Source organism: Neofelis nebulosa, chromosome X (assembly GCF_028018385.1).
Source record: "Neofelis nebulosa isolate mNeoNeb1 chromosome X, mNeoNeb1.pri, whole genome shotgun sequence".
NCBI classification, from domain to species: domain Eukaryota; kingdom Metazoa; phylum Chordata; class Mammalia; order Carnivora; family Felidae; genus Neofelis; species Neofelis nebulosa.
Genome location: NC_080800.1, coordinates 12,997,202 through 13,069,290, shown reverse-complemented (window position 1 = coordinate 13,069,290; position 72,089 = coordinate 12,997,202). Strand labels below are relative to the sequence as shown.

The 72,089-nt window shown below is 40.6% G+C and overlaps 1 pseudogene; it reads right to left on the bottom strand.

The window, feature by feature from the left end:
* Positions 1–45,799: 45,799 nt before the first annotated feature.
* Positions 45,800–45,975, bottom strand: LOC131502195 (small nuclear ribonucleoprotein G-like; annotated as a pseudogene).
* Between the last annotated feature and the right edge of the window lie 26,114 nt (positions 45,976–72,089).

Sequence of the window (72,089 nt, the reverse complement as noted above, 5' to 3'; positions counted from 1 at the left end):
GTGGCTTGTCGCCTCTTGACATTATTGTGTTTTGCATAATCACTCACTTCACATTCATTTGTTGAGAATCTATTATGGTTCAGGCTCTCCCCAAGGCTCTGGGGATATAAAAGTGATTAGGACATAATCTTGCTGTTAGCCTAATGGAGGAGAAGTACAAGTAAACAGGTGGTTAGAACATACTTCTAAGGTAAGCAGCTCAGGGTTCTTGAAGAGGAGGATGAGACATAAAGAAGGAAAAGGATTTGACAGCAGGCAAAGGTATAGAGGGACTGTCAGGTGCAGAAAACACGTCATCACTCTGGCATAAGTAAGTTATTGCCAATGCGATCATAAGCTGTTGTTGCTTTGGCACCAATTTGTCTAGTCCAGAGGAAGGCACACTATGGCTGTAGGCCAAATCTGGCCTGCCACCTGCTATTATAAATAAAGTTTTACTGAAACATATTCATGTCCATTTATTCACAGATTGTCTATGGCTACTCTTGTGCTACAATGGCAGAGTAGTTGTAGCAGAGACAGTCTGGCTTGCAAAGCCTCAAATACTTATCATCAGGCTCTTTATAGAAAAAATTTGTTGACCCTGCTCTAGGCAAAAGTTTATTAGAAAATGCTTGTATCTTGTCCTTTTTACAAAAAGCATTGCAAATTTGCATGCACCTGGCAACTATTTATATGTCTGCAAGTGATTTTGTTGTTTTTCAGAATTGTCTCCTGATTTCTGCTTTTTAAATTTCAGCTAATTAATTTTCATCCAACAGTTATGCATAATTGACTTAACTACAAATGATAACCTCCTCAACCCCTGAAAATAAACTTAAATGTTTGCTCTTACTTTCTTTGAAAGTTTTACTGTTTCTTTCATGTTTTTATGTTTCTCTCTTTTGGAAATTACAAATACATTCATGTTCAGTTCAGGAAAGTCAGGAATCATGGACAAGCAAAAGAACATTAACCCATAATCTTACCTATCCTCGTAGGAAAAAACCTTTTTGGATCTTCAGTACGTAACCTTTGAGGTCCTTTTCCATGCATATGTGCATGTTTTATTATAAATTTTTACATAGACCATCCTCTGCTACCACCAAGTATCTTTAATAGGCATATGCTTTCCTTATTCTTTCAGTATCTTCATGATTCATGTGGTTAGGACTGGTCCTCTGATGAAAGATGTCAAGGAAGGTTACCACAGAGTTACCCATATGTTTGCATCCTTTAGGGAAGAAAGGGAAAATGCTGCAGGAAGTGCATTGGTTGGCTGCCCCACGAAACTGTTGAGTAGTCAGGTATAATAAAGCTGTCTTTGGCTTTCCAGATATTCCAAGCACAAGAGTGGAGCCCCAAAACTCACACTTGATACCAGTTACCTATTGCCCCAGTTAAGCTGCATGATAAACAACCACAAAACCTTAGTCTTAAATAACAATAAGATCTATTGCTGGTGCACCTGGGGTGGTTAGCTAGGTGGCTCTGCTGCTCTCTGCTGGGCTCACACCTCTGGGGCTTGGTGGCCTGTAGGTTCCTATAGGCTGGTTTTGCCTGATCGTGGCTTGGCTCATTCATGTGTCTGACAGTCTTTGGTGGGCTTGCTCTTTTATCTGGGGGTCAGCTGGCTATTGGCTGAGTTAGGCTGACCTCAGCCACATTGACTGTGGCTCTGTTCCATATGTCTTTCATCCTCCAGCAGGCCATCCTGGGCATGTTTTTGTGGCAATTTCAGAGGTATATGAGAGGGCAAGTGGGAACGTGCAAGGCCTTTTGTGGTCTAGGCCTCACCTACTGGACAAAGTGCGTGGGTGACATCAGATTGAAGGGGTGAGGAAATAGACCCTGTGTCTTTAGTGAGATGAACGACAGAATCACATGGCAAAGTCATGGAGACAGAGACACGTGGAGAATTGGTGCAGTCAGTCTTCCACAGACTCATGTGGCTGAGGGCACTACAGGTGATACATACCTTTCGGGAGGAGCAGGAGTTTCATTTGTGTCTGGTCTCAGCCAATGTTTGTCAGATGACAGTAACTTTCTTCCTGTTTGTCATTTCTAAGAAGAACTACTCTGTAAAGGACTTCTGGCAACTATGCTGACATTTCTTTCTTTTGATTTTCTTTATGTTTTTAGAAGTTATCAGGTACAGATTTGTTTTTTTCTGCTTGTTCTGGAGTGATGTGAGATGAGAGAGGACATGGCTTGTGCCACTTAAAGACAGATCCGTTTTCACTAATAAAGCCAGAAAACCTTTTCAGCCCTGCTACTTTGTAAGATTATTATAACTGGAAAGACTTTTCTTTCAGATAATCTTCAAGAAGATGTCTCAATTTTTTTGTGAGAAATTATTAGCCTTCTGAAAGGCTACAATGCTCACATTGTGATGTCTACTTTTTTTAAGAGTTACCTATTTATATCATATTTTTTCATTTCTCCTTTAATCTTAATATCTGTATGCTAGATGTGTGTCTGCAAATTTTTTTTTTTTTTTTTTTTGTCCTGAGACTGGGCCAGGTTATGAGGTTGTGAAATCTGAGGTTGGTAGGAATTGTCTTGGAAGGGACTTTCAGTTTGCCTTTGGTTTATCTTTGAACCTGCCCCACCATCCTGCTTTCTGTTCCCGAACTCATTTCTCCAACTTCCTACTCCTTTCCTGGGCCTAGAGGCCTTTTGGGCTTGTCATATCCTATCAGGAAAGTACACCATATGATAAGCATGTTTGTATTGACATGTTAGCAAATTTGTATGTTATTCTTTTTAAGGTTATTGACTTTTAAAGTGGGACATAGGAAGAGGGGCAGTGCTTAATTCAAAGGAAAAACTCTCTGATGACTGAACTGTAGACATCAGCATAGAAGAGGTATTACATTTATATTGTGAATTTTCACAGCACTTCTCCCTTTATTTATGTTCTATAAATCATTACCCACTATGCTGAAGGTAAAACTTGCCCTTGTTTTATTGTTATTATTATTAATTAAAGTTTATTTATTTTGAGAGAGAGAGAGCATGGGAGGGGCAGAGAGAGAGGTAGAGAGAGAGAATCCCAAGCAGGCTCCGTGCTGTTGCTGTCAGCGTGGAGCCTAATGCAGAGCTCAAACCCAAGAACCATGAGCTCATGATATGAACCAAAGTCAGGCACTTAACTGACTGAGCCACAGGCACCCCTTTGTTTTATTACTATTTCAGTATTTATATAAAATATTAACTAATTGATTATATAACAATATTATTATTATTATCATATAAGTTTGAATTTATTAGGCTTAGAGGGTGAGCCATTCTAAGACTCTAACTCTTTGGGGCACCTGGGTGGCTCAGTCAGTTAGGCATCTGGCTCTTGCTTTCAGTTCAGGTCATGATCTCACGGTTTTGGTTTCGTGAGTTTGAGCCCCATGTCAGGCTCTATGCTGGTGGTGTGGAGGCTGCTTGGGATTTTCTTTCTCCCTCTCCCTCCACTCCTCCCTAACCCAAGCTGTCTCTGTCTCTCTCAAAAATAAATAAACTTTAAAAAACTAAAAAAAAAACCAAAACCCTCTAACTCTTTGGAGGGAGTTCTGTTTAATGACAGCCACAAAATGTCATTACCTAGCAAACACAGTGGATGGTGTATGAGCAGAAGCAATAGTTTCTAATAAACCTAGTATTTCTAGTTTACACTTGGACATCCGATCCTGAGAGCAACCCTATATAAGTATACTGCATAGACATTATGATTTATTATTCCCATTTTACAGAAGAGGAAATTGAGGCTCAGAGAATTTATTTAATTTTTTTTTTAATTTTTTTTTTTTTAACGTTTATTTATTTTTGAGACAGAGACAGAGCATGAACGGGGGAGGGTCAAAGAGAGGGAGACACAGAATCTGAAACAGGCTCCAGGCTCTGAGCTGTCAGCACAGAGCCCGACGCGGGGCTTGAACTCACAGACCGCGAGATCATGACCTGAGCCGAAGTTGGCAGCTTAACCGACTGAGCCACCCAGGCGCCCCGAGGCTCAGAGAATTTAAAGGCCTTGGCCAGTTCATAGGGTTAAGTGAGGTAGGATATGGCTCATCCCGGTCTTGTCACTTTGAGCCTGGATCTCTTTCCAATATTGGGATCTCAAAACTGCTCACACCTTCTTTGTGCTGGCTCTCTGAACTTTCCTGCCCCCACTGAAGTGTTTCAAGTGGAACAGGTGTCTTGCCATTCTCTTTCTCTGAGGAGCCTGGTGGATTGGCCAGTGGTGGTTCAGTGAGTGGGATCAGACTTGCCTCAGTAACCACCTCTTCCCCTAGTGGTGAGATGAGTGTGGGCTGCCTTTTCCGCACAGTGGGGACTGTTGTAGGAATTGTACCTCCCTCCAGGGCTTATAATGGAATGTGAGTTCTATTAAACAAATGCATCACAACCTGGCATCAGTGCTGCCCTTAGATCAGGGCATTGTTGGGCGGGGGGTGCTCCTGCTCTGGGCCCTTAACCTTAGAGGACCCCAGCACATCACAAATAATAAAAGGCAATGACTTTCACAATTTTTTTGAACTCATAAAATTTTAGAGTTTAAAAAGTTTTATGAGTTTTTAAAGTTTTAAAATCATTTAAAAAAGTATGACAACTAAATTATGTTATCGGGAATTATGGGAGAGAGATGCACTGGCTGACCCAGGCTCTCCAGGCCAGAAAGCAAGTCCCGCAAACCGCTCCCCCCCCCCCCCCCATCTTACCACTTTGACCAGAGAAGATGATGATAGACTGGGAATCTGTAAATGTATTATGTGTGGGTGAGTGTGTCAGGAAAGCCCTACTTCTGCCCCAGGAAACCAGAGAAAGAGTGGCTGCTTTTGTTTCAAGTTGACCATCCTAAATCACTCCTAAGTGGGTAATTAAGCAAATGGGATTACCAGATAACTGTGTTCCCTCCTTCCCTTCTGCTCAGCTGGTGTAGTTTTGAGAAGTTCTTAGTGCCTGAAAATCTTGAGTTGATAAAGTGCCTTCACAGGCTTCTTGGGGAACTTGACCTGGTTGATTTGGGGCAGATCCAGTTAGACCTGGGACTGGTTTTCATTGTGCCTGACCCCACAAGAAAGAACTATTCTGTCATTTAGACACACAGACAGTAGGGCTGGCTACTGGAGGAAGCCTCAGCAACTTTAGCCTGCCCGGAGGAATGGTGGCCCCCAGGCTGTGGGGTGTTGGCTGGGAACATGGGCTAGGCTATTGCTATAGCTTGGTTTGTAAACTCTCTATCATCACACTTCTGCAATGTGAACCTCATTTGTATTCTTGCTTTCAGACTCTGCAAATGTTACTTTGCAAAGTAGCTTTGAGGGCTTTATGATCTTTGCAACGTTGCTTTGAATCCCTTCTCTGGGTTACTTTCTATTATGAGTTGAATTGTGTCCCCCCCCCCCCCCCCCCCCCGCCCCCCGAAGGTAGATAGAAGTCTTAACCCTTGGTACCTGTGAATGTGAGAAATCGGTCTGGAATGTGTGGATATAATGCAGATGTAATCGAGTTAAGGTGAGGTCATTAGAGCAGGCCGAAATCCAATAAGACTAGTGTCTATAAGAAGAGGAAAACATCAAGTGAAGACAGAGAAGACATAGGGAGAAGATGGCCATGTGAAGATGGCGGCGGAGACTGGAGTGATGCCAAGATAAGCCAAGAAACCCCTGAGGCTTCCCAAAACTGGAAGAGGCAAGGAAGGATTCTCTTCTATAGACTTTGGGGGGAGGATGGCCCTGCCACCGTCTTGATTTTGGACTTCTAGCCTCCAGAACTGGAAGAGAATAAAATTTCTGTTGTTTAAACAGAGTTTGTGGTACTTGATAACTACAGCCCTAGAAAACGAATACACCTTCAAAGATGGTCCTGGAGACACCTAAAGAAAATCAGCCTCATTCTTTAGAGATAATCCCCTGGACTGACCCAAGTTGCAAACAGTTGTAGGGATGGGAAAATTTTACCTTTTTCTGTTGTAGAGTCTTTGGCTGTTCTAATAATTAAGTCAACATTAGATTAACGGAGAAAAACAAATTTAGATTTGTACATAAAGAAGCCCCATAAAAATATGAGATCCAAAGGCAGTCAGGCAGTTGAAGCTTATATGACATTCTGAGCCAAGAAGACAGGTAGGGGTCTGGGGATCCAAAGAGGAGAAAGGCCATTCACAGGAAGGAAAAGGAGAAATTTGGGAAACAAAGGCTGCCCAGTTACACAGATAAGTTTCTTAGGTAAAAAGATATCTCTGGTAATAGTTCTCTTCCTGGTACAGACCCCTTTTTTGATGTAAATTTAGGTAGTTGAGAGGGAGATAAAGAATTTCTCCTGAATCTTCTGAATTTTGATTGCCTTTAGCTCAAAATAATCCTCATACCAAAGTGATATATTCCCGGTGGTAGATTCTGCTTCTTTCCACTGTTTTCCAATGAGGAACCCTCACATGGCTTTAAGAAACATCTTTAGGATGAGAGTAATGTCCTCACACAATGTCTGACTCTAATGTCATAGACAGAAACACAAAGACCAGCATGTATATTAGTGTCTCCAGGGTTAAAATGACTGCAACATTCTGTCTGTGTAGTGACATTTTGCACATTCAGTTTCAAAGACAGAACTGGAACAGATGTGATTGCTAATAAAAACCCAGGGTGTTTTTTTTTTTTTTTATTTTATTCTTGTGGCCTAGCAAATTAATTCACTTTTATGGAAATATGCTGAGAATTTGCCTTTCCAAGAGGAAGTTGGTAAATTGTTTTGAGTGAACAAATTTCTTTAGCATAGAAGGTTACAGGTTGATGTTAGAGACTCTGAAACTGTCAACCAAGGCAGTGTGTTTCTGCATTTGCATCTATTGCTTCCAGAACATATGAATGTTTAAAGAATATTTTAAAATTCCAATTTAGCTCCTCTGAAGTCATTTTCAGTCCTAGGAAGTGGAAATGGAGCTTACACCTGTATTTCCCAAGGGACTGATGTAATGCAATTTGTATAAAATAATCATAGGGAGTGAGAAGAAAAAGTGGATCTTTGCATTAAAATAAAATCAGCCTTGAAATCACTCTTTTCAGGGTCTGCCTTTCAGAACCCCATTTAGCTTTTAAATAGACTCCTCTTTCCTGACTTGCTTTGATGAACCACTTTCATCTCAGTTATTACTCCTGACATTAGCTACGTGTGCAATTAAGTGGGGCCATTCTTTTCTCTTTGAGAATGACTGTGTGCAGCTAATGTGCATTTGTAAAGTGTTCCCTTGACTTGGGAGAGTAGCTGTGGATAAGCAGGTAAGATGATGCCTGGAGTAATTTAAAGTTGTGATGGAGAACCCAACCACTCACTCTTAGCAAAGCTGGGAGTGGTTATCAGCACATGCCGGCTCTGCCTCCCTTTTATTCTCTCATTAAGAGTCTTGGAGTTACCAGCTAAACTGGTTTTTCTTACTCCAGGGAATGAAAAAAAAAAAATCTGATAAGCTTCTTTAAGGACTGGGGGAGAACTCCATATGCCACCATTACAGGTGACTGCATTTTTAGCAAGCTGTTAAAAAATAGGGAAATGACTCAGATAAAGGATCGAGTTTCTTGTGATGGGGTTTTATTATTTTATTCTTATTTATTTATTTTATTTATTTTTAAAGGTTATTTATTTATTTTTTTAGTAATCTCTACCCCTAGCGTGGGGCTTGAACTCACGACTCTGGGATCAAGAGTTGCATGCTCTCCTAACTGAGCCAGCCAGGTGCCCTGTGATGGGACTTTAGATATCAAGGCAGGAGGCATTTTTCTCCCGGCATGAGTGTGCCTGAGCTTAAGTCTGCCCCAGCAGGTAGAACAGGCAGAGCTGGAATAGATCAATGAGGCTGTAACAGAGAAAATTTGCCACCCACCAAAGATTTGACTCCCCTTTGTGGCATAGAGCTATTGGTTGGGGCTACATTTCCCAGATTGCTTTGCATCTGGGTGGGGCCATGTAACATTTTGTTATAGTTTGTGAGCAGAAGGATGTGTGTCACTCCTGGTTGGAGGCGATTGAGAAGCAGGTCTGCCTTCTTGTCCTTCACTTTCCTCATCTGCTAAGCATCTTCACAGGACTCTGAGACTGAGAATGTAGAGCCAGAAGATGGAAGGAGTCTGTCTCCGAATCACCACATGGAGGGAGACTGCCCTGAACTCTTTTGAGAGCCAGAAGTGAAGTTTGATCGATGTCTAAGTCACTGCTTTGTTTTACCTCATTAGCTTTTATCACTACCTAACATCCTATATATTATTGTTCGTTTCTCTTTAACTAGTATGTGAGGACCATGAGGACAGAGATTTTTGTCTTGCTTGCTGCTTTATCCTTGGGATTTAGAACATTGCCAGGCACATATTAAGTGCTTGATGACATTTGTTGAGTGAATGAATGTAGGAATAAATTCAAGGAATGTCGTTGTGATATAATAGAATTTGAAGATCTCAATCCTGGTTTCATCAGGTATCATGACCAGAGAATTTTATTCAAGACTTTTTTTTTTTTGGTGGAGAAATGAGGTAGAATCCCAGAGTTCAGAATGATTTATTCAGAATTACATTTGGAGAATCTGTATTAGTTATCTATTTCTGTGTAAAAAATTACGCCAAAATTTAGTGACTTAAAACAACAAAAAGTTGTTATCAACCAGTTTCTGAGGGTTAGTAATACGGGAGTAGTTTGGCTGGTGGTTCTGGCTCAGAGTCTCTCATGAGGTTGTAGCCAAGCTGTCATCTGGGGTTGCAGTCAGCTAAAGACCTGACTGAGGCTGGAGGATTTGATCCCAAGATGGCCCACTCACATGGCTGTTGTCAGGAGGTCTTAGATATTCATGACTATTGGTCGGAGGCCTCCCTCAGTTCCTGACCACATGGGTCTTTCCGTAGGCATGCTTACAGTATACCAGCTGGCTTCCCCCAGAGCAAATGAGCAGAGAGGGCTGGAATTCTCTACCTTCTAGATAGGTAATTTGAATCTTTCTGGTAGCTTGGATTGCTACTTACATGTCCTTTTTAATGGAGAAGACACTGGCTTAAATCTGCATAACAAACCTTACTCTTGTTCCCTGTACTTTTCCTGGTCACTTCCCCATAATTGTCCTCCCTCACACCTCTCTCTCTCTCTCTCTCTCTCTCTCTCTCTCCTCTCTCTCTTTGTCTCTTTTGTTTTTAGCTGAAGATGGTATTTAAGCCTGAATTCTAAGCTAACTCTGTGAGTTACTCAGTTTTTCCAGGGTATCTCCCATATGTACATGAGGTATACATGTTAATAGCCTTCAGTTTGCTTCTCTTGTTAATCTGTCTTCAGCTGCAAAGGTCCCAGCTGGGAATTTGGAAGGATAGCCGAAAATAATTTTTTCCTCCCCTACATTGCCAGTTGTGGGATAGAACTGGGTTTTGATCCCAAGACTGAATGATGTAGGGACTTTCTCCCCACATAGCTCACCTATGCTCACCCTTTCCTTTGCTGGATTCTGCCCTTTTCAGTGGACATAAGATAAACACTGTTTTGTTTTTTTGTTTTTTTATGTTTTTTTTGTTTTTTAAATTTTTGAGAGAGAGAGAGGCAGAGTGGGAGCAGGGGAGGGGCAGAGAGAGAGGGAGACACAGAATCTGAAACAGGCTCCAGGCTCTGAGCTGTCAGCACAGAGCCCGATGTGGGGCTCGAACCTACGAACCGTGAGATCACGACCTGAGCCAAAGTTGGACGCTTAACCAACTGAGCCACCCAGGCTCCCCAATAAAACACTGCTTTGATTCTTATCCATTATTTTTTGTCCTCCTAGTTTACTCAGGAACCCCCCAAAGGGAAAATGGAGTGATTGGCCAGGCAGGATTATGGTATTCTAAGGCCCGTGACCCTAATACCATCAATTCTGGTTTTTAAATTCCATCCTCTTTCCATTGTATCATCAAGGGGTAATTTAGAGCAAGAACTGGGCAAACAGGAAGAGTTGAGAAATGTAGCAATGGCCAAATGCCATTCAGGGGATATTTTTAGTTACCTAAATAAACTGTATTTCCACAATGTCTGCAGAACTTATGGTTTGTGTGCAGTAAATAAAATGATGGAAATGCCATGAAGGAGCCCAGCCAGATGACTTCATTTGTGTGCATTCTGTTCCGCAGGAGTCCCTTAAACAGCAGACGGGCTCCATGTGACTCAGTGAAGGCACACAAGCTGCTGTCCAACACCATTGCTTCTCTCTTGTGTTTATTGTATGCCAGTCTCACCACACTGTGCTCGGAGCAGTTTCCCAGGGAGTGTTCTGTGGGGTGCTCATCAGAAGAAGAAACAGTTTTGTGATCAAGTAAGAAATGCTACTGTGAGCAGAGTCAGTGGGATTCTTTCCCAAGGGATGTCTTAGCCGCTAAAGCACTAATGTGCATTATGAGGGTGGTATGTTAAGTAGTGTTTTCCAAACTTTATGTGAGCACAAACTTTTTATTTGAAGAACAGCTGTTAGTATCTGTGTCCATTATCAATTTCTTGTCTTTTAGCTCAAATATGCTCTTTGTGGCCCTGATTGTGATACTGGAATGGTTTTCCATTGCCAGCCAGTGCAAGGTTATGTTTAATAGGTCGAGGGTGCTGGAGAAACTCTGGAGGAGGAAGGGGCTTCTTTTCCTGCTTTCGGTGTGTTTCACTCCTTCCTCCTGTGGCATTGGGCTGGTGAAGCTCCCCCCAGTGCGTTTCAGTAGCACCCCTGCAGGCAGTTTCATGGCAACTTTTGCAGGTGCCCCTGCTGGGTGGGCCCAGAAACAACACCTTTCTTAGGTGCCCTGGCTGGCTTCCCTGTGAGTTCAACAGCCCCCCGCCCTGGGTGGCACCCTTGTGGCTTTCTGTAGAGTCTGGCCAATACCCTTGCCAGCTTCCCAGCAAATTCAACAGTACCTCTAAGGGCAGCTTCCCGGTGAATTTCATCGGCACCGGAGGGGCATTTTCCTTCCCACCACCTTCCCCTGCTGGCTCCCAATAGGGGGATTTCCAGGTTGCCAGCCCTGGCCTGTAGCTCCCAGTCATGGCTCTTGGCTTGTTTCTGGCCCAGGGCAATCGGACAAACTTCTCTGCTATCGAGTGCTCCCCAGCTCCACCTTCCCCAGTGAGGGCTGAATGCCAACCCCGGGGAGCCCTCTCTCCCCCTCCATTCCAAGTTTGTTTCTTCCTGGAGTCTTCTCTCTCTCTCCTTTTTTTTTTTTTTTAATTAAAAAAAATTTTTTTAAACATTATTGTTGAGAGAGGGAGACAGAGCATGAGCAGAGGAGGTGCAGAGAGAGACAGAGGAGACACAAAATCCAAGTAGGCTCCAGGCTCTGAGTTGTCAGCACAGAGCCTGATGTGGGGCTTGAACTCACAAATCGCGAGATCATGACATGAGCAGAAGTCAGACACTTAACCAACTGAGCCACCCAGGTACCTGAGTCCTCTCTCTTAGTGCTGGGTTTCCTTTCTCCCTTCCTTTTCCCTCCCTCCCTCCTTCCCTTCTTCATTCTCTTTCTCCCTCCCTCCCTTATTTCCTTCATTTCTTTTTAAAATTTGAGATATAATTCACATACCATAAAATTCAGAGTTTCAAAGTTTATGATTCAGTGGTTTTTAGAATATTCACAGGGTTATGCAACTATCACCACAGTCTAATCCAGAAGATTTTATCACCCCCAAAAGAAACTCTGTACCTGTTAGCGGTCACTCCCAATTTCCCACTCTCATCTCCCCAGCTGTCGACAGCCACTAACCTCCCTTTTGTCTCTATAGATTCACCTCTTATGGAAATTTCATATAAATATGGTCATATGTATGTGGATTTTGTGTGAGTCTCCTTTCACTCAGTGTGGTATTTTCAGAGTTCATCCATGTTGTAGCAGGTGTCAGAATGTCATTCCTTTTTATGGCTGAATAATATTCCATTGTGTGGAAATGCCACATTTTGTTTATCCACTTATCGGTGATGGGCATTTGGGCTGTTTCCATTGTTTGGCTGTTGTGAATAATGCTGCGGTGAGCATTCATGTACAAGTTTTTGTGTGAACATATGTTTTCACATTTTTTGAAATGAATTCGACCCGGGAGTAGCATTGCTGGGTCATATAACGACTGTGTTAACTTTGAATTTGACCAACAGAGAGTATCAGGTGACAAATTGCTTTATTAAAATATTTACCCCAGCCTTATTTTAATGAGCAAGCAGCCTTCGTACTGCATTTAAAGCGTAATCTAACGTCTTATCGTGAAGTGCAGATAACGTGGGCTTTACAGCCAGTCTGGCCGGTGTCAGATCCCACCTTTACCATTTTTTACCTGAGATGTGGGACGCTGAGAGGGAGAAAAAAACAGAATGCGATCTTCCCTGCTCAGAGGTTGTGGGTTGAGGTCAAATCCCCTCTCTACTGGGATGTGGAACATTCTGATAGGGGAAAGAACAAAGTATGATTTTCCCCGCTCAGGGGTGGATTCAGAACAATTATTTCTCTGTGACTTGATGTACTCAACTGTGTACCACTACATGTGAAACTGAGGTCTCCCGGTTAATTAAACATTCTGTCTGAGAGAAATAAAGCACAAACCCGCCACAGATAGAGTGCTTTTGAAAAGAATTCGATCATAAAAACCACGCACTCAACACTAAAAGTACAATAGCCCTTTGCAGCCATTTGAAGTGGATTTCCAGAAATCGGCAGTGATGTGTAGACTGTCACAACTTGAGGGACCAGGAAGCAGGGCTGGCCAGCACTGAGTAATAAGATGGCAGTTCAGCTGAAGTGGAGCTGAGAGACATTTTCTTGGCCATTCCAGGACCAGGTGCATGTGCCATTGGGTATTTTCAATATTTGTGTCTTTAAGGTAATCCAAATGGGTTCCTGTATCTTCTTGTCAAAGTATACATGAATAAATTGTGTATATTGGTGGTGGGGTATGCCGTACAGCCTTTCATTACTTCTGATTTGAATCAAACCAGTGAAAGGTTTAGGAGTAGCTCCAAAGATCATTTAGCCTTTGTAAATTCCCAGCAATTCCCCCCCCCCCCAGCCCCCAATCAAATGGCTTTCTAGTGGTGAAAGCATTTCATATAGTAAATGCATTAAAATGCTTTTTTAGATTCCACTATTCCAGTTAATGATTCCATTTTCTTTACAAGCTTATTGACTGAGACGAAAGTGATTTTCATGCAGGAGGCATGATTACACATTTAATTTCTGAGGACTGCCAGCATCCTGGCTCAGCATCATGTCCTCTGAACTTGCAAGCTGTTAGGACCAGAGCAAGTCTGTGATTGAAGCAGGTCCGTGCTCTGATGCAGTTTCTCTGGCTCTGGCAATTTCTGGGACTTATCAATGTCCAATGGGAAACAAGGCTCTAAGAAAGCCCACATTAACTGTGCAGGTGATAGAGAAAAATACCACTAATTCTGATGATTCACCTGGGGTAGAGTACATATGCAAAAATTATATATAATTACAAATGCTCAGACCACGCTGCCAGAAGACCATGCTGAATGATACCAGAAATCCAGATTATTGTGCAATAAGGGAATAATCTAAAGAAAGTCGGGTGGGGTAGATATTCTTACAAGTCTCAGTGTCTTCCCTTGTATTCTTCATGCCTAAAGTTTCAGTGAAACACATTTATGTTAGGGCTCATTTCCCATGGAGCATTGATCATAAGCTTTAGAAACGCCTGCAAGGCAGAATCCACAATGCCTGAAAGAGAGTGTGACAGCAATGATACCTGCCTCACAGACATAACTTGCCTGTCAGATATCATATGGTATATATTACACAGTAAATATTATATATCAAGTATTATGTGTTATGTATACTATAATCTTAGGTTTCAATAGCTTGCGGGTTCAGACAATGGCATAGGACACTCGGCTGCACCACAGTATGTGGAATGCTCAGATAGGAAGTGTAAGTAAACACTTATAAAAGGCACACACATTCTGGTCAATACTCTCATGTACATGACAGTTATTAAATGCAGTCAAAGGCGACCTTGAAAGAGTTTCTACTATATACATTCATACATCATAATAGAATCTATTACTTCTAATATTTATAGAGTTGTGATATATGATATTGCCAGTCTCTCAAGAAATCATGGATAGTAGGAGTGGGTTCAGGAGAATAATAGGTTGGAAGTTCCAAATATTAAGAACAAACAAATAAACAACAGCGCCTTGATCTTTGAAAAGAGAAAGCCTATGAATTCCCCAAACTATAGGCTGGTGAACTTGATATTGGTTTTAAGCCAGAGGTCGGCAGACTTTTTCTCTAAAGGGCCAGATAGTAAATATTTTAGGTTTTGAGGGCCACAAGGTCTTCATCACAAGTATTCTCCTCTGCTGTTGAAGCATGAAAGTAACCAGATGATATGTACATGGATGCACATGGCTGTGTTCCAATAAAATTTCACTTTCAAAACCAGGTGGAAGGCCAGATGCAATATTCTAGAACGAGCTTAAAAAAAAGATTGTGAGCCCATTAAAAGAGATGGGTTGATTCTCAGGAGTCTGCATGAATATATATAGTGGTCCTCAGCCCTGGCTACACATTAGAGTCACTCAGAGGAAGCTTTGAAAAGTCCTGGTGCTCAGCCTACACCCCAGAGCAACTAAATCAGAATCTCTCAGATGAGGTCCTAGGAGTCTTTTATGGAGACTTCCTAAGTGATTCCAAAGTGAAGCCAAGGTTGAGAACCACTGCATGAAGTCATGAAGTAGTGCTAAATTAACCTCATTTCTTTTTCCTCTTCCTCCTCTTCCTGCTCCTCTCCTCCTTCCCCTGGTGGATGAGGTAGCCAGATAGCTCTATTGGGACAAAGTAGTAGACGCAGTTCATCTGGATTTATGCTAGCCATTTGCCAAAGTCTTTTATAATTGTCCTGATGGACAAATTAGAACAATTGGGGCGGATGACAGAGTCAGTTTCTGATGGAATAGATATTATTTATAATTCTTTGAGGGCCCCACCCTTCCCCAGTGGTGACTGTACAACAGGCATCTAGTAAATCTTGTTGGGAGCGGGGATTGGCGTCCTACCCTATAAGAAATGATTGTAAATGAACAGAGATGTTAAACTTGGAAAATAAAAAATTTGCAGTGGGGGTTGGGAAGGGGCAAACATGATAGTTGATAGTTGTCTTAAAATATTTGCTGGGCTGTTACAGTGAAGAAAAATAGCTGCCTTTTGGATTTTCTTTTCTTTCTTTTTTTTTTTTTTAATTTTTTTTTTTTTAACGTTTATTTATTTTTGAGACAGAGAGAGACACAGCGTGAATGGGGGAGGCTCAGAGAGAGGGAGACACAGAATCTGAAACAGGCTCCAGGCTCTGAGCTGTCAGCACAGAGCCCGACGTGGGGCTTGAACTCACGGACCTCGAGATCATGACCTGAGCCGAAGTCGGCCGCTTAACCGACTGAGCCACCCAGGCGCCCCTGGATTTTCTTTTCTTTCTTAAAAAAGTTTATTTCTTTTGAGGGAGGGGGAGGGGCCGAGAGAGAGGGAGAGAGAGAATCCCAAGCAGGCTCCATGCTGTCGGTGATTACTACCTGAGCTGAAATGAAGAGCCGGATGCCTAACCTACTGAGCCACCCAGGTGCCTTCTTCTTTTGGATTTTCCAGGGTAGAAATAGAATCATGGGAAGCCACTGGGAGACACTCTTTCATTTAACAACTATTTTATGACTGACTGCTCTGTGCCAGGCACTATTTGGGTACCCATATCAACGAACCCAGCACAGGCTAAGATCTGTGCTCTGTGGAGCTTACAGTCAAGATTTATTTTAATGTGTCTGGTTATTAGCAGTCAGAAAATAGAATGGGCAGCTTCAGGAGGCATTACTTACAGGTTGGATAACCACTTATTTCAGGTCATTGTGAAGCCACGAAACTCAAATAAGAACCTTCAACTTCGAAGTTCTGTGAGTCTAGGAAAGGACCTTACTTCTCTTTGGAGTCATCCTTCCTTTTCCTGCCACCCCCCTAATCCCGGCACTCACTTTCAAGGTGATGCTATCAGAAGCTTACAGTGTGACCTGTAATGCTGAGGTTTCTGGGACTCTTTTCATGCATATGCCACCCTACACATTCCATACAATGGAAAAATGACACCCTAGTGTCTGGGGGTGTAAGAATTTGAAATATGTGTCTTTGCATCTTGAGGTCTCACAGATCGATGGCTGGTTGGTTGATACATGGTACTGGAGTGAGGTGTCCTGTTTCATTTGTGCTCATATGCTTGCTCTTTTTAGCTCTTTGTCACAACCATAAACTAAGAGTGGGTAGAGATAGGGAGGCTGTGAGGGGTGGAGGAGAAAAAGATCCTCTATTTTCTTTCACTTATCACACTGATGCACATACACATACACACCTGTATATATCATTTGCTGGGAGGCTGGTGGGCAAGAGAATGAGCCCAGTGAGAGAGTAGAGGTGACAGAGTGGTCTGATGGGGCATGGCTCACACCTATGTCGGATGTCCAAAGCACATCTCCTAAGAAAAACATTCACCATTTTGGGAGGCTGGAGTTACATTTGAGGGCTGGAGCCTAGGGACAACATGGAAGGCAGGCTCAGCTCCAGGCTGGACTCCAGGCTGAGGGGGAGGACAGGCTGGCATGAGGGTGTGTGGGGGACATGGTTTGGGTGGTTGGGGGGAGCAGGAGAGAAATAAGATTGAGGGTCTTGTGACCCTGAATTTTAAGGACAAGGAGGGCAACAGGTTTTGCTTTTCTCTCTTAGGCATGGAGCCTAGGAAGCTTACTTACATTGCACAGTTACTTTTTATTTTATGTAACGGAGGAAACATAATTTTTTGTCCGTGTAATATTTGTCAATTTGAGGATTCACTTCCCTCAAGAATGTAAAGGCTCTGTTAATACTTTGTCAACAACTGAATTCACGTTTTGGAAATATCTAGAAGCTGTAAAAATGATACAAATGTAAAAAAGAGCATTTACCGTAGCAGGATTGAAAGATAATCTTATCTGAAGGTTGTAATTGATTTTAATTATCAGAGCTGAGTCATGACTGGCCTCTGGCTTACTGTGTCATCTGTGGTATCAAGCTAAAGCAAGCCTGATGAACAGTTTCAGTTGTACCATTTGAGGTCATATTTGTTCACTGAACTTTACCCAGAGTCTTCCTGAAAATTTAGTCTGGGAGCTTGGCCCCAAAGACAGGAGTGGTTGATATAAAAATCAATGTCAATACATAGCCATTCAACAACATCTTTACTGCTTTTGTTTTTCTTTTTAAAGTAAACTCCACACCTGATGTGGGGCTTGAACTCATGACCCCAAGATCAAGAGTCACATGCTCTACTCACTGAGCCAGCTGGATGTCCCCATCTTTACTGTTTTTAATGTCAGTTGAGAAGAAGTAATTTAATGGTGGTTTAAATGAGATCAGAGGACATAGGACTTCCCTGCAGAATTACAGATCATATAGATTTTTCTCTAGAAGCAAGAGAGTGTTGTAGGAAAGTTTAACCAATTCTTCTTACTGCTACATGAGTCTCTTGATATCAGAACAATTCTGTGTGTCTAGCTCACTTTAGAAACATGGCAGGTTCCTCAAGGAGGCAGTGTGTGTGGCTGGGGTGCCCTCCCCCTCTTGGATGTGCTCTGCCTCATTTCTGCATGGTGCCCAGGTTATCCAAAGCTGGCATCCTTTTTGGCTCTTGCCAGCCCTCTCAGGAATTGGTGTGCTTATAGGGCTTATGCACTCCCTCTGTCAGACCTAGATATGCACCCCCCCCCCCCCCCCCGACTTCTACTAAGATAGCAGCAGGTAACTCCTCTAATACAGTGGCTCCCAACACTGGTCACACATGAGAATCTGATACCGATGTCCAGGCCCATCTCTGGAGATTCTGAATTAATGGCCTGGAGGGAGCACTAAGGATTCTGACGCACAGCCAGGGATGAAAACGTTGCTTTAATCAGTTGAAATTTTGGTTCCAGACTCTTGAACATTCTGAAAGTTAGGATAAACTTTCAGGAAAACCATGTAGTGGGGACAGTGTGACTGGACTGGGATTTTGTTTTTTTGTTTTTTTTTTTTTTTTAAGAGAGAAAGAGTAGGGGAGGGGCAGAGAGAGAGGGGGGCAGAGAGAGATTCCCAAGCAGGCTTCACAATGTCAGCACAGGGCCCCATGCGGGGCTTCATCTCACAAACCATGAGATCATGACCTGAGCTGAAATCCAGAGTCTGTCACTTAACCGTCTGAACACCCAGGCATCCCTGGATTGGAAATATTTAAATAGCAGTTACAGTGGTCCAACAATGAAAGTTTTAGAATGATTCCTTCCAAAGGGGGTATTTAGAATCCTTTTAATAACATTTACATATTTCTGTGGAAGATGCAGTGAGTAAATCTTTGATTGTTAGGCCATGCTAGGCTTTGAAATACATTAGTATATTGCCTTAAGTTTTGTACATTGTGGTTCTGGATTTTCAGAAGCTGTATTGATTTGGCATGTAGATGAGCAGGACAGGATCTAAATTGTGAAATAGTATGAGAAAGGAATGGAATATGACAGATTGCTGTATTCACTCAGGCTCTGGGAAAATGCTTGTATGAGAGAGGTACTAAGCTGATACCTGTAGAATAAATTTTTCCTGGTCATAAAGGACTGATTTCCTTCAATTTTTAAAAAGTCCTGTTGCCAGAGAGAAGCCAGTAAATTTTTTTGTAAAGATGTGATGTGATGAAAGCTGTGGTTAAGGATTACTTCCATAATAACATATTGGATAGATGGCAGGATTCAAAGACAGCAGCTCAACAATACGAATTATATCTATAAGTTGAGAGAAGGGAAGAGTTGATGGCCAGAACATTTGAGGAGGCCTCATGGAGGGAATGGAAATTGATCTGAGCCTTGAACGATGCAAAGGATATTTGGAGGGAGGGGAGAAAGTGGTTTTAGGGTGGGGGACATTTACAAATTGTTATTCAGTCATGTTAAAAAAGACATAAAATTTTGACATCGTATTTCAGAATATTCTCTTCTGTCACCCTTATGGAGGCCCTCACCATTCACGCTTGGGCAATTGTCATTACTTCTGCTGTCATTACTCCTTCATTGCATGTAAAGCCTGCACTCTATGCTAGGTACTGATGCATATCGTACAACACACTCATGTCTCTCAAAGAATCTCTGTAGTAGCTCTTGCTGAGTCCTCGCAGCCATTAAACTCTCTGGTTTTAGCCCCAACATCACCACCCACCCCACCTATCCCTCCAGGCTACTCCCCTTTCTTCATTTCTTTCCTTTCTCCTCCTGTCCTGGCTTCTTTCTCCAGTCTTGTGTATTCCCAGTCAACAGTATTCCTCATGCATGGAAAAGTCATTTTACTGAGGATAAGGCATTCAGGGGTATCTCCAGCTCTCCATAACTGCTTATCCCCAGCCTGCTGCTAGGGAAAGAATAGAGATTTATTTATTTATTTTATTTTAATTTTTTTATATATTTTAAAGTTTTTAAATTTATTTTGAGAGAGAGCAAGAGAGCGAGTACACGTGTGTGAGCAGGGGAGGGGCAGAGAGAGAGAGAGGGAGAGAGAGAATCCTAAGTAGGCTCTGTGTACAGAGCCCAACATGGGGGCTTAATCTCAGGAACCATGAGGTCATGATCTGAGCCCAAATCAGGAACTGGACGTCTAACTGACTGAGCCACCCAGGTGCCCTGAATGGAAAATTTTAAAAATGAAAGTGTTTTTTGTTGTGCTATGGAAGTATGAAACACAATTCTTGACTTCGGGAAGCTTACAACCTCACTCCTGGGTGGGGATACACAAGACTGAAGGTGAGAAGCCAGGAAAAGGCTAAAATGTTCCACGTAAGTGGAGAGGATGGTGGTGTCTGAGATGGAGGAAAAAGGGAATTGCACAGCTCAGAGAAGAGACTTGGGGAGAGAGATCTATAGGAAATTTTTTGAGACATGTGTGCTGTGCAATGTAACTTCCTCCTTCACCTCCTCAGAAGACAACCAGTAACATTTTCATGGTGCAAATGGATCCTTCATGGTGTCTGAAAAGATTTACTCAGTCCTACTTGTGGTGAGTGGACAGAGGCTGCGATCTATGAGGGTGGGCACAGGGACTTTCTTGCCCTTCTGCTTCGTTTGAGCTAGCACAAGGCGGGGGCACAGGCTAGCCCAATAAACACTTCTTTTTAAAAAAAAAATTTTTTTTTGGACATTTATTTATTTTTGAGAGACAGAGAGAGACAGGGCACAAGTGGGGGACGGGCAGAGAGAGAAGTTGACACAGAATCCGAAGCAGGCTCCAGGCTCCGAGCTGTCAGCACAGAGCCTGATGTGGGGCTCGAACGCACAAACCATGAGTTTATGACCTGAGCCGAAGTCAGACGCTTCACCGACTGAGCCACCTAGGTGTCCCATCCATAAATACTTCTGATGTGAATGTAGTTTTATTTTTGCAACTTCCTTTGAAGCCCACAGTTTGATCCACTTTTCCACATAAGAAAAAGCGGAGCCTGGAGTACCACACCATCTGCTTCCTGGATTCTTGTGTGCCACATGAGGGGTATCGTAGGGTTTATGCCAGGTCCTGTGTTCTACTTTGTTATATCTGAATGCAGGAGTGATGTTTCAACCACAGAGAAAGCCTCCACCTTTGTGTCTCGTTTTCACTTTTCAGCCTGAAGATTATAATATTATGTTTGAGTGATAAAGCTGGGGGTGATATTTGCCTTCAAAGAAAGCAAGCTTCAGTCTACATATATTGAAATTTTATCCCTTTTTCACTGTGTTTCAAGAGCAGAAGATGAATGCCTAAAAATGTAGTGCTAAATAAAAGGAGCATATATCATAAGCTTGTATAAGGACACAAATGAACAGGTGCTCAAGGACTTTTGAAATATTTGAATCCATCAGGAATTGTATTTTTTTTTTTTTAATTTTTTTTTTTTTTTTCAACGTTTTTTTATTTATTTTTGGGACAGAGAGAGACAGAGCATGAACGGGGGAGGGGCAGAGAGAGAGGGAGACACAGAATCGGAAACAGGCTCCAGGCTCCGAGCCATCAGCCCAGAGCCTGACGCGGGGCTCGAACTCACGGACCGCGAGATCGTGACCTGGCTGAAGTCGGACGCCTAACCGACTGCGCCACCCAGGCGCCCCATCAGGAATTGTATTGGTATGCTATCAGTGTTTGCTGGAGTGAATGGTTAGTGATGGTTCTCGCTGCTCTTTGAAGTACAGTGGACATTCGGAAAGGGGGCCCCCTCTACAACAGAAGACAATGTTTAGATGTTATAACCACTTATGGAGTCCAGGATCTTGTTTCTTGAAGCGTTGCAGAATGTTAAGGGTAGAGACGAGGAAGCTGAAACCCCTATTAGAGACTGAGTTTGGTTCAGAACCCAGATCTCTTGAGATCCAGCTTGATGTTCTTTTTATCAGATATTTTCCTGGCATTTGATGAGACAAAAGGTGTAGTTGACAGAGAGAATTTAACATTTCATCTGGAAGTATAGATTAAATGGTCTCTAAGAACCTATGAGGTCGATATTCCATGAAAGACTGTATTCCATATTCCATGAAAAAAAATGAGGATGTTTGTTCCCCTTTAACTGAATTTCTTGAAATTTTGTATCTTCTTATCTCTCTATCAGCAAATATTTTTTGAAAGTCATGGAGAAAATGACTGACAAATTTATTATTATTTTTTTTAATGTTTATTTTTGAGACAGAGAGAGACAGAGCATGAATGGGGGAGGATCAGAGAGAGGGAGACACAGAATCTGAAACAGGCTCCAGGCTCTGAGCTGTCAGCACAGAGCCCAACGCGGGGCTCGAACTCACGAACTGCGAGATCATGACCCGAGCCGAAGTCGGACGCTTAACCGACTGAGCCACCCAGGTGCCCCCTGACAAATTTATTTTTGACTTATTTACTTGAAGTTGCTGTTCTTCAGGGTAGAAATAAACATACTTATCACCCTTTCCAGGATGGAAAAGGAAGAATTTTCTGGGAGGTGCGAAGGCTGCCCTGAAGACTACCTATACCTTGGTTGGATCATCAGAGAATAGGAGAAGGTAGAGACATCCGCATAGCAGTTTGAAGAGGGGAATATCTTGATCCTGGGTGCTGTGGATCCTTGGGATCAGGAAGAGCAACCAAGATTGCAAGTCTCACAACTGGAGGAGAGTGGAGCTCCAAGGACTGTCACACTTTAGATGTGGTGTAGGACACAGAGGATGCCCTGTGGATGGTCATGAGGATCCTGGTTAGCAGCCTGCCCAGATCGTTTGTGCTCAACCAGTAATGGCAGACCAGTTTTCGCCAGAGGCCTCAAGGCACAGGAAGGTGAGATAGCTCAGTGCTGCTTCAGTGGTGGGAGTCTCAGAAGGGGCACCAAGAGTCCGACGCTTTACTTTCTGCCAATGTCAATTCAGGTCAGTGGATGCTCAAGTCAGAGCGAGAGTTCTTTTGTTTTAGACTAAGCCATGCCATTGTAGCTGTTTTCTGAGTGTTGATACCTGTCTTGTTAATAATATAATATAAATAATAATTATAATAGTAATAATAGCTACTGCTTACGTAATGCCTAAATTATGGACTGAATGTTTGTGTCTCCCCAGTGTTGAAGCCTTGACCCCCAATGTGACAGTGTTTGGAGAAGGAGGTCTCTCCTTTCCTGTGCACATGCTGAAGAAAGGCCATGTAAGGACATATTGAGGAGTTGACTATCTGTAACTCAAGTGAGAAAGCTCTTACCAGGAAGTAAATCAGCTGGCCCTGTGATCTTTTTCTTCCCGGTCCTCAGAACTGCGAGAAAGTAAATTTCTGTTGTTTAAGCCATCCAGTCTATGGTATTTTGTTATGGCAGCCCAAGCTGACTAGGACAGCTACCATGTGCCAAGAACTTTCCACATGTTATTTCAACTAATCCTTAAAATAGCTCTGTAAAGTAGCTATTTGTATCTGGCAAAGGAAACAGAAACAGAGAAGTTAACCACCTTGCCCAAAGTCTCACAGCTAGCCTGCGAGAAAATGTGTATAAAGTTCTCAGTGCAGTGTCTGGTACAGAACATGCACTTCATAAAGATCCTTATGACTTAAAAGCTTACGTTTTTTTTCAGTGTACATTTGGGCCACGCTTTTGTCCCAGCATGTTAGCTGTCTCTGTCCTTTATGCTCCATAGCTACCACTTGACACAGAGATTATGACTCTACTGTGGCAGAATGGAAATGAATGAAGTTCAGCCAAAGGTGGCTCTCAGTATGGATAGAGAACCCAGTCTCATGGTTTCTTAAAGTTTCTTCTCTGAAGTTAGAAGCCTCTGGAATAAGAACCAGTAGTGGCAGAATCCCAATCAGGAACCAAATGGGGAGACTTCTCTTGAGAAACTCCTCTGCCAAGGCCCGGTCCTGGGCACACTTGTTAGCTTCCTTAGAGGAATCTAGGCAGTCATGGGGAGCAGTTGGCTTAGAGGAGGCTGGAGGACGAAGTCCACATAGGAAACTGGATTCGTACTGCAAGGGGCTAGCTCTTCTCTGGATGGCCTTGCGTGAGGAGAATGACCTTTAGTAGAGGGCCTTTGGTTCTAAATTGATTTTGTGGCACACAGCAAACCCAGGTGGGTCTGGAGGGAGTGATGCACCTGTCCCCCCAACACTGGCATTCCGGACGTGGTATGGAGACATGGCAGGGCTAAGGAGATGAGGAGGAAGAAGAGAGGAGATGGGGACAGAGGGCAGGGAGAGGAAAGTGTTCAGAAGCCTCTGAATCTGGGAAGAAGTGGAGGAAGGGTTTCAAAGTAAAGCGTTGAACAGCTGGACCCACGGACCTTTCGCTTCCTTCTTGCTCTCCGTGTGTCACTCTTGAATGAGGAGGATGTTCCTAGCTACTAGCATAAAGGATCATAAGAAAGGGAACAAGTAAGGAATAAAGTTCAGGGTTAATAAAAAGCACCTTTACTATTGAATTCTTCTGAGAAGTTTTCAGAAGTGAGTTTCTTGGGTATATTTTAGTTTATCTTTCATGGTAGGGAAATGTCAGCTACTCTCTTCTAATTAGCACTGTTAAAACTCCATGGTAGGATGGGTGACTAGAATCAAGACTTTCATTTCTTGTTGCTTTTGTACATGGAGCTGCCATAGCAATCAATGTCGGTGTAGCTTTCTTTCCCTCCGTACTTGGTGTTCTTTCTGACAGTAAGAAATCCTCTTCCTCCATGAAGCAAGTGTCATTTTGTTAAAACTGAATGCCTGTCATTTATTCCTTGCAACTAATGCGCACTTTATCAAAGGGTTTGCATGGTTCACAGAGAAGTCCCACAATGCAGTTCTCCGTTGGAAGCCATTTTTATTCCCTGAGGCTATTAACTGGCTTACAATAAAAACCTTTAAGCACTCCTCTTTTCTGAGAAAATTGCTCTCAGCTTCAGCAGGACTGAGCATACGTAATGGAAAGAGACAATAAGATCATCTTGCATGTAACTGAGTTCCCATTTAGGACTTAGTTTATCTGTCTAACCTGTGGAATTCTAGGATGCCACAGAAACAGTTCCTGAGATTTCAGTTGCACAGAGAGTATTTAGGATTGTTGCCTAAAGGCTGATTCTTCTGAGGGAGTGATCCACCCAGTTATGTAATAACCCTGAGTGGGGCAGTGGGTGCATCCTTCGGATGGACGAAGGCTCACTCTGAATGTTAAGGCAGTTTCTCAACCGTGGCACTACTGGCATTTTGAACAAGATAATTCTGTGTGGTGGGGCTGTCCTGTGCATTGTAGGATGTTTAGCAGCATCCCTGGTCTCTATCCGTTAGACGATAGCACCTTTCTTCCAGTTGTGACAACCAAAAATCTCTACAGACACTGCTGAATGTTCCCTAAGCGAAAATAGCACCCCCTGTTGAAAACGATTGACCTAAAGCACACACAACTATTTCTTCTTGGTACAGTTGTAGAATGGTTTTGAACACTTTTCTTAAAATGGCTGAACAACCTTAAGGAGCCACTAGAGGGCGACCAGGGATGCAAATTGGAGCAGGTTTATAGAGGTGTCCCACAGGGAACTCCACAGAGTCTGTGGGAGCAGAAGGGGTCCCCTTGAGAAGCTTGAGGAAATCACTGATAGGAGCAAGTCCTGCATTCTAAGAGCTTGGGAAGCAGCCACCGAGAAGAACACACTCCTCACCCTAAGAGCTGAGAAGACCTTGTGTTAGCAGGTGACTGTCCAGTGATAGGCCCCATCACCCACAGTGAGGTGTTCCTCTGTGAAGAGGGGTCAGTCAGACTCTTCCATCCGTTTGATGTGGTGTCCTTAGTGCAGAGATGGAAGAGACTGTTGGTCTTACCTTGATCTTTTTCATGCAGGAGAAATAGCGTTCAGTTCAATAAACATTTATTTTGTGCCTACTATTTATTAGGTTCTGTGTTTGGTTGTGGAGATCTTGGTAGATTGCATAAATGGTCACCAATTATTTACCCTCTGTATCATGTCTTTGGGTAGTCTCTTCCCAAACTGATTCTGGGCTTGGCCATGTGATTTGCTTTTGCTTTGGGTCAGTAGCAAATGTAATACAAGTAGAGACCTGAAAAGCTATTGTTCCCTGGGGCTTATCCGCTCTTCAGGCTCTTGGGACCCTGCCACTGCTGCCATGTGAAGAAGGCCCAGTGGCTTAGCGGCTCCTGTTGTCCCAGCTGACAGCCAATGTGTGGAAGCAGAGATGCCTTGCAGACCAGCAGCTAACTGACGTGACTCAGCTAAGCACAGCAGAAGACCAGCAAAAGAAAGCCCAGCTCAGATGCCAGTGCACAGAACTGTGAGTGAAATTGATGGTTGTAGTTTTTAGGTACTTAAGTTTCAGACTCGTTTGTTACATGGCATAAAGCTAACAGGTACAGAAACAGATAACATAGTTCTCACTTTTGGGATCCCACAGTATAACAGACCACTGATTTTTTCCCCAAGGGAGGCTGCTTATGTAGTTGGACCCTCAGAGCCATGGTAGATGATAATACTAGTCACTAGTTAAAATAAGTTAAAAGCATGAACTCTGACACTGAGGTACTTGGGTTCTGTTAAAAAACAAAAATTCAAAAAAAAAAAAAATTCAGCTGAGTAAATTTGAAGATCTGATTGGCTTAATTAAATTATTCATGAATCAGATAGCAACAGGGATGCTAGATGGAGGGGGACTGCAAGGAGTTGTACAAAATGGAAGGCTTTTATAGGAATGATGATGGGGCAAGGAAGTTGTTAGCAAAAGAAAAGAAAAGAAAGGATTGTTCCAGACAAAGTCACTTTCCCTTAGGGGGAAGGGGATTGGGTCTTATTGGATGGAGTTCCTCATCTTCCTTGGTGGAGGCCGGGGGGGGGGGGGGGGGGGGACGCAGAATGGAGAGAGCACATGTAACAGATTACCTCATTTGTGCTGATCAGAAAATTCCTGACTAACCTGTTAAGACTACGTTTCTCTGGGAGGTTGGAACTGCAATTAGGTTAGGTATTAAGCCCTGGTTTGGTGACTTGGCCTAAGTGACTCCATTTGGGGCCTATGATTTTCTTTTTAATAGTTGAAATCCCAGCTCCGTTACTTACTAGTTGTGTGATGCTGGGTAGACGCTTAATCTTTGGGTCTCTATTTCCTCATCTATAAAAAGGAATAAAATTAAAAAATACCTACCTCATAGAGTTGTTGAGGTGATTAATATATACAAAGTTCTTGGGGTACCTGGGTGGCTCAGTTGGTTAAGCATCTGACTCTTGGTTTCAGCTCAGGTCATGATCTCACGGTTTGTAAGTCTGAGCCCCATGTCGGGCACACTGCTGATAGTGTGCAGCCTGCTTGGGATTTTCTCTCCCTCTCTTTCTGCCCCTCCCCAGCACACGTGTGCACGCGCTCTCTCTTTCTCTCTCTCAAAATAAACTTAAAAAAAAAAAAAAAATATATATATACACACACACACACACACACACACACACACCCCCGCACATATACACAAAGTTCTTTTAACAAAATCTACTACTTACAAAGTGTTTTGAAAGTTTTAGCTATATATAGTTGGTCTAAAATAGAATCAGCATTAAAGTTTTTTCTTTTTTCTTTATCTTTTTTAAACAACACTTTCCCCTAAATAGCAATGTATGTGTTTTTGGTGGAAAATTGAAAAAAAAAATACAGGAAAACTTTAAAGAAGAGAACAAATGTCATCCCTCAGATTTTGTGCCAACTTCAGCAATAACACTATTTATTTATTTTTTAGTTTATTATTTTTTTTAATGTTTATTTATTTTTGAGACAATGTGAGAGACAGAGTGCAAGCAACAGAGGGGCAGACGGAGGGAGACACAGAATCTGAAGCAGGCTCCAGCCTCTGAGCAGTCAGCCCAGAGCCCGATGCGGGGCTCGAATTCACGAACCGTGAGATCATGACCTGAGCCAAAGTCAGACACGCCACCGACTGAGCCACCCAGGCGCCCCAACACACTTTATTTTAAATCAAGCCACTATGTGATCAGCAGTTGGAAAAAGGTCATGTAAGACACTCAGAATAATTGTATCAAGTACTTAACCAGGTGGTGCCCCTTTATATAGACTTTACTCGATGTACATTTCTCCAGTTGGATTGAAGGGGATCTGGTAGTTCCTTGTCCTACAGCAACTGGGGGATAATTTGCAGATCCCAATGGACCAGCTGAAACGGTAGGGCAAAGTACAGAAGAAAAATAGCAAGGAAGGCAATGATTAGCAACTCTGGACTCCTGGAACATTTTAAACTACAGAGCACATTCTTATATGCTGCCTCTTTTGATGTGCAGGGCTGCTTGGTAAGTTCAAACGGGCAGTTGTTATTAAACCTGCTTTTGCCGAAGCAGAAGCTGCCTCCTAGAATGGTACAGCAGCTTGGTGAGTTCACACAGCTAAGTGATTGGTGGAGTTGGGCTCAGGCCCAGGGCCGCTGACTTAAAATCTGGTGCTTTCCTTACCTCCCTGTAATATCTCACCACTCTGGAAACCGTGCCTGCTGAGTGGGCAAGACTTGGAGCCAGTATTTATTTCAGGGGCTTTCCGGTGAAGTTAGTATGACCTCATTAGGACAACACAGCTAAGTATGAGAACATAGTAAGGTATCAAAGCCATGGTGAAGCCTGCAGGGCTAATTCTAACTACCGTATGGGCCAACATATAGAATTGGTGAGCCTGGGTGCCATTCATGCACCATTTTACAATCCTACCAGCAATATATGAGAGTCCCAGTTTTCTTCATGCTCTTGCCTACACTTGTTATTGTCGGTCTTTTTAATGATAACCATTCTAGTGGGTGTGAAGTGGTATCAAGTATCTTATTTTGGTTTTGGTTTACATGTTCCTAACAACTAAAGCTGTTGAATATTTTGCAAATGCTTGTTGGCCATTTGTATTATCTCCTTTGGTGAAATGTCATTCAGATCTTTTGCCCATTTAAAACGTTGGTTATGTGTTTTCTTTCAAATGTTTTGTTGTATGAAAACTCAACATGTATAAAGAACTGGGAAAAAGAGGATGGCAGCTTTGGGCACCTGAAGGTTAAATATGTCTATAGTCTGAGGAGGCTGAAGGGGTGGGCATAGTCTTGACCTTGTAGAGCTTCACTGTCTAATAACCACATGGGGCTATAGAGCATTTGAAATGTGCCTTGTCCAACTTGAGATGTGCTATAGTAGACTTCAAACAGTGTGAAAAACTGAACGTAAAGTATCTTCAGCTTTATTGAGACAGAATTAATATGTCACATAGTGTAAGTTTAAGCTGTACATACACACATATATTGTGAAATGATTACCACAATGAGGTCAGTTAGCACATCCATCACCTCACATAACTACTATTGTTATTTGTAGTGAGAATATTTAAGATCTACTTGAAGTATTAATTACATATTGAGATTATAATTATTTGGGATAGATTGGCTAAAATGAAATATAGTATTAATTTTATCATTTTGAACTTTTTTGAAAAAATTATGGCTACTATAAAATTTAAAATTACATATATGGCTCATAGTATATTTCCATTGTATAGTACTCTTCTAGAACCTTGACCATCAGGAATTTGGATCTTCATCTGTGGAGAAATGGCAAGGCATCCATGAGTTTTAAGTGTGGGTAAATTATGACCACTTAAAAAAAAAGAGATTACATTGAATGTAGTGTGGAGAATAGATTACAGGGGACAGGGGTTGGTGGGACAGGGGTGGCTGTCAAGAAATGGAGTAAGCGGCTTCATAGTATCCAAGTGACAGATGATAGTAACTTGATGGTGATTGGGAAAAACAGCTTTCTGTTCAGTATCTAAACAGTACGGGAGAAAATGTAAATAAAATTATGTAGAAGGTTGTCTGTCAAGGCGAATATCCAATGGAGTGTCCTTCACAAAGGAGCTGCTTAAGATTCTAGGGTCTTCTGTGTCTTAGGTGAAGACCACAGGTTACCAGGAGCACATAACACCTGTTCAGGGAAGAGCCACTTTTTAAATGGCAAATCTATACCATGCAAAATGTGACCATGGTAGATACTTGGCTTTGACCCTGAGCAGGGGGAACTATGGGAGTCTTTTGAGCACAGGAGTGACATAACCATCAAGTCATTGCATTTTAATTAGATGATGCTGGCCACTGTGTTGAGAATAGACCGAAGCGGGGACAAGGGTGGGAGAAGAAAGACCCATTTATTGAAATAAATATTGGTAGGCATCTTCATTGTTTCCAATTTTCTCTAACTTGAAGTATCTGAGAAATCAATGTGCAATACTTTATTACATCTTTCCTTTATTTTATTTTTTTAAAGTTTATTTATTTTGAGAGAGACAGAGTGTGAACAGGGGAGGGGCAGAGAGAGAGAGAGAGAGAGAGAGAGAGAGAAGGAGAGAGAGTTCCAAGCAGCCTCCATGCTCAGTGCAGAGCCTGATGCGGGGCTCAATCTCACAACTGTGAGACCATGACTTGAACCGAAATCAAGAGTTGAACTTAACCCACTGAGCCACCCAGGCACTCCTCCTTTATTTTCTTAAGATAAATTCCAAGAAGTGGAAGTCCTGGTCAATGAGGACATCTGTTATTATGGCTTTTGCCAAATTGCCTTCCAGAAAGTTGGACCCAGTTTATAATGCTGACAACTTGTGCCAGCCCTTGGCAATATTACTTATTTATTTATTTATTTATTTATTTATTTATTTTTGAGAAAGAGACAGATTGCAAGTGGGAGAGGAACAGAGAGAGAGAGAGAGAGAGAGAGAGAGAGAGAGAGAGACAGAATCCGAAGCAGGCTCCAGGTTCTGAGCTGTCAGCGCAGAGCCCAACGTGGGGCTTGAACTCACGAACCATAAGATCATGACCTCAGCCGAAGTCCGATGCTCAACTGACTGAGCCACCCAGGCGCCCCTATATTACTCTTTCTTAAACTTAATCAGTAGTTCCAAGTATGCCTTTAAAAAATTCTTATATAAATTAGACCATTTTTACCCCTATGAAACACCTCTCCCCACTATACCCTAGTTCAGCTGTTCCACTAAACTTTGGGTCAATTAGATATTCAATCCTTTCTGGTTAGTGCTAACAATTTATTGTTTTTCCTGTTCCTGAAGGTGGGAGGACCTTGTCAAATTGGAATGTTATGTAATTTCCACTTTAATATTTTTAAAGCAATTAAATGAGAAACCCAAAATAAGTATAGAAAAGCAAGTCTGAGTATTTTTATGAACTTTTGATTGGATATTAAACTTTTGATGAATTTTTAATTAAGAATCTCATAATTGCTAAAACTCTAAAGAAAACTTATTTCAGGCTGGCTTAATTATGAAGGCAGAGTAGATTTTACATTTTTTGGTTAATTTTTTTTTTTAGTTCTTCAAGATTGGCCACCAATCTTTGAGTTTTTCAGAAGGAGGCATCTTTTCCAAAGATTTTTTTTTTTTTTTTTAAGCTGAGAAGCCTTAAGCAGCAATTTAGAATTGTTTGTTGGGAGAAAAAAACGTAAAGATAAAGAAACTTCAGTATGTTTATAAATATGCATGCTTATCTTTAAGTTCTATTTCTCTTTGTTCCCTGGAGAATCACTGGGTGAAATTAATTTTAAGAGAACGTTGACCAGGCCCTTGTAAGGTTAAATTATATTGAGGAGTGCTACTGCAATTTGATTATGTTTTCATCTTTCGCATTAGTCATCTAACAAAAAGCGAAGCCCTACTTCCATATGCTGAAGAGGTCACCTAAATGGCTTGTTCAAAATTCTAATTTTTTTCCTCATGAATAATTTCCCTCAAAAGGTAACCTTTGTCTTCTATGGGCATAATAGAAATATTTATATAGAAATAGCAAGGGAAAATTATTATATTTTGTGACATTTTGAGTTGTAAAACAGAATGATGCTTCCGTACTCCACAGCTGATCTTTTCTATTTCCCAACATGGAGGTTTAGAAGAGAATCGACCTGCTATTGTAGTTGTGTCGGAGGGGAAGACACAGCTCCTATTACAGATAGGAGGAAGGGGTGCCCACAGGCGTGGTATGGTTTAGAGCTAGTCAGGAACCAAAAAGAAAGAAAAGTTGTCATAAACCTGCCCCTGATGTCTCACATCTCTGAGATTAGACAATTCCCTATGTTTAATTGGTCCTCATTGATTCTTCCAGAAATTTCTTTCTTCCTTCTAAAATCCTCCAGCTTTGCATCTTACGCCATCAGACTTTACCACCTTCGACTCTTTTCTTGTTGCGGTCATCTCCAGATGCCTGGGTCACTCTACTTCCTTGAAAACATGTATCTCCAGGCTTCCTGTCATTCTTTCCAGCACTACTTCGGCATACTTCTTGGTGATTTAAATACAGTTGATTCTCATTATTTATCATAGTTCTCTTCCGTGAAGTACCAGTGAACACTGAATTTGTGAATACTGAACCACTGCCCCTCAGGGGAAATACAGGTGTAGGTTGTTGTGAGCCTCTGGATCGATACATAACCTTGTTTTATGTATGTTTCTGTTTAAAGACACATTATTTAACCTATCTTATTGATTCATTAGCATTGAACTCACAGCCAGCAGCACTATAACTCATGCCTGAAAGAAGCTTATCTAACATGTATATTTTCTCCGTAAGGTACAGGATAGCCTTCGTGCACTTAGGAACACTAGGCAACATTTCAGCACGACTCCTGGGCCATTTTAAACAGCGAAGTCACCAACAAAAAGCACAAAAATGCAGAGAACACAGCACTAAATAGACCGTGAAAAGGACACTTGTTTACAGTATGAAAGCTGAAACGAACACCTTGTTCGACCTCAGCGATGAGAGTGTGCATTGGGCAGCTAGAGTTTCTTCCTGCTCTGCACATGTCCACGGAAGACTACTATTGCACCATCAATATCAATTTTGAGATTACACATAAATTTTAGCAAGTAGGTGAATTCACAAATACAGAATCTGCGAATTATGAGGATAGACTGCATTTATGTTAATGATCCTTCTAATAGTATGATCTCTTCATTTCTTGACCTCCTCTCTGCTAACAGCCTTGTCTGCCACACTCTTTCAGGCATGCATCCCCAAGGTCACACCAAATGTTATGAAAGGACAGTATTTGTATTCATTTTCCCCTCCCTCCCTCTGAACATTTCTTCTTAGTACAAGGTTCTGAGAGTGTCAGAACCAAAGTAAATTTTTCTTTAATGTCCCACCCTCTTTGTTATGGACTGAATGTTTGGATCCTCCCCATGTCCATATGCTGAAGCCCCAACCCTTTTGTGGCTGTATTTGGAGATGGAGCTTTTAAGGAAATAATTAAGGTTAAGTGAGGTCATAAGGTGGGGGTTGGATCCAATAGAATGACACCCCATTGCAGCCAGGAAGAGAGCTCCCACCAGAAATTGAACCCTGTTGGAAACGTGATCTTGGACCTTCTAGCTTCTAGAAGTGTGAGAAAAAACAAATGTCTGTTGTGTAAGCCACTCAGTCTATGGTATTTTGTTAATGGCAGCTTAAGCTAAGACACCCTTTTCAGGTATTTTTCTCTCTAAAAGAGCTTTCTCACTGGCCCACCTAGGTCTGTTGTCCTAAACAGGTATTCCCTACTTCAGCCTTTTCCTACCCACCATCAAAACATGTTTCTTCTGTATTCCTCAGTACTTTACTTTTCTAAAATTGGCTCACTGATAGACCAATTAGTATCAGTTAGGATTATTTTTATTATGTCTACTCAGAGTTTAATTCTAAAAATAATACATGTTTGCTTTGGAAAAATCAGAAAAATAAAAATAAAATAAAAATAATTTTAATTCTTTTTTAAAAATAATTGTTATGAATTTTATTATTTTATTATTTTTTAATTTAATTTTTTATTTTTAAAAATTTACATCCAAATTAGTTAGCATATAGTGCAACAGTGATTTCAGGAGTAGATTCCTTAGTGTCCCTTACCCATTTAGCCCATCCCCCCTCCCACACCCCCTCCAGTAATCCTCAGTTTGTTCTCCATATTTATGAGTCTCTTCTGTTTTGTCCTCCTCCCTGTTTTTATATTATTTTTGTTTCCCTTCCCTTATGTTCATCTGTTTTGTCTCTTAAAGTCCTCATATGAGTGAAGTCCTAGGATTTTTGTCTTTCTCTGACTAATTTCACTTAGCATAATACCCTCCAGTTCCATCCACATAGTTGCAAATGGAAAGATTTCATTCTTTTTGATCGCCGAGTAATACTCCATTATATATATATATATATATATATATATATATATATATATATATACCACATCTTCTTTATCCATTCATCCATCGATGGACATCTGTGCTCTTTCCATACTTTGGCTATTGCTGATAGTGCTGCTAGAAACATGGGGGTGCATGTGTCCCTTCGAAACAGCACCCCTGTATCCCGTGGATAAATGCCTAGTAGTGCCATTGCTGGGTCGTAGGGTAGTTCTATTTTTAGTTTTTTGAGGAACCTCCATACTGTTTTCCAGAGTGGCTGCACCAGCTTGCATTCCCCCAAAATAATTTTAATTCTAAGGGCACCTGGTTGGCTCAGTAGGTTGAGCGTCTGACTTAAGCTCAGGTCATGATCTCATGGTTCATGAGTTTGAGCCCCGCATCAAGCTTGCTGTTGTCAGCTCAGAGCCTGGAGTCTGCTTTGGATCCTCTGTCCCCCTCTCTCTCTGCCCCTCCCCTGCTCACACTCCCTTTCTCTCAAAAATGAATAAACATTAAAAAAAAGAATTTTAATTTGAAGTGTTGACGTTTTGATATGTTTCCTTTCAGTCTTTTTTTCTGTGAGAACTTGCCCAAGTTCTTGATTGCAAATCACATCAAGCAACTCTCATTACATTGAATAGAAAAGAAACTTATTGGTAAGCTATCAGGCAGCTCAAAGAAAACATGGGAAACTTGGAGAACCTGATTTAGACTGTTGTAGGAGGAATATGTTAAGCTGAGCCACTGGATCTTCTTTCAAGGACTCTGCAGTGGAATAGTTTGATTTGGGCCCTTCTGTTGCCATTGCTGGACGTAAATGCTGTGAGTGTACTGCTGCCCTGGACCCGGGGTGCCCTCCTGGCGCCACTGCGTGAATTCCCTGGAGCTGGGGTGCCCTCCTGGTGCCACTGGATGAATTCCAGCTGCCCCTGCTTCTTTGAGTCACTCACCCAAGATTCAAAGACTGATGTGGGAGTGTTGACTGGCCAGACTTAGTGTGCCCTTAGCCCAGAAGCCAGGGCTCAGGGAAAGCCAGGATCTCATCTTTTCTATTTGGCAGCAGGAGAGAGGAACTGTTTCCCACAAGATTCACACAGTGGCAGATTCTCTAAGTTTAGGGACAGCATGCAGATCCTGGGAAGCCCCTCCTAAAAAAAAAAAAAAAAAAGATTATAATTTATCCTTTGGCCGTATAATATTCATGTGCACCTTTATTTCCATATTAAAAACTTTTTTTAATGTTTATTCATTTTTGAGAGAGAGAGAGAGAGAGAGACAGAGCACGAGTGGGAAGGGGCAGAGAGAGAGAAGGAGACACAGAATCTGAAGCAGGCTCCAGGCTCTGAGCTGTCAGCACAGAGCCCGATGTGGGGCTTGAACTCACGAACTATGAGATCATGACCTGAGCTGAAGTCGGACGCTTAACCGACTGAGCCACCCAGGCGCCCCTCCATATTTTTATGTCACAGCAATAAAGGAACCATGTGAATTTTGCTGTCCCTACCTATACTTCTGTCCACAAGTCAGCATCTAGTATTTATAACTTCTGACTTCCCATACATATTTCAGGTCTCCTCTGCCCGCAACTTGTATCTCAGATGCTCAGTGTTTTTGCCTAGTAGAGTGACTCAAATCTTCATTCCTGATGAAATGGAACCCTTGGTGGTCTTGCTTGGATTTGCCTGTAGTAACATTTCTCTAATTTTTATCACTGGACTTGAAAATAGTAGGAGGCACCGTGAGACTTCACCTGGGTTCACTTGTACGGATCCCTGTCTGCACTGAGCTGTAGCAGCCCAGCTGACCCCTCATAGTAAGGATCCATCAGTCTGGTTGAGACAGTACCCTCCCACCTCTTTTTTTCCCCCCAGCTCAGGGGAAAGCAGAAGCTGATGTGGTAATGTGAGAGTCCAGGCTTCTCTCTAAATGAGAACCATTGTTGCAGAAAATGTACTCCTTTAGGTACTAAAGCCCTTTACAAATAATAACTCCTTTAATTCTCACAAAAATACTATGAAATTTTACATTTTACAGAGAGGAAAATGGAGGCCCAGAGAAGTTAAGTAACCTGCCCAAATGCAAGAGCTAGAAAGCAGTAGAGAGAGGATTTGGACCCAGGTTCCTGCTCAGTATGATACAGTATTTAGCATTGTTCTGTGAGATGGTGAGAAAATCATATTTCCTGCACACTGAAATGTGGGACAGAACTAGAAAAGCCCTGTGACAAGCCTGTAAGGTGTTCCTCTGTCCCTGCTAGGTAAAAGCAAAATGCTCTGGTGTTTATCTGAAAAGACACAAAAATATTTGTTAGGTCTATTACTCCATAAGCATAGGCATTTTTCTTTGTTTTGTTCACTGTAATATCCCTAGCACCTACGAAATTACCTGGAGCACTGGGTGCTCAATGCACATTTGTTTAAGAAATGAGTAAATATCAGATCCCAGGGACTGGGTTAACTTTCCCCAGTGAGAAGGGCACACTAAGAAAGCAGCTGCAATTAGAATCCCCCCCCCCCCCCCCCCAGGGAAGCTGATGTCAACCCCACATCGTCCTCTAAGCCCCCATCCTCTGCACTGGACAGACAGGAAAGTTAAGTGCGGATGTACTGAAACCACCATCCCTGCATTTCTTAGGAATTTCGTGGTCACACTAAGTGCTGTAATTCCCTCGGACATGATATTGCTCTTTATTTTTCCTTTTAAGTGAATGGGGTGACTCTCGGGGGTCCCGTTTGCCTTATTTTGCCTGTGCATCAGAGACAATATGGGGATTCTATCAGTGATAGATAAATCCTTAAAACACAGGTAAACCATCATGGGCTGAGTCCAGAGTGTCATTATGTCCACTTTAAGGCAGACTTCGACGTAGACTCAAACTCCGTTTATCACCTGAATCTTCTAAGTCTCTGATTAGTGAGTGCAGTGGTGTTAACTCAGATCCAATGTTCAGTAATCTGTGAAGAGGTATTTTCCTTTGCCCAAGGCAGTTGGGCAATACTTTGGTAAATACAGGTCCCTTGGGAAAAGATAGAAGGAAGACTGCCAATATATTTTCGTGAAATAATTTCAGGACTCTTTTTAAAGCCTCCCTGGCTTCCCTTCATTAAGGGGTTTCAGGGTCTGCGAACTGACATAGGCTCTCTATGTAGGGCAACTCTAGCAAGGACAGAGAATTACAGAGTCTTCAGGTAAGACATGAATGGGCTTATCAGATGTGGGAGGAAGGGTAGCTTGAACTGAAGATTGAGGTCCAGTAGAGTTTGGGATTTGGGTGTTTGAATTCTTGAACTCCTTCCACAATTGCAATTCTCAAGGTATACTTCCTTTATTGATGCCCTAACTTTCATATAAGGGATTTGATGAGGCTGTGATTCAATTGACATTACAGATTAACTCCCCATTAAAGTGGAGGTTTGATTTTGGGTGGTTTTATACTGCTGCTACAAAAAATAAGACATTCTTTTCCAGCACAGACATAAAAAGTCCCTAGTTTCAGTTTTTGCTTTCAGTCAAGAATTAGGGACTTCATTGTGGCATTTTCTTTCTTTAGCTTTTCTAATATTAGCCGTGTCACTCTTCAGTCCTGATTTCTCACACTGTTATATATGGCATTACCAATGTGGTCCCCCAGGGCTTGCTTTCAAACAGATACTGGAAAGGTTGTAATTTGATTAGTTGCTTTTCCACTCTGGGCAACGGATTACCCGATTTCTGTTCCTGAAAGCAGACTGCCTTTACCCCAACTCGGTTATATAATCAAGCCCAGATTCCCCTCAATTCCAGATCTGCTGTCTACAGTCCCCTCATTGTAACAGTTGCTGACCCAATGGTTCATGACATAAATTGATTTTGTTTATCCTGAGTAGAAAAGGAATTGATTGGAAGGATATCAAGTATTTCATGGAATTGATGGGAAAGCTGTTGAAACAGACTTAGAAAATGGACCAGAACCAAGGAGATCCAGACAGGTGGAGCCACAGAAAATGTCACAGACCAGGCTTTTTGGGTTCCATTGCTCCTCTCACTGGGCATTGAACGCTGCTGTCACTGACAAGATTGGAATGGATCCCAGACTTCCTTCTTGCCATCTTGTTTGGCTGAACTTAGGTCATGTGCCATGTCCTTCCTAGTTGCCTGGGTCCAGGGAAGGCAAGTACTTGGCCTTAGGTGTCTATGGGGAGGAGGCCCTATTTGTACTCAAGATTTGACAAGTGACAGATTACTCAGATATAGAATATGAACATATAGAATGACATTGGGGTTGCAACCTTGAGTAAAGGGTTAGGCCTCAGCACAGGGCTGATCCAGGCCTGCCTATAAGAATGACCTCAGAGTCTTGTTCCTTTGGAAACTGCAGTGATCAATAAACATGGAATGTTTTGCCTGTTTTGTTTGTTGTGAAACCTTGATATGGACTTCTGGACTGGGGCTGCTGGGGGTAGCATGCAGGTTTTGGGTGTGTGTCACTAGACCCATATGAAAGATTGTTGGGAAGCTAAAGCTGTGGCTTTTCTGTGTCAAGATGACCTTGGATATAGTTCTGTGGCAGCCTTGCATTTCTTGCATGGGTGTAGGGACAAAAGAAGCTGTGTACGTGGGTAGCTGTTAACCATTGTATTTGTTTCCTACGGCTACTGTATCAAACTTAGTGACTTAACATAATTTATTACTTTATAGTTTCACAAGATAGAAGTATGACATGGATCCTAATGAGCTAGATCAAAGTGTCAGCAGGTCTGTGTTCCTTTCTGAAGGCTCCATTTCCTGGAGCATCCATTTTCTGGCCTTTCTGGATTCTAGAGGCCACCTGCATTCTTTGGCCTGGTGTCCTTTCCTCCATCTTTAAAGTCAGCAGTGGGGATAGAGTCCTTCTCACATGGTATCACTCTGGTCTTCTCTTCTGCTTCCCTCTTTCACTTTTAAGGACTCCTGTGTTGACTTTAGACCCATCTGGACAATCCAGAATAATCTCCCTATTTTAAGGTCAGCTGATCATCAACTTAAATTTCATCTGCAACTTTAGTTCCCTTTTTCCCTTTAACATAGCATATTCATAGCTTCTGGAAATTAGGATGTGGACATCTTTAGGGGACTTACCACAGGTGTCCTGATAAAATGAAGGTGCTGTTTCTTGTCCTCTATCCTTCTACAAAGCTATGCACATGGAGAGTAAAGCCTGTAATGTGTCTTAAATCTGATTTTCAGTCTGAATCTGCAGTCACTGCTATGTGGATGCCCACTAGAACCACGATGTTGAGAGGGCAGACCTTTATTGGGAGTACTTTCACATGTTCAAGCACAATTTATTAAATCTCCATAGGAATCTACTGTTATTAGGAAAATGGACTAATTTTTTAATTGTGTGGCTCCCAGGATATCTTTACTTTCCCAAACCTCTGAGAATAATTCTCAGATAGGATTCTGGGCAATAGGTTTCTAGGACTCGGTAACTATTCAAATCTCCAAAGCTTCAGGACTTTTTTTTTGGTCAGCAGAAGGAGTTGAAAGCTACTGTTTTCTTTTAGAGGAAAAGTACTTTTAAAAAAACCTGTCTGATATAAATTTTAAATGAAGCCAATATGCTAGGCTGGGCTGTTGTAAAATTATTTTCATCATTGCATTCATTGTGTCAACCAGATCTTTGGCTCCAAATATGCTGTTCTCATAAAAATTTCATTTCAGCTGTCAGGGTAATCAAAATGGTTTCAAAAGCTTTCCTTGAATACTGAATTGAAATAAAATAATAAAATACACTATCAAATGCCAGATACTACAGGAGGAAGATGCCACATATAGGCAGGTTTTGCTTTTTAAAAAAGTTGATTTTATTAAGTTCTTTACTTTGATGTAATTTTGAAGTAACTATTCCTGACGTATACAATTTCAGCATAATTCAAGTGGCTTTTCAGTCCAAAATCATATTTGGGACTACATAATTAAACACACAAAATGCAGAATAATATCTCACTTATTTAAGTTGTCTTTTGATGCCACAGTTTATGTTGTATAATGGTATATTTACAGTGTATAATGTATAATTTTGTATAATGGTAATTTTGTAGTGCATGGGCAAAGAAACAAAATGATGGCTACAAGTTTTATCTTTTAAAAATCTGATACTACAGATCTCTGTTTCTAAAAAACCACAAGCTACAGATGTCTGTAAGCGACACGATGCTATTATTCTATTACAGAATAAAAATGTTGTCGAGCTTATGGATGACATAAATGTGGCAACGAGAAACAAATTTTGGAGAGAACTCCCTGAATAGTCAAAAGGCTATGCAAAATGTTATTTAAAAGAAGCTTCTGTTTCAAAACGTTACCTAGCTCAGTCACAGTAAAACCTGAAATCAGCCAAGCACATCAGGCCGGATCTTGTTGGAGACACTGTGGGGATGGAAGTCGCAGAGTTGCTGTTGAGCGAGTCGGCTCTGGAGCAGCAGGTGTGGGATGTCTTCATTCTCCGCACTCCTCTTCTTCCACGAGAGCTTGCTGACAACCTTCCCATATCCGTCCGCGAGCTTCCATCTCTGACCACTGCTGTATTTGCTCCGCAACATTTCTTCTTGCTCTTGGTGTTCATTTATTCATCCATCCTTCCTTCCGGTAATTTTTTGTGGCGTGCCACTTTATAGGAATTTAATTATAGAAGAATTGGTGAGGGTAGGAATGATCTTGATCTGTATCACTTAATCACTCAGACATAGGGAAAACTTGAGGAAAAAGTGTCTCATCTATATGTATGCATCCTGCTCTGTTATGGCAGAGTCCTGTTCTAAGGGCCAGTCTTTCCTCTTGATTAACTAGCTAATGAAAATACATAAAAGGGGACATTCTCCCCGGAGGCGATGCAGCAATGCTAGTGGCTGTAATGGAACTTGGCAGATAGGCAGGGCTTTTCCTACCAAACACATACCGTGTAAGTGGTTACCTATGAGAAGTCTGGATATGAGCTGTGCCAAAATAGTGCTCCCAGTTCAGCGGCAGCCAGGAAATGGTTCTTGCCTAAGTTCCTCTACAGTACACGGGAGGAAGAGTGCATGAATTTTCAGCTATGAGTGTCTTTCTCTGGGGTAGGGGGAGGTGAATTCATATGTATCAACCGTAGAACAGATTGCAAAAAATGGCCTCAATACTTTTCAGCTCCTCCCATCAAGAGATGAACTCTATTTTCCCTATCTTTGAAATCGAGAGTGACCTTGGGATTTGCTTTGACCAATGCACAGTGGTAGAAGTGACATCAAGTGAGTTCTGAACCTAAGCAGCAAGAGGCCATGTGGCTTCTGCTTTTGTTTGTCTGTGACCTGCCATGTGGAGGAACCCGGGCAATCTTGCTGGATGATGAAAGACATGTGGCCCTGTCATTCCAGCTTGCCAACTGCCAAACATATGAGTGAGACTACCTTAGATCATCTGCCATCTGACTCCAGACGCATGCAGAAGTCCAGCAGGGATTGACTAAACTATAGCCCCAATGAGAACAACCAACCAGCTCCCCAAATCATGAGCTAAACAAATGGCAGTTGTTTTAAACCACTGGGTTTTGGGGTGGTTGGTTACATAGCAAAAGCTAACTGATATGAGTAGTCATATGAGGTGATTTTTAATCCTATTTTATTATTTTTTAAAGTTCATTTATTTATTTTGAGAGAGTGTGTGTGAGCAGGGAAGGGGCACAAAGAGAGAGAGAGAGAGAGAGAGAGAGAGAGAGAGAGAATCCCAAGCAGGCTCTGGGCTATGAGTGCAGAGCCTGATGTGGGGCTCGATTCCATGAACCATGAGTTCATGTCCTGAACCAAAACCAAGAGTTGGACACTCAACGAACTGAGACATCCACGTACCCCTGATTTTTATCCTATTTTAAATGGGAAGGATGGGATGGATTCATCGATAGAGTGGATCAAGATCTATAAAATTTGACCCTGTGGCCTGAAGAGGAGAATAAGAAGAAAATAAGGATATGAAGATAAACATATCTAAAACTACCCATGAAACACAAATCTCTTGTCAGCATTTGCTGGGGAAAATCCAGAATGTTTGAATGGATTTGAGTATCTTAAACACACCTACTGGTATGAAAGAAGATAGCTCTGATTTTAGATAGTACTCAACTTTTGTGGCATATGTCCCAGTTCAGATCAAACTAAGATTCAGATGTTGGTGACCTTACGTGGTATCTGGTTTATATGTGTGATGTCCTTGAAGGCCATTTTTTTTTTTTCCTAAAAAGAGAGTGAGTTCTTTATAACTTTGTATAACCTGAATACAATTGGGACCCCATATGGCTCAGTCTCTGAGCAGTGTTGCTTTCAAAAAACAGGATTGTGGCAAAAAAGCATAATAGACAGTAATTCATCTACTCAGTCTCTTGAAAAAAAAATGCCAAGAGGAGAGTACATTCTTAATGTCAACAAAGCTTAAGAAGCATCTGGGGAGCCTGGGTGGCTCAGTAGGTTGAGTATCCGACTTAGTCACAGGTCATGATCTCATGGTCTGTGAGTTCGAGCCCCTCATCGGGCTTGCTGTCGGGCCTCCTGCTGTCAGTGCAGAGCCTGCTTTGGATCCTCTGTTCCCCTCTCTCAGCTCCTTCCTTGCTTGCTCTCTCCCTTTCTCTCTCAAAAATAAATAAACAACAAAGAAGCTTAAGAAGCATCTTCTTAGGGGTGCCTGAGTGGCTCAGTCAGTTAAGCGTCCGACTTCAGCCCAGGTCATGATCTCACAGTTTGTGGGTTTGAACCCTGCATCAGGCTCTGCTGTGACAGTGTGGAGCCTGTTTGGGATTCTTTCTCTCTTCCTCTCTCTTCCCCTCCCCTGCTTGTACACTCTGTGTCTCTCAAAATAAATAAATAAACTAAAAAAAGAGAAGCATCTTCTGTAGACATCTTTATTGTTCTCAAAATTTCTAGTATGCTCTGGAGTGGCATTCCTAAGAACTCTCTTTCTGGAAGTGGCTCATAAAAATATAACTTCCTGTTTTCTCTTTAGTCTTTGAAAACTCTTCTCTGAAACCAAAATGCATGGCTCTTCTGTCTCTTGACTGTGTGTCCCCACTCAAGTATATAGCTGAAAATCTCGTGTTTGTCCCTCTCATCTAAACTCTCCTCTCACCACTGTGCTGGTCCCTCGTTTACTTCTTCTTTTCCATCCCTGTGTTGTTCATGCACAGCGACACCTTCCTCAAAGGTAGCAGTCCTTGCATCTGACCCTCCATGCTACGCTGGGACCTCCCGGGTGGGTAATCTGTTTTCATTTCTTTGAGAATCATCTCATTGCCCAGATTCTACACACCCCAGGAAAGACTTGGCACTTAATTCTCAAGTTAAGATTTCTTCCCCTGTAGAAATGGAGGGACGAGTGGGAAGGGCCGAAATGTCATGTATTAATATAGCTTTATGTGAATTTGGATTGTTTAAATATGAAATAATATGATACAAACATACTTACAAAATCTCGTTTCTGGAACAAAATTCGAAATAGTGTGAACCGCTCCCTGCAAAATCAGTAACACATATGTTTCAAGCCGGTGGACTGAGTGATTTGGAAACTCTATTTATGCTATTGCCATGGTCGCTGATAAACACAACTACATGATACTGTTCTTTGTCAGTCGTATGAAAAAGTTATTCTTGAATTATAGGGGTTTGAATTCTGAAAGGTGTTCTGTGGAACACCCTAGCGTAAATAGACTTTGGTAGTCTGTCCTCTTTGCTTTTGTGCCTGAGGCAAGGGGATAGGCACTGGGAAAAACTAGGAAAGGTGGGTCAGATTTTGAACCCTCATGCGGAAAGGGGGAACCAGACACTAGATGAACTGCTTCGGGATCCAGGTGACAATGGGCATCACTGTGAAGGATGAGAGCCAGAGTGCCTACTTCTCCATGGCAGGACTGCTGTGGCATTTTCAGAATTGGCAACTCCAGGACCACGGGACACATGGTCAAGGATGTCCCAAGATGTCTGTCAGTTGTGTGAGCACTGAGGCTTCCCCTAGTGGCTGCATTAGAAAGGACATTGATGGAGTGGACTGGAAGGGAGAGAAGGACTGTGAAGATGCCAGGTCCTGACTGTGGCTGACAAGCTGACCCATGAGCACAGGAGAGGCATCCTGTAAGACCTTTAATAATATTTTGGGGTGGGAGGAGTTTTTGGAGGGTCTGCGTCTGCAGGAAGAGTTAAATGCAACAACTTTGAGATACTGATGATAGTCTGAATTTATGGACAGGTGGCTTTGACCTTGGGATTCTTATTATACCTATATGTGCCAGTATGGTGGCTTTGCTCTTTAATCTCTTTATGGGCTTGGGCTATGTACTTAACTCCCTAAACCCCTGGTTCCTCGTTTGTAGAATGGAAGCAGTAATGGCCTTAACTTTATGAGATTTTTGTGAGGATTCAATGAGCAAGGAAGGAGCTAAGCATGGTGCATAGTCAACGTTGTAAGTGCTCAGTAAATGTGAGCTATCATTATGTTGTTAACACATTCGCTGTCTTTGAAGCATACATTCTCAGTTTCATAGAACCCTTGGAATTGCTAACAAGGTTTGCTGACCAGACTACTTTGATATCATCGGTAACTTTTGGGTTTTAGATCCTTCCTGATCTTTAATGATTGATGTGGCAGGAGGACACAAGTAATGATTCCTTCTTAGGCTCAGGCCTTCTGTAAAGGGAACTGTTGTTGCAGCTGGCATTTTCTAATTTTCTGCCACATCCTTCTGGGAAAAGAGTACTTCTTACGGAGGAGAGATGATATTTTATGAAGCAAGATCAAGCCATTCTGAGAGAGGAGAAATTACCCATATGTTTTCATTCACTGACATTTTGGGAAAATTACTACAATTTGCTTTCTTCTTTATTAAATGGCAGAAAAATTCTGTAAACGCAATTAATGGAAGTATTTAATTTTAACTGTATTAAAACCAATTTTTCTGTCTCTGTTGCACTCAAAATGGCAGGTCAAATGAATCTTTGAAAGTATGACCAGGGGTTTCCATAGCAACCAGATGGGAATAAGGGAGAAGACCTAGTTCTGGGACATAGGTGGTTTTCTTCTACTTACCGAGAACCCTAGTGAATCTGTTTGTGGATGGGACCATGCCATGGCTCTCAGTGCACCCAAGTCTGGAGCTCCAAATGCTCCTTTCTACCCAAGGTGAGGCCAATGGAGGTCATAGTGACTGCTCATAGAAAAAGGACCCCAGGGAATAATAATAATACCATCGGTTGGATTATATTTTTCATTCCATAAAGTGTTTTTATTTACATTATTTTACTTAATCATGTTATCACTCTAAGGTAAGTTATTGCTATTCTAAAGGTGAGAAAACAGGTTAAGAAAGGTGAGATGGTGTGCTAGAGTCAAGTTGCAGAGCCAGGGTCTGAATCATCCAACTCCAAGACCAGCGTCCATTCCTTGGGGCCATGATATGGGTCAGAACCTTCTTCACAGGGTGTTCCCTGTTCTTCATGGCAGGGTGGGTGGTTGGAGAGAGTGAGGCTTTACCTGTGTCCTCACTGGGGGCTGTGATGGAGAGTAGGGCACAGCTTTATGTATTTCCATGACAAGCACACTTGCCAGGATGGGAGATTAATACTTTGTGGAAAAAATACACGTTGCATTTCTTCTATGGTTCCTGATTCTTTGCCTGCTGTAGTGTGGAGCCCCTCATCAGTCGTAGTAACGACAGACACTGTCTTATTGCATCTATTAACACATCCTTCCACAGTTTTCTTCAATTACACTGATTATTTCTCATTATGAGTTTATTCTTTTCTGAGCTTTTTTCTCAAGAAGCTTCTGTAATTTCATTCCCAATTATTATATTATTGTAAGAACTGGCTCTCCAGTGGCACAATGGGTCATTTCAACCTCTCGTATAAAGCAGCTTCTAATTTTTTTGTGGATGAAAGAACTGGTTACTGATTAGAGTTGGATGGACTATGTGAGTATCCTAGATCTTTTTTTTTGTTGTTTTTTGACTATTACAAAAGCTTATTTAACAAAAAAGTTCAATATGAAAATGTACACAACCCAATTTTTACATTTAGTAAAACAGGTGCTGTGGAGAAGCATTTGATTTCTCTGGGGAGCACAGAAGTTGTTTATACTTCTGCCAAGGTTTATAACATGATGATTCTATTTCCTCATAATACCACTATTCCAGTATTGTCCTGTTGTCCACTAACTGCCATCCCCACACATTCATCTATCGCAAGATTCATAAAGGGATTGAGTCCCTGCAGTAGTCTTGGACATGGCTGCCACCATTTAATTTCAATGATAACTTCTTGTCCATGAATTTTGTCAGCTTGGGAGAGCGAGCTTTGCTCAGTGTCTACTCAGAGAGCTCAAAGATGCCTTGAAACAGAATTCGTGGCCTCCCTTCTACTCCCACAGTAGGCCTGGCATTTTCTCTCAATCTTTAATTGTGGTGAAATAGCATTGTAATTATTTTCCAACTTTAGAATTATATCCCTCTTTTACTTTCTACTTCCATCCTGCCACTAAGCATTTTTTCCCCCTGGAAACTCTCCTGACTCTCCTGCTTCCTTTTCACTCCCACAATGATCCCATCATAATCCATGGCCATCTTAGATCCACAGTGCCTCATCTGCCTCCTTCTGGCTTCTGAGTTTCTGGTCTTTATTTTAATGCATCCTACATATAGCAGCATGGATACTTTTTCTGCTTTTATTTGGTTTAGACCACTCCCATTCTAAGAAACCCAGAATAATTCTAAATTACCTCTTGAATAAAATTAAACCTCCTAATTATATACTCTAACGTCCTCAGCCTGTAAGCGCCTCCACTTAATGGCTCCCTTGCCTGCCCCACTCCACTTGGACATCCCACTTCAGCTACATGAGCCCATTTGCACTTCCCACGTGGAGTGCACATTTATACCCACCTACTAACCCATGAGCCTTTGAACATCCCACCTCTCCCGTTCAGAATTCCTCCCCTCTTCATTTTACCGGGAAAATCATTGGTTTGACTTTGTTTAACTCGATGTTTCTCAAATTTATTTTACTGCAGAATAATTTTGCTTACAACATAGCTATTGAAACTATAGCTTCTGTCTATTCTTTGCTCCTCCAGGTCCACCCTCCCCAAACCCTCCTCTGCTCTGCTGTGTGTCCATGAGGGAGTCCAACCTGTACGAACCACATCACCAGGTCCTTCTTGACCTCTGTCATGGTCAGTTTTATGCATCACCTTGGCTGTGCCATATTGCCCACTTACTTAATTAAACACAAATCTAGGTGTTGCTGTGAAGATATTTTGTAGTTGTGGCTAACACCTACAATCAGTACACTTTAAGTAAAGCGGATTACTCTCCTTAATGATTGCTTTCATCCAGTCAGTTGAAGGCCTTAAAGGCAAAACCTGAGGTTTCCCAAAGAAGTTCTAGTTCAAGATTACAATATTTAACCACCCTGATTGCATGAGCTAATTTCTTAAAATTAATTTCTGTCCTCTCCCCCGATATAGGTTCTGTTTTTCTGGAAAACCCTGACTAATACACCCTTTAACTTCTGAGTTGGTTTGGCCAGTGAGGCCTATTCACAGGTGATTAGAGGGAAGAAGGAGACTGGGGCTAGCATATTGATTCCCTGGGTCACTCTCTGCTGGGTCGCTTATAGTTGGCTGTGTCTGTGGACAGAAATCCCAGCTCTGGAACCTTCTCTCTCTGATTCTTTTCTTCTTCTTCTTTAAAACATTTTTAAAAATGTTTATTCATTTATTTGGAGAGAGAGAGAGAAAGAGCTTGAGCAGGGGAGGGGCAGAGAGAGAGAATCCCAAAGAGGCTCCACGCTGTCAGCACAGAGCCCATGCAGGGCTCAAACCCATGAACCATGAGATCACGACCTGAGCTGAAATCGAGTCCGATGCTTAAGTGACTGAGCCACCCAGGCACCTCTGATTCTTTTCTTCTTAGTTCTGGGTTCAGTAAACCACCCCACCCTCTATCCTCTTTCTCCTTGGGGCCTAAGGATGGTCACAGCTCCTTGCTGTTACTAGACCTGGGGTCCCGCACTATCTTCTGTGGTTTCCCTGTACTCTGTCTTTATGTTTGTGAATAGCCCATTGTAAAAATTTCCCCCAGTTGCCCAATTTGAATGTATCATTTGTTTCCTGACATGACCTTGACTGATACAATATCTCATGGAATTAGTGTCCCAAGAAACATACTTTGGGAACCTATGCTTCAACTTCAACCTTTCTCTTATTAGGGCAACAAAGCTGTAGGGTTCACTGTTTCCCAAAACAGTCTAGGAGAAGACAGGACAGACTTCATAGAAAAAGAGATTTGCGGGTTAATAGTTGAACTACAGGTAAGTTTAATTCAGCTGGAGAGAGGGTGGACATGGCAACAGAGAGTGAAAACTTCAATTTGTGGACTAGACAGTTATAAAATGCTTCTGCACATTTTATCTCATTTGATCCTCTCCGCAATCCTGTGAGGGAGGCAATTATCCTGTGTCATAGATAATCAAGGAGATGAGCAAATGAGCAAGGTGTGTTCAGGGGTACAGGAGACATTTGTCTGATTAAAGTGGAGAGTTCTTGGTGAGAAGTAGGGAGGAATAAGGTTTCCATAGGTCAGGCAGGGCCAAATTATGTGTGATCCTGAGGCTGGAGGTGATTAGTTGGATTTGATGCAAGAGGCTGTGGAGAGCTTTTGAAGAATTCTTTGAAAATTTTTAATTTACTTTATAAATAATACATGTTCACAGTAGAATATTTAGTAATATAAAGTATAAAGAAGAAAACAAACATCACCCATAATTTTAGCATCAAGTGATACCCTGTTTGTGCTTCTAAAACTTGAGATCAATCAGCGTTCATACTATTGTGCCCTGTTTTATTCATCTGACGCAGTTTCTCAACTGTGGCACACTGACATTGGGCAGGATAATTCTTTGTTGCTGGGGGAGAGGGTCGCCTGCGTATTATACAATGTCTAACAACATTCCTGGCCCGTACCCACTGGATGCCAGTAGCACCTCCTCCTCGTCCAAGCTGTGACAACCAAAAGTGTCTTCCAGACATTGCTGAATGTCCGTTGGTAGGCAGAATAATTCCCAGTTGAGAATCTGTGGTCTAACTTTATATTGTGAACATTTTGTCCCATATCATTAACAATCACTGAAAAATCTCTGTGACAGATGCAACATACTTTATTTACTCATGGCTTTTTTTGTTGAATGTTTAGTCTGTTGTATATATATATTACCATCATGAATAACACCATGAATGAGTATCCTTTCACATAAATCTTTAGTTGGATCTCTGCTTATCTCCTTCGGACCAATTCCTGGAAGTGTATTTCTGAGTAAAAGGGCATGAACATTTCAGGGCTCCTGCTACGTTTTTCTGAAAAAGTGACTTCCAGAATGATTTGTACAGATATCTACGTCTGCTAACCAGTGACGCATGAGTGTTCCCATTTTACCAGCCTTCGTAAGCACCGAGGATTGCTCTTAGAAACACTCTTGCTATGTTGTTGAAAAAATGATATCCTGATCTTCTGATCTTCTGTTTTGTCTTTTTTGATCTTCAGTAAAGTTTTCTCATGTGTTGCTTAGAAGTCTGTTTACTTCCTCTAAACTTGTAAATTGTTGAGTGTTTTAAGCATTATGAGGGCAGTGTTTAGAAAAACACCTGGTGGCCTGTGTTTAGGGGGAATGTACTGATTTTAGCTTCTTTTTCTCAGGTGACTTGCTTTTCTAATTTTCAGCTCAGATTCAGTTTCTTGACTATGTCAGAAAGTCATTTTCTTTGTGAAGAAAATCTAACTCTTTCTTCAACTTTAAAGAAGCATGGAAAGTAAGAAAGAAAATAAAAGGACTTGCAAATAGACTTTTCAATTTTCTTGTTTACAACCTCAAAGTCACCCTTTATGTAGCTGAGTCTGCCAGTGTTTTCTCATTAGTATTATAAAGTCGATTGTTATTCACTGTTGTGCTCTCCTGGGGATGTCAAACTAGAACTGGAATCTAGTCCAACTCTGCTGCCAGCTACTTCTGTAATCTTGGGCAAACTGCTTCATCTTTCTCAACCTAACTCTCCTCATTTATAAAATAATGTGAGAGAAGATGATCTTTCAGGGCCTTTAGAATTCTATAAATGTGTGTTCACATGACGAGAAGAAAAGAAATAACAGCAACAACTTGGGACCCTGGAGTCTTGTTCTGGAAGGGGAAGGAGAAGGGATGCAATTCTAAAATAATATACATATTTTACAATGGCAAAATGCAACACTTGTATTTGTATTTCAGCTATTAATGAACCTTAATTCTTCTTCTTCTTCTTCTTCTTTTTTTTTTTTACAATTCTGCACCCCTTTTGTTCATCAACTGGGAATTTTCCCCATGTACAAAATGTTACAAGGGCAGAAGTAGAATGTGAGTGTTTACATAGGTTGTTCTTGAAACAGGAAGTCACAAAATTCGCTTTGCCAATGCTATAATATTTATAATTGTTATATATACCTGTTATAACAAAACATAAGTAAATATGTGAAATATAATAAATATATATTATATATACATATATATCCATCTATCTCTGTCTATCCATCCATCCATCCATCCATCTATATATCTGCTTATCGAGTGTCTTCTCCACTGGAATGGAAGTTCCATGAGAGAAGAGATTTTGTCTGTCTTGTCCATCATAGGATCCTCTCAGCACCTAAGATAGTGCCCAGCACATGGTGTCTGTTCAATAGGTAAGTAAGGAATGGATGCATAAATGAATACATGAAGATGTATATTTATCAAGAAGACGAGAGATAAATGTTGGTGTGGCTGTGGAGAAAAGAGAACCCTCATGCTCTGTTGGTGGGAATGGAAACTGATGTAGCCACTATGGGAAGCAGTATGGAGACTCCTCGAAAAATTAAGAATAAAACTGCCACAGGATCCAATGATCTCACTTCTGGGTATATATCCAGAGGAAAGGAGATCGCTATTTCAAAGAGATATCTGCACCCCCATGTTCGTTGTCAAACTATGGAAACAACCTAGGTGTCCATTGATGGATAAATGGATATAGAAACTGTGGTATATATATAAATATATATAGAGTGGAATATGCACAAACCCCCACACACATACACACAATGGTATATTATTCAGCCATGAAAAAGAAGAAAGTCCTGCAATTTGCAACAATATGGATGAAACTAGAGAACATTATGCTAAGTGAAACAAATCAGACACAGAAAGACAAATACTATATGGTATTGCTTAGATGTGAAATCTGGAAAAAAAAAAAGTTGAACTCATAGAAACAATAGAATGGTGGTTGCCATGGGCTGGGGCATGGGGGAATTGAGTCAATGGGTACACACTTTCAATTATAAGAGGAATAAATGCTGAGTATCTAATGTACAGCATGGTGACTATCGTTACTAATTCTGTATTATATACTTGAAATCTACCGAGGGCAGATCTTAAGTGTTTTCTCAAGAAAAGAAAAGAGGAAAAAGTAACCATGTGAGGTGGTAGCTGTGTTAATTAACTTGATCGTGGTAATCATTTGACAATGTATATATATATATCAAATCACTTTAAATATATTACAACTTTATTTGTCAATTATACCTCAATAAAACTAAAAATAATGAAATAATGAATAATAATAAAAATAACTGGATATCTCTGCAGCATACAAATATAACTCATGAATACAACTTACAGTCCCAAGAGTTCTCTACTTGTAGTTTTGTGTCCATGGAGCTTGAACCCTAGTCATATTTCTCAAAATGTGCCTTCTGTAGAGGAACTCCTGCATATGTAGCTATTTTTTAAGTTAACTAAGAAGATGAAATCAGTCATATTTGGGAATGATTGACTGATGGAATGAACAGAGAAATGAAAACAATGAAGGAACAAATAAGCTAATACACAGGTAAAATGAACTTGGCTAAAAAATTAATTAAATTTAAATTAAAAATTTTTAGGGGCACCTGGGTGGCTCAGTCGGTTGAGCGTCCGACTTCAGCTCAGGTCATGATCTCACAGTTTGTGGGTTCCAGCCCCACTTCAGGCTCTGTGCTGATAGCTCAGAGCCTGGAGCCTGCTTTGGATTCTGTGCCTCCCTCTCTTTCTGCCCCTCCCCCACTCATACTGTGTCTCTCTCTGTCTGCCAAAAATGAATAAACATTAAAAAATTTAAAATTAAAAATTTTTATTTATTTAAGTAATCTCTACGCCCAATGCAGGGCTCGAACTCACGACCCTAAGATCAAGAGTCAGATCCTCCTCCAACTGAGCCCGTCAGGTGCTCCTAAAAAGTTAATTAGAAAAAACCCAGTTTGGATTGTTTGATTTTCCTTTGCCATCATTTAAATGTGTTTATGTAGACAATATTTTGGGAAGGAGCTCTACCAATATGGTTTTTATTAGGATAGAAATTCATGAAAACAGATGCTATCAACTTTTTTTTTTTTACCACTTAGGATGTAGATTAATACAGGTTCACAAATGGATTAAAAAGAAAGATGATGAAACTACAGATGCAGGCGGATCTCTGTCTTTGTCTCTGTCTGTATCATCTACATCTATATTTCTGTGTGTATGAGTATGTCTATGTATATTCTACATCTATATCTATATCATCTATTTTCATATCTATGTCTTCAGGTATAGATAGAGGGAGCCTCATTCAGGACTGCAAAATAGTGAGAGCCTTTGAGCTCCGTTTGCAGCCTCACTTATAAAATGAGAATGGAAATTTTGTCAAAGATGGTGAAGGAATAGCTATGATTGCAGTAATTGCAAGGCATTTGCAAAATACAAATAAGTTTTGTGAAATTATCGTTGCAGTAGCAAGCAGTTTCAAATTTATGTTGGAAAGCTCCTTTTGCTATGAAGTTGTAGACAAGCAGTTTGAAAGAGCACCAGCTTTCGGCTATGTAATTATGTGTAAAATTTGTTCCAGAAATTCAGCAAGGCTGGGGCATAGAACTGTAAGTTTTCCAAATTGTTTTCAAATGGGCAGTAGAGGTGTGTGGGCAGTCAGATATGCAAAAGTAGTAACATAAAGGAGAATCGATTTGAAGCACACATTCTCTTCAGAGACAAACTCCTTCAGCCCTTAAACAAGTTATGTTACTACTTAAAAATGAATTACCATTTCCCATAGTAATTGATGGCAATTTGTAGCATTTAGCAAGCACTTACAATGTGCATTTGGTAGTGAGCTTATACTTGAAGATTTATTCCTCAAAATTATACTTTAAGATTTATTCCTCAAAAAGCTTTCATTCAGCGTCTTTTGAGGTTCTAATGACTACAGCAACTATGTTTATTTTGTGGCAGAGACTAGTGGATTGTTCACCATACTTGTTTTCTTTCCTCCTAGACACAGAGCTGGACTACATTTTCCAGCTTCTCTTGAAGGTAGGTATGGTTATGTGTGACTGAGCCCTGGCCATTGGAAAGTAGGTGGAAACTGTGTGGGTCACTTTCAAGCTTGACTCATTATGATTTCCCACATGATCTTTTACTCTAAGGTGGCAAAGTATTTGTCAGTCCAAGTCCCTGGGATACTCTGTGGAGCAGAGACCCAACCCACATCCCCAACCTCTAGGTCACTGGGCTTTATTTGAGAGAGAAATTGGCTTTGATTGTTTAAACCACTGAGTTTCAGGGCATCTAGCATTACCATAACTAACGTATAGGATAGAGAATGGAAACATTCTAGAACAGAAGCAACAGAAACACATAAATAATCATTACAGTTATAAAAATAGAAACAACAAAAGTATGAAGTCATGCTTGACTTTTCCCATTGTAACTATTTGGGCCAGTTCATTTTCAGAATATTATGTAGCAGCTGCCTACATGATGGGGAATAATTGAAGTGGGGCCTTAATAGGAATTAACAAAAATAGTGACCAATATGAATGTAAAAAATTTGAGTTCAAAAATTACACGAAAATGGATGCCTGGCTGGCTCAGTTGGTGGAGCATGCGACTCTTGATCTTGGGGTTGTAGGTTTGAGCCCCACGTTGGGTGTAGAGATTACTTAAAAATAAGATCTTTAAAAAATAAAAACCAACAATTACATGGGAAGAAATGAAAATGAAAACACAGCGATCCAAGATCTTTGGGATGCAACAGAAGTGATTCTATGAAGGAAGTTTATAGCAATATAGGCCTACCTTAAGAAGCAAGGAAAATATCAAAGAAACAACCTAAACTTAAACCTAAAGAAGCTAGAAAAACAAAAAGCCTAAAGCCAGCCGAAGGAAGGAAATAATAAAGATTAGAGCAGAAATAAATGATATAGAAACAAAAAAATAATAGAACAGATCAATGAAACCAGGAGCTGATTCTTTGAGAAGATCAACAAAATTGATAAACGACTAGTCAGACTCATCAAAAAGCAAAACACAAAAAACAAAAAGAGAGAAAGACCCAAATAAAATAACAAATGAAAGAGAAGAAATAGCAACCACACTACAGAAATACAAACAATTTAAAGAGAATATTATGAAAAATTATATGCTAACAAATTGGACAACTTAGAAAAAATGGACAAATTCCTAGAAACATAACCTCCCAAAACGGAATCAGGAAGAAATAGAAAAATCAAACAAACTGATTACCAACAATGAAATTGAATCCATCATCAAAAAACTGCCAACAAACAGAAGTCCAGGACCAGATGGCTTCACAGGCAAATTCTAGCAAACATTTAAAGAACAGTTAATACATATTCTCAAGTTTTTTCAAAAAATGGAAGAGGAAGGAAAACTTCTAAATTCATTCTTTGAGGCAGTATCACCCTAACACCAAAACCAGATAAAGACACCACAAAAAGAGCCTACAGGCCAATATTTCTGATGAATGTAGATGCAAAAATCCTCAACAAAATACTAGCAAACCAAATCCAACAATACATTAAAAAAATCATACACCACAATCAAGTGAGATTTATTGCTGGGATGCAAGGGTGGTTCAGTATTCACAAATCAATGTGATACATCACATCAATAACAGAAAGGATAAAAACCATGTGATCATTTCAATAGATGCAGGAAAAATATTAGACAAAGTACAACATCAATTCATGATAAAACCCCTCAACAAAGTAGGTCTAGAAGGAACATACCTCAATATATTAAAGGCTTTATATGAAAAACCCACAGCTAACATCATACTCAATGATGAAAAACTGAGAACTTTTCTCCTAAGCCCAGGAACAAGACCAGGATGTCCACTCTGACCACTTTTATTCAACATAGTACTGGAAGTCCTAACCACAGCAATCAGACAAGAAAAAGAAATGAAGGCTTCTAAATTGGTAAAGAAGAAGTAAAACTTTCATTGCAGATGGCATGGTATTATATATAGAAAACCCTAAAGACTCCACACACACACACACACACAAAAACCTATTAGAATTGATAAATCAATTTAGTAAAGTCACAGGGTACAAAATCAGTGTATAGAAATCTGTTGCATTCCTATACATTAATAATGAAGCAGCACAAAGTGAAATTAAGAAAACAGTCCCATTTACAATTGCACCCAAACCAGTAAAATATCTAGGAATAAACTTAAGCAAAGAGGTGAAAGACCTATACTCTCAAACTATAAAACACTGATGAAAGAAATTCAAGATGATTCAAAGAAATGGAAAGACATTCCATGCTTATGAGTTGGAAGAACAAATATTGTTAAAATGTCTATACTACCCAAAGCAATCTACACATTTAATGCAATCCTTGTCAAAATACCAACAACATTTTTCACAAAACTAGAACAATCCTAAAATTTGTATGGAACCACAAAAGACCCTGAGTAGCCAAGCAATCTTGAAAAAGAAGAATAAAACTAGTGGTATCACAATTCCAGTCTTCAAGTTATATTACAAAGCTATAGTAATCAAAATAGTATGGTACTGGCATAAAAATAGACACATAGATTAATGGAACAGAATAGAAAACCCAGAAATAAGCCCACAATTATATGGTCAAATAATCTTCAACAAAGGAGGAAAGAATATACAATGAGAAAAAGACAGTCTCTTCAACAAATGGTGTTGGGGAAATGGGACAGCTACATGCAAAAGAATGATACTGGACCATTTTTGTACACTATACACAAAAATAAACTAAAAATGATTTTTTTTTTTAATTTTTTTTTTCAACGTTTTTTATTTATTTTTGGGACAGAGAGAGAGACAGAGCATGAACGGGGGAGGGGCAGAGAGAGAGGGAGACACAGAATCGGAAGCAGGCTCCAGGCTCTGAGCCATCAGCCCAGAGCCTGACGCGGGGCTCGAACTCACGGACCGCGAGATCGTGACCTGGCTGAAGTCGGACGCTCAACCGACTGCGCCACCCAGGCGCCCCTAAACTAAAAATGATTTAAAGACCTAAGTGTGAGACCTGAAACCATAAAATTCATAGAAGAGAGCACAGGCAACAATTTCTCTGGCATTGGTTATAGCAACATTTTTTTTTAGATATGTCTCCTGAGGCAAGGGAAATAAAAGCAAAAATAAACTACTGGGATTACATCAAAATAAAATGCTTCTATACAGCAAAGGAGACAATCAACAAAACTAAAAGGCAGCCTACTGAATAGGAAAAAGTATTTGCAAATGATATATCCAATAAGTGGTCGGTATCTAAAATATATAGAGAACTTATAGAGCTCAGCATCCAAAAACACATAATCCAATTAAAAAGGTGTGTAGAATCTCCAAGGAAGACATCCATATGGCCAACAGACACATCACTCAACATCCCTCATCATCAGGGAAATGCACATCAAAACCACAATGACATGTCACTTGACACCTGTCAGAATGGCTAAAATAAAAAAAAAAGAAAAACACAAGAAACCCTGATGCACTCACTGTTGGTGGGAATGCAAACTGATGCAGCCACTGTGGAAAACAGTATGGAGTTTCCTCAAAAAGTTAAAAATAGAACTACTCTACTGCACTACTGGGCATTCACCCAAAAATTACAAAAACCTAATTCAAAGGGATACACGCACCCATATGTTTATGGCAGCATTATTTACCATAGCCAAATTATGGAAGCAGCTGAAGTGTCCATTGATAGATGAATGGATAAAGAAGTGGGGTGTGTGTGTGTGTGTGTGTGTGTGTGTGTGTGTGTGTGTGATGGAGTATTATTCAGGCATAAAAAATGAAACCTCGCCATTTGCAACAACATGGATGGAGCTAGAGAGTATAATGCTAAACGAAATAAGTCAGTCAGAGAAAGGCAAATACTGTATGATTTCACTTGTATGTGGAATTTAAGAAACAAAACCTATGAGCACAAGGGGAAAAAGAGACAAACCAAGAAACAGATTCTTAGAAAAAACTAATGGTTCGGACTTCAAGCTGTATTACAAAGCTGTAATCATCAAGACAGTATGGTACTCGCACAAGAACAGACACTCAGATCAATGGAACAGAATAGAGAACCGAGAAATGGACCCACAAAAGTATGGCCAACTCATCTTTCACAAAGCAGGAAACAATATCCAATGGAATAAAGACAGTCTCTTCAAGTGGTGCTGGGAAAACTGGACAGCGACATGCAGAGAAATGAACCTGGATCACTTTCTTACACCATATACAAAAATAAGCTCAAAATGGATGAAAGACCTAAATAAATGTAAGACAGGAAGCCATCAAAATCCTCGAGGAGAAAGCAGACAAAAACCTCTTTGACCTCAGCCACAGCAACTTCTTACTCAACATGTCTCTGGAGGCAAGGGAAACAAAAACAAAAATGAACTACTGGGACCTCATCAAAATAAAAAGCTTCTGCACAGTGAAGGAAACAATCAACAAAACCAAAAGGCAACTGACAGAATGGGAGAAGATATTTGCAAATGGCATATCAGATAAAGGGTTAGTTTCCAAAATCTATAAAGAACATCAACACCCAAAAAAACAAATAATCCAGTGAAGAAATGGGCTAAAGACATGAACAGACACATCTCCAAAAAGACATCCGATGGCCAACAGACAACATGAAATGATGCTCAACATCACTCATCATCAGGGAAATACAAATCAAAACCACAATGAGATACCATCTCACACCTGTCAGAATGGCTAACATTAACAACTCAGGCAACAACTGATGTTGGCGAGGATGCAGAGAAAGAGGATCTCTTTTGCACTGCTGGTGGGAATGCAAACTGGTGCAGCCACTCTGGAAAACAGTGTGGAGGTTCCTCAAAAAATTAAAAATAGAACTACCCTACGACCCAGCAATTGCACTACTAGGTATTTATCCAAGGGATACAGGCATGCTGTTTTGAAGGGATACATGCATCCCAATGTTTATAGCAGCACTATCAATAGCTAAAGTATGGAAAGAGCCCAAATGTCCATTGATGGATGAATGGATAAAGAAGATGTGATATATATATATATATATATATATATATATATATATATACACACACACATACACACACACACACACACACGCACGCACACACACACGTTGGAGTATTACTCAGCAATCAAAAAGAATGAAATCTTGCCATTTGCAACTATGTGGAAGGAACTAGAGGATATTATGCTAAGCGAAATTATTCAGTCAGAGAAAGACAAATATTGTATGACTTCACTCATATGAGGACTTGAAGATACAAAACAGATGAACATAAGGGAAGGGAAGCAAAAATAATATAAAAACAGGGAGGGGGACAAAAACATAAGAGACTTAAATATGGAGAACAAACAGAGAGTTACTGGAAGGGGTATGGGCGGGGATGGGCTAAATGGGTAAGGGGCATTAAGGAATCTACCCTGAAATCATTGTTGCACTATATGCTAACTAACTTGGATGTAAATTTAAAAAATAAAAATTTAAAAAAAAAAAGAAAAAGAAAAACCTAATGGTTACCAGAGTGGAGGTGGAGGAGGGGAAATGGGTGAAATAGGTGATGAGGATCAAAGGTGCACTTACCTTGATGTGCACTGAGTAATTGTTGAATCAGTATATTGTATACTTGAAACTAATATAACACTGTATGTTAACTATACTGAAATTAAAAAACTTAAAAAAAAAGAAAAAATTCATTGTAAAACTGTTAATGGAGAAGAAGAATACTTTGGCATTTATACTTCAGTGACAATTATTTATTTATTTATTTATTTATTTATTTAACCTATTGTGGTAACTTACTAAAGGTGGTGATGATGGGGAGAGGGAAGAGAAAGAAGAGGAAATAACTAGCTATTGGCTTTCTCTCACTGGCTTTTGTGGTTCAGGACTTGATCCAAATAAGGTTAAGTGGGTCACGCTGTGTGTGACCACTTGGTAAAGGGGCACTGTGCTAGCCTAGTGCAAATATCCTTAGCAACCTTTACAAGAGGAGTCTTGAGTACAAGGTACTCTGGGGTAAGAAACCTTAATTGAGCATCATTAAAATGAAGCACAGGCAAAGGTGTAATAAAGACCTTTCGTGCTGAGTGAAATCTTTTCTGCCCCTGTTGTGATAGCTTTAGACCTTCTCTTGTTTTGGAGTGCCTGGGTGGCTCAGTTGGTTGACCATCCAACTCTTGATTTTGGACCAGGTCATGATCTTGCGGTTCGGTTTGTGGGGTTGAGCCCTGCATTGGGCTCTACACTCACAGTGCAGAGCCTGCTTGGGATTCTCTCTCCCTCTCTCTTTCTGCCCCTCTCCATGGTTCATGCTCTGTCTCTCTCAAAATAAATAAATAAACTTAAAACAAACCTTCTCCTATTTTAACCATTTAAAAAAATTGAAGTGTAGTTGACACACAATGTTACCTTAGTTTCAGGTGTACAACATAGTGATTCAACGTCTCTATATGTTATGCAATGCTTATGACAAATGTAGCTACCATGTATCACCATACAATGCTATTACAATACCAATGACTATATTTTCTAGCTGTTTCTTTCTTCCTTGTGCCTTGTGCATTCCACAAATGGAAGCCTGTACCTCCCATTCCTCTTCATCTGTTTTGCCCATCCCTCCCATCCACCTCCCCTCTGGAAACCATCAGTTTGTTCTCTGTGTTTATGAGTCTGTTTCTGCTGTTTTTGTTTTATCTTTTAGATTCCACATATGAGTGAAATAGTATGGTATTTGTCTTTCTCTGTTTGATCTATTTCACTTAGCATAATACCTTCTAGGTCTTTCCATGTTTTTACAAATGGGAAGATCTCATTCTTTTTTATGTATATATGCATACACATATACCACATCTTGTTTACCCATTTATCTGTTGATGGACACTTTGGTTGCTTCCATATCTAGGGTATTGTAAATAATGGTGCAACAAACATAGGAGTGCATTTATCTCATCAAATTAGTGATTTTATTTTCTTTGGGTAAATTCCCAGTTGTGGAATGGGATTACGTGGTATTTCTAAGTTTCTGAGGGACCTCCATATTGTTTTCCACAGTGGCTGTACCAATTTACATCCCCACCAACAGTACTCAAGAGTTCCTTTTTCTCCACATTCTTGCCAAGGCTTATTATTGTCTTTTTTAAAAAGTGGGCTCCATGCCCAATGTGAGGCTTGAACTCATGATCCTGAGATTAAGAGTTGCATGCTCTACTGAGTGAGCTAGCCAGATGCCCCTATTATTGTCTTTTTGATAGTAGCGATTTGATAGGTGTGAGGTGATATCTCATTGTGGTGTTGATTTGCATTTTCCTAATGATGAGTGATGTTGAGTATCTTGTCATGTGTCTTTTGGCCATCTGAATGTTTTCTTTGGAAAAATGTCTATTCAGGTCCTCTGGCCATTTAAAAAAAATTTTTTTTTTAACATTTATGTATTTTTTTTTTTAATTTTTTTTTCAACGTTTTTTATTTATTTTTGGGACAGAGAGAGACAGAGCATGAACGGGGGAGGGGCAGAGAGAGAGGGAGACACAGAATCCGAAACAGGCTCCAGGCTCTGAGCCATCAGCCCAGAGCCTGACGCGGGGCTCGAACTCACGGACCACGAGATCGTGACCTGGCTGAAGTCGGACCCTTAACCGACTGCGCCACCCAGGCGCCCCACGTTTATGTATTTTTGAGAGAGAGACAGAGTGTGAGCTGGGAGGGTCAGAGAGAGAAGGAGACATAGAATCTGAAGCAGGCCCCAGGCTCTGAGCTGTCAGCACAGGGCCCAACGTGGGACTCAAACTCATGAAAGGTGAGGTCATGACCTGAGCCAAATTTGGATGCTCAACTGATCGAGCCACCCCGGTGCCCCTCTGCCCATTTTTAAAATTAGAATGTTTTTTCCTGTGTGTGTGTTGAGTTGCAGAAGATTTTTATGTATTTTGGACATTAACCCTTTATTGGATATATCATTTACAAATATATTCTACCATTCAGTAGGTTGATCTTTTGTTTTATTGATGGTTTTCTTTGTGCAAAAGCTTTTAATTTTGGTATAGTCCCAATAGTTTACTTTTGCTTTTGTTTCCTTTATGTTAGGATACATATCTAGAAAAATGTTGCTAAGGCCAACATCAGAAAGATTATTGCCCATGATTTCTTCTAGGATTTTTATGGTTTCAGGTCTCACATTTAGGTTTTAATCCATTTTGAATTTATTTTTGTGTATGGTGTACGAAAGTGGTCCAGTTTCATTCTTTTGCATGTAGCTGTCCAGTTTTCCCAGCACCATTTATTGAAGGGACTGTTTTTTTCCCCGTTGTATATTCTTGCCTTCTTTGTCATTGAATAATTGGCTATAGAAGTATGGCTTTATTTCTGGGTTTTCTATTCTGTTCTATTGATCTAGCTGGGTTTTTTTTTTTTTTTTTTTTTTTTTTTTGTGCCAGTGCCATACTATTTTGATACTGTAACTTTGTACTACATCTTGAAATCTGGGATTGTGGTACCTCCAGTTTTGTTCTTCTTTCTCAAGATTGCTTTGGCTATTCGGAGTCTTTTGTGGTTCCATAGTATTACTTGTTCTAGTTCTGTTAAAAGTGCTATTGGTATTTTGTTTAGGATTATATGAGACCTGTAAATTGCTTTGGATAGTATGGAAATTTTGACGGTATTCTTTAGATTCATGAGCACGGACTGTCTTTCCATTTGTTCGTGTCATCTTCAGTTTCTTTCATCAATGTTTTATGGGTTTCAGGGTATAGGTCTTTCACCTCCTTGGTTCAGTTTATTCCTGGGTATTTTGTTCTTTTTGTTGCAATTGTAAATGAGATTGTTTTCTTAATTTCTCTTTCTGCTCCTTAAAACAACTTTTTTTTAATGTTTATTTTTGAGAGAGATAGAGAGAGAGAGAGAGAGAGAGAGACAGCATGAGTGGGGGAGGGGTAGAGAGAGATGGAGACACAGAATCTGAAATAGGCTTCAGGCTCTGAGCTGTCAGCACAGAGCCTGATCCAGGGCTTATGAGCTGTGAGATCATGACCTGAGCCAAAGTCGGACACTTAACCAACTGAGCCACCCAGGCAACCCTGCTACTTCTTTATTAGTGTATAGAAATGCAGCAGATTTCTGTGTGACAATTTTGTGTCTTGCAGGTTTTCTTGAATGGAGGGTAGTCTCATCTCTGTTCATGGATATTGAAATGTGTCAGTATTTCAGCCCAAGTAATTTCTTACATGTACTATCATTTTGTCTCCAGGTATCTTTTAAAATTTTTTTTTTTCAATGTTTTTTATTTATTTTTGGGACAGAGAGACACAGAGCATGAACGGGGGAGGGGCAGAGAGAGAGGGAGACACAGAATTGGAAACAGGCTCCAGGCTCCGAGCTGTCAGCACAGAGCCCGACGCGGGGCTCGAACTCACAGACGCGAGATCGTGACCTGGCTGAAGTCGGCCGCTCAACCGACTGCGCCACCCAGGCGCCCCTCTCCAGGTATCTTTAACAAATATTTTATAAAACAAAACTTATCTAAAAATGGTCTCTTTTTAATGATTCTTTTGAATGTCACCAAATTTAGATGCTGCAAAATTGTAAGCTTTATCAGTTTGAATTCATTTAATGAAGAATACATGAGTTTTTCCAATTAATAATAGGAGTGCCATTCAAAGGGTCTTCCCACAAAAAGATATCTCAAAACACAATAGCAGAATCTCAAAGTTAAATAGTTTACATGAACTGAGGTCTCATCATTTATTTTATTTAGTTTTTCTCGTGCATTTGTAAGGATTTTTTTTTAAGTTTTGTTTTAACTCCACAGTTAGTTAAGATTGTATGGATATGTTCTAATGATTTCTGTCTGTAGGCTTTATTTCAATCACTACAATTTTTTAACAGCTTAAGTATTTTGGTTCTCCATTAGTTGAATACTTTCATTAAAGATATTCAATAGATTTTGGAAAAATGTAACCAAGATTTTGAGAACTCTTTGCACCACTCACAAAAATCCTATACATTGGAAGACTCAAAAGCTCAAACATTTATCAAATCTGATGGATAAGGGTAGCAAGTGTGTTTGCTATGGTAATTATTATTTTTTGCATTCATCATTGTTGCAGACTAGGAGTCTGGAGTTCTCTCTTATCCAGCAAGAGAACAGACACAGAATTGAATACAAGAGAGGCTAATGTCCAGGAGGAGACAAGAGGCCCTAAAAGGGGTTTCATCTCCATATTTATTAAGATTTTTGTTTAACGTTTATTTATTTTTGAGACAGAGAGAGACAGAGCATGAACGGGGGAGGGGCAGAGAGAGAGGGAGACACAGAATCCGAAGCAGGCTCTAGGCTCTGAGCCATCAGCCCAGAGCCCGACGTGGGGCTCGAAGTCACAGAGCGCGAGATCGTGACCTGAGCTGAAGTCAGACGCTTAACCGACTGAGCCACCCAGGCGCCCCTCATCTCCGTATTTATTGAGCACTCAAGATCTTACACACGTGGTGATCATAAAGAAAACAAGATGTTACACACGTGGTGAACATGAAAACAACTAGTAATCATAAACTTGTATGTGTAAGAAGCAAGAGGTCTGGGCGGGAGGGGAAGTGGAGTTTGTGATCAAAGCACAATAGTATATTGGCGCCAGATGGAAAGTAATTTCCTGTAGGTGATATAACAATTTACTCATGATCCTATTACAGTATCTCGCTAGCTAACCTTGGGCACTTTCACCCGTGGTGGTGGCTTTCTGCCTTAAGCTTTTTTCTACCTAATGTCTAACCTTTTTATGTAAGTATAAGGAATCCTTGAACCTATTTCCCCACACACCATTGACTTTGTCATGCAAATTTTTCGTTCAGGTACTCTGTATATATAGAAACATTTGAAATTTTGACAGGTACAGCTTCTGTTTTGATTGGTGGGATACTCCTGCTGGTTTGAGCAAAATCATGAATAATGTATGCATCAAGCCAATTTTAAGAATATTTTATCCATAGGTTTCTTTATGAAATGGTGCCATTGTTTGCCCCATGTCACCGTCCCTCATGAAATAAAGAGTACATATATTTCACATAAAAACAAATAATTTTATTTTCCATGTTGAATATTACAACCAAATTTGTAAGAGCATTCACAACATCGGATGTTTCACCTTTGAGCAGAATGAATGCCCAAACTTTACTTTAATTTCATGATATAAATGGAAAAATGAAGTCATCATTGGTATTAACTGATTTTCCATTTGAAACATCTGAAATTGTTGGTATAAATCTGATATCATTCAACTGTGAAGTTCTTTTCTGCTAATTGACCTGACACATTAGCTGTAATGTGATGTGCCTCAAACATTTGGAATTGAAAATTAGCAAAGAATAGTCTTTTGGTCAAAATGAATAGCCTTGTTGCATAGAGTGCTAGGTCTTCATACCTTTGGCAACTGCTTGTGTTAAATTGCTATCTTCATTTGCAGACTTTTAAAAATGACAAATTTTGAAGCGGATGTGTGTGCTTCTCTAGTAGGTTTGGTCTTCTGGTTTTCAGGTGGAAAATGATATCATAAGGACGCTTATTGTAGATGGTGAAAGGTAAATATTCTGTGCAAGTTATACATTCATCAATACCTCTCTTGAGAAAAGGGAATTAAGTACTTAATTTTTCATTAAACATGCACTTTTTATGAGCTCACTGCTACAAAAGAGGTTATTGCTTTAAACTAAAAAGTAAAGTAAAAAAAATAGCTTTTCCAAATAATAAAATAAATGGTTGAAATTTACCCCATGCCATAAATGACAAGAACACTATAAAAAGAACATTCAGACTATTCTCCACATACTCTATGGAACGGTTACTGTTCAGTCTGTATTTTACAAGTGTTTCACATGGTCTTAATTTAAATTGTATTGTGTTTCCACCAGCGCCTGTAACTGGTGACCCAATTCATCTGTGTATTTCTCAGGCTGATAATGGACCATGTACTACTAGGTGGTTAGCAACAGCCAATACTTGTCTTACCACCACCACCCAATTCTGGAAGGGGTTAGCTGTTTGAAGGAGATTGCAAAAAAGGCCATATCTTTGCACTTCTCCTAATAAGAGATGGAGTCTGTGTCCTCTCCCTTTGAATCTGGGGTGGCCCTGTGACTTGTTTTGATCTAAAGAAAGTAGTGGAAGCATCCTTGTGGGATTTCTGACTAAAGCATCAAGACCCTTTACAGCTTCCTCTTTTATTCTCTTGTTGCCCTAAGATCACCATGGCCAGGATAGCTTCCTTGTTGATGAGAGGCCATGTATATAGAATAAGGCCCAGGTGTCAGCCAGTACCAATTGTCAGACATGTGAACGACACTATCCTAGGCCAGCAGTTCTCAAAGTGCAGTCAGGTGACTCTTGGTGGTCCCTGAGGCCTAACTTGTGGAATCCATCTAAGGATTAAAAGCATAATATATGACAATACATTGAAAACAGTGCCTGGTCAACAGTAGGTACTCAATACCTGTTTATTATTGTCCTTAGGCTCTTGAGATAAGTATTAGTGAATACAGTTTGTGACAGCCTGCATGAGAAAAATCACAGGTCACACTCAGTATAACATTTTTTGTAGTTTAGGTGCTTTATTCTTTTAGGTTCTGTGGTCCATTAAGCAGTAATGATGGACACTGACACTGGGTTGGGTTGGTAGGCCACTAAAACTGAAAATAACCAATCAAACTAGCTGCAATCATTGCTTGCAATCAGTAACCAACCAACTTATACTATATCAGTTATAGAAAGTGTCTAAATTAGTGGCTTAAACAAACACTTAATATTTTCCACATAACAAAGAATCCAGAGTTAAACAATCTAGGGCTGGTGGCTCCATAATGAGAGCCCTATCAGGCTCTATCTCTTTCTTCAGCCATCCTCAGTATGTGATTGCTGCTCAGGCCATCATCAGCCACTTCTCCTCCAGCCCTGTGCCCACCTTGCAGGCAGGAAGAATGACAGTGCAGAGGACACAGGGTGGAGTGTGCCCTATCTGAGTCTACTCTGGTGTAGGAGCTCTCTAAGAAGCCCTGTAGAAGTTCGACCTACACCTCACTGGCCTGACCTGCGTCAGCTGGTTATCCCTGTGCAAGAGAGGCTGGGGAATATAGTTATCGGCTGGGCATATTGCCTCTTCCAGAAAAAGCAGAATTCTGTTGCTAAGGGAGAAGTGGGGATAGAGATTGGATTGTTAAAGGTACAATTCTCTTTGTTGTCTTTAGGTCTCACTTGCTATTGCACAAGGTCATTGTGAAGCTGGAATTACAAAGTAGATATGTATTGAACCCACCCCAACAGAGTCTGCCACACATCATGTTTTTCATTTTCCATCCAGTTGTCATGAAGTGACACTGATACATTCATTAAGGGACTAGAGGAATTTATAAGCATCTGGGAGACCCATCTCTCAGAGTGTTTATTGGAAAGACCATTTAGCCAATTCAAGAGATTGCATTGTGAACAATAATTTGTCATTTTAAGGGAGTATGGGGAAGTTAAGCCATTATGCTTTATTTGGGGGAGTTTATATCATCCCATCCCTGGATAGATTTTAACACCACTGGCAGGAAATAAAAACAAGGCTTTTTTCTTGTTCTCAGAGCCTTTTGAGGATGATAATATCTTTGAGACCAGGTTTGGGTTGGTTTTCTCTAGTCCCTGTGCAACTGTTAGCAAAAGCCTATTGTGATAACGCACATTTCTCTGTGAGAAAAATGATGACAAAACACAGCAGGGTAATTTCCTGTGTAGGAATCCCCACTCCCACCCCCCACTAAAAATCATCCCACAAATAAAACCCAGTTCTAGACTACCTCCCTCCCCTTCATTCAAGTAGCTCTTTGTACCTCTATTGTCTCACAGTCGCTCTGCTTTCTGTTCGTTGCCTTTGGATCTATTTCTTCTCCCAATTTCTCTCTATACTATACTAAAATAATTTTAAAATGTTTTTAATTGTTTTAAAATTGTATTTTAGAGAGAGAGTGAGAGCACAAGCAGGGGAGAGAGGCAGAGGGAGAGAGGGAGAATGAATCCCAAGCAGGCTCTGTGCTGTGTGGAGCCTGATGTGGGGCTTGATCTTACAATGCTGGGATCATGACCTGAGCTAAAATCATGTTTCCTAGATCTTTGACACTCAGACTGTGGTCTGAGCACCAGCAACATCAGTATCACCAGGGAGCTTGTTAGAAATATAGATTTCCAGACTCCCATCTCTCTTACAGCACCCCAGACTTACTGAATCAGAGTCCGTATTTTAACAGTATCACCAGGTGATTTGCAGGTATTGGGGGGGGGGGGTTGGTAGCAATGAGGAGTGTTGAGAAGCACAGATCCAGGATTCCCTGCTGAAGATGGTCTGATGCTGGGATTAGGAGCAGAGATTTTCAATTTTTATTTGAATCTCAGCCTTGTAACCAACTAGCCACATGACTCTGGGAGATTCAGCTATCTTTCCCAAACTTCAGTTTCCTCATTTCCAGAATGGGAACAATAATTTTTATTTTACAAGGAAACTCTGAAAATTAAATTAGATAAGTATGTAAAGTGCCAAGCAGAGTACCTGGAACATGATCATTTGAAAAATAACTGCTATATGATCAATTTTTAATATTGCAGAATGTTTTTATTGACCTTCCATGTTAAATTTTTTCTTGCTCCTATTAGGTCATCCTTAAAAGAAAGAAACCTACAATAGTTAAGGTGATGCTACTCACCCTGGTTATGTTCATGGACTAACTGAGGCTTGTCACAATATTTGACTCAGATTATAATCTCGGGGGAGGGTTGATGGGTACAGCCTTAGCTGAATTTCTAATATATACAACCCTAAGTGCCTCAGAAAATGATTTTCCTGCAGAAAAATTGTGGCTTGGACCTGTTCTCTTTGAGGTAGGGATGGATGTTGGGGCCAGTTATGTCCCACTCCCACCTGCTTCCTTTCTGACTCTGTCCTATTTTGAAGGACTCAGACAGTGCAGCTGATGGGGTTCAGGGCAGGCCACCCCAAGATATGCCACTTGGGAATATTGATCATTTGGAATTCAAGTTACTTAAGAAACAGCCAGTGCAATAAGGACACTCTGACCCTCCTTTGTCTCCCTGGAAGCAGGAAATAAATCTCCAATGTGAAAGGTACCCTCCCTGTGTCAGGAGGTAAAGAGACATCCTTATCACCAGAAATAAAAAATTCAGAATCAAGAAGGCTATATAAACAAACCTTGTTACTTCTTCACTAATTTACTACCTGAAGCCAAAACTTCTTTGTCTTGTCAATTCCTCATACATTTATTGTTTCTTTGTCTAAAATGTATAAAAGTTGTCTGCTTTGGTATTTCTCTGAGACTCGTATTTCTATGAGCTCCTATATGTATGAATTATATTTGTTTCTCTCCTGTTAATCTATTTCATGACAATTTAATTCTTAGACCAGCTAGAAGAATCTTGAAGAGTAGATAAAAATTTTTCCTCCTCAACACTACCATCACACCTGGGAAGTTCAGTATTATTTTACAGTTGGGATGTGCTGACCTTTGACATTGGAGTTTTATGTATCCCACACATTAATATTCATTAGGAAATCCTTAAACTGCCCTTTAAAAGCCAAATTGAAAATTTCATACATCAAGTGATGAATGAATATTTTAAACCATCACATATTGGCACTACCTGTTATTCAACAGTTAAGTTTGGAAACATCTTTATCTTTGCACAGCAGTGCTTATATCATTATTTGCATGTTTTATGACATTTTGTCGCTATTATTTTATAAAAATGTCCATGTGAGAGAAGTGAAGAGAAGTCTAGGTCTCAAACTCAATATAGATTCTTTTTTTTTTTTTTTGAGAGAGACAGACAGAGAGAGGGAGAGAGAGAGCATGAGTCGGGGTGGAGCAGAGAGAGGGAATCCAAAGCAGAGAGACACAGAATTCAAAGCAGGCTCTAGTTCTGAGCTGTCAGCACAGAGCCCGATGTGGGGCTTGAACCCACGAACCAGGAGATCATGACCTGAGCCAAAGTCGGACACCTAACCAACTGAGCCACCCAGGCACTCCATCAAACTCAATATAGATTCTTAAGCATGCTGGAAGCTGATAATCTTTAACTTTATTTGGATGCTTATCAGACTCATATGGGTAGACTGTGTTAATTATGAAGAAAATAAATAAAAATAATAAATATCTCCAAAATGCTGAAAATATATTGTTGAAGAGCATCAAAATGATCAATGTATTTTGAGTTTTTTAAAAATGTTTTTTAATATCTTTAGGAATTACATCCTTTTGTAGAGAAAGAAATACAATTTTCCCTCTACCCTTCTGGGTTCTTGGCTGAGATCCCCCTGTACCAAAAGACAGGTTAACAGGAGAAAAGCAAACAAAAGTTTAATAAAACGTATACCTTCTGTATACGTGGGAGAGACCCAGGAAGACTGAGTAATTCCCTGAAATAGCTCCATCTCCAGCTAAAGACAAAAACTGTTGGGCAGGGGAAAAGCCGGGTTTTTAGGCAAAGCACAGTAAACAAGGGTATGGTTGTTATGCAGATTTTGGTTCATGCCTTTCCCATTGACTAGAGTTTCTAGAGATTTAGTTATGCTCTTCTTCCTGGTACATAGAGGGAGATACCTTTACAAATGGAGATTTTTTTTCTTTTACAGAAGAGTAACTTCTACTTGGTTTTCAGAGCTTCTGTCTGTGTGTGTGTGTGTGTGTGTGTGTGTGTGTGTGTGTTTAATAACCAGGTCAAAATAATCTTTATTCCAAAGAGGTATATTTTGGGGTGGCAGATTCTGCTTTCTTTCATTCTTATGTAATCCTATTGTTTGACTTTCTCACATTGCAATTTGTATACATTGTTAGGGAGATACTTTGTATCAAGCTATGGGGCTCTTGTATTGTGATATTTATGATGCACACATAATTATGATATATTTTCTAGTTTTTCTCTAAGTTTAAAGTAGGTTAAAAATTCAAATGGTGGAGATTCCTGTTAATTAATAAATAATTCTGTTCTTTTTTTCCTCATAAACATGTGAGGTGCCTTAAATAATTGTTGTGGGTTCTTATGCTGAGATATCACTGGCACTAAATAAATGACTGAGGGCTGCAGATATCATTTCTAAATTATTAATCTCACAGCAATCAGGGAACCACCAAAATAGTTTTATGATAACCCAGAGGATAATTCATCATTAAGTAGCTTTTATAAATGTCATGGCTTATTTTTTCCCATTCCATTTGGGAAGAGGCATTTTTAGGTCTCAAGTTTTTGGCTAGAGAGTGGTTATTTTATTTTATTTTTTATTTTTAAAAAATATTTATTTTGAGAGAGAGAGCATGTGTGCATGCACATGAGCAGGGGAGGGGCAGAGAGAGGGAGAGAGAGAATCTTAAGCAGGCTCTGTGCTAATAGCACAAAGAGTGTTATTTTGCTTATTTATTTATTAAATTTTTTTTTATGGTTTATTTATTTTTGAGAGAGAGAGAGAGACAGCATGAGTGGGGCAGGGGCGGAGAGGGAGACACAGAATCTGAAGCAGGCTCCAGGCTCCAAGCTGTCAGCACAGAACCCTAAGTGGGGCTCGAGCACGTGAATCGTGATACCATGACCTGAGCCAAAGTTGGACGCTTAACTGACTGAGCCACCTGGGCACCCCCAAGGGTGGTTATTTTAGAAACAATATATAGTGTTATCATTTAATGGGCTCAGATTTCCAAATCCAAATTTCTTTTTATGAACTCTGAAAGTCCCTGGTTTCCAAAAATATTTTAATGTCTCAAGGTGATCAGAAGAATCCCGTTCATTTTGGGGTTACATTTGGAGTGACATGATGTGGTTTTTGCTATAAATTTGCTGTGTGATTTTGGGAGGTTTACTTAATCTATGGAAGTCCTGTTTTTCTCATATGTAAAGAGGAACCTAACAGTGTTAATTAGGTATTAATCTAACAGGTTGATGATTGAATTAAACTGGTTTGTACCTTGTTTATGATGCTCTTTCATCAGCTCTTAGTAGTTATTCATAAAGTATTGACACATTTAATTTATTTATTCATAAACTTCATCATCAATATCATTAATAAATGTATTCTTTTCATCAAGCACACTTGATTAGTTTAATAACTGAATGTTCCAGAGCACAGTGATAGGATGTCTGAGACTAAATATAGATTGTGGGGGGCATGAGTAAGTTCTGTGAAAAAAATGTATCCGTGTGTCAGATCCTGAAGGGCACTCAATACTTATATTCTTCTGCACTGTATTTTCTTTAAAATAGGTAAATCATTTTTGACATTATAGTCTATGGGCATTCTATGATTGCTTTCCAAATGATTAAGTAAATATAAGTTTAAAAGTATGGGGGCGCCTGGGTGGCTCAGTCGGTTAAGCGTCCGACTTCAGCTCAGGTCACGATCTCGCGGTCGGCGAGTTCGAGCCCCGCGTCGGCCTCTGGGCTGATGGCTCAGAGCCTGGAGCTTGCTTCCAATCGATTCTGTGTCTCCCTCTCTCTCTGCCCCTCCCCCGTTCATGCTGTGTCTCTCTCTGTCTCAAAAATAAATAAACGTTAAAAAAAATTTTTTTTTAAAGTATGTACAATTCTAGTTTCAGTTCCTGCATTTATGCTTACTTAGGAAAGCTGGAATGGTCCTGTGAAACCTTTTTGGATCACTTGTTTGTTGGGAAAGAATTCTCCATGAATGTCTTGCATTTCTGCACATCTCCTGAACAAAAACATCATCAGATTTGCATTCCAGACTATGTTTTCAAGGCTGTTTGTAGAATGAAAGGCCTTAAGAAGATAGACATAGCATCTCCCTCCAAAGCAGAGGGCAGATTTGTCTGCTTTCTGGGATAGTAATCAGAATGTCTCTCTCCAGGTCAGGTTTGGTATCAGTCTCCTTATCAAAGACTGGCACTTCCAAGGCTTGGAGTTCCTCACTGCATATTCAGGCATTACTGGGCTTTCACTGCATTACTGTGTGGGAATTGAGGCTTGGGGAACCAGTGAAAGTGATGT